Source organism: Lacerta agilis, chromosome 10 (genome assembly GCF_009819535.1).
Source record: "Lacerta agilis isolate rLacAgi1 chromosome 10, rLacAgi1.pri, whole genome shotgun sequence".
Classification (NCBI taxonomy): domain Eukaryota; kingdom Metazoa; phylum Chordata; class Lepidosauria; order Squamata; family Lacertidae; genus Lacerta; species Lacerta agilis.
This window is the reverse complement of record NC_046321.1, coordinates 7559426-7630910: the sequence shown is the minus strand read 5'-3', so window position 1 is coordinate 7630910 and position 71485 is coordinate 7559426. Positions and strand designations below refer to the sequence as shown.

Genomic DNA, 71485 nt, shown 5'->3' with positions numbered 1-71485 from the left:
TTTCATTGATATTGATTTAAAGGGGGGTTTAGACCACATTCTGGTCCATTGAGTGGGGTTAATCGCATATCCTATGTCATCCACCCATTGTTTTTTGATTGCATCTAGGGAGTTTGTGGGACGCGGGTGGCGCTGTGGGTTAAATCACAGAGCCTACAGCTTGCTGATCAGAAGGTCAGCGGTTCGAATCTCCACGACGGGGTGTGCTCCCGTTGCTCGGTCCCTGTTCCTGCCCACCTAGCAGTTCGAAAGCACGTTAAAAGTGCAAGTAGATAAATCGGTACCACTATAGGTAAACGGCGTTTCCATGTGCTGCTCCGGTTCGCCAGAAACGGCTTTGTCATGCTGGCCACATGACACGGAAGCTGTATGCTGGCTCCCTCGGCCAGTAAAGCGAGATGAGCGTCGCAACCCCAGAGTTGGACACAACTGGACCTAATGGTCAGGGGTCCCTTAGGGAGTTCGTGGGATTTTGGGGTAGTATTTTGTATGTTGCAGAAACCATCCCTCTGCCGTGTCCCTTTGTTGTTAGGATGAGGTTTTTGAAGGTTGTCAGGGGCCTAGTTGCTGCTGATTTTACTGGTGGATTGTTTAAGAAGGCATGTAATTGGTGATGTGTTTACCAGGGCATTTGGGTGTCTTCTAGTTTGTCTTGTATTTCTTGTGCTGACAAAGGTTTGTTATTTTTATAGAAGTCTGTTAGGCGATATAAGCCTTTGGTTTGCCAGGTTTTAATCTGGAGGTTTTGTGCTGCGTGGTGGAATAATGGGTGGTACGCCATGGCAAATGTTGAGCCAAGCAGATGCGTGCGGAAGAACAGGAACAGGAAACACTGCGTTCTGCTGCTCTCTTGTGCCCAAAGGCCGCTATAGCACAAACACATTGTCTTTGTAACCCCACCCGGCTCGCGGACAGACTTATCAGGCTTGAAGCTTCTCTACAGGGCTGGAAACAGGTGGTGTTGATGTCAACTCAGGGCGCTTCCAGAAAACCTGTTCTTTGAGCATTCATCCTGATTTGTTCGCGGGAAAGTTATGCTAGCGATTTGTTTAATTCTATTAATGCTTATGGTGCTGGAGGAGACTCTTGAGAGTCCCATGGACTGCAAGAAGATCAAACCTATCCATTCTAAAGGAAATCGGCCCTGAGTGCTCACTAGAAGGACAGATCCTGAAGTTGAGGCTCCAGTACTTTGGCCACCTCATGAGAAGAGAAGACTCCCTGGAAAAGACCCTGATGTTGGGAAAGATGGATGGCACAAGGAGAAGGGGACGACAGAGGATGAGGTGGTTGGACAGTGTTCTCGAAGCTACTAGCATGAGTTTGGCCAAACTGCAGGAGGCAGTGGAGGATAGGGTTGCCTGGCGTGCTCTGGTCCATGGGGTCACAAAGAGTCGGACACAACTGAACGACTGAACAACAACAATTAATGCTTAACTGTTTGGGGGTTTTTTAATATCTTGTTTTCTCTGTTTTTAGAGATTCTTGTTTTCATCTTTAAGCTGCCTTGAGTCCTATCAGAGGGAAAGGCAGGGTATAAATTAGAGAGAATAGCTTGGTTGCTCTAACAACAACAACAACAACAACAACAACAACAACATATTTATACTCCACACATCTGTCCAGGCCTCCCCAGCCACTCTGGGCAGCTCCCAACAGAATACAGTCATACCTCAGGTTACAGACACTTCAGGTTGCTCGTTTTTGGGTTGCGCAGCGTGCCAAACCCGGAAGTACCGGAACGGGTTACTTCCAGGTTTCAGCACTTGCTCATGCACAGAAGCGCTAAATCGCACTTTGTGCATGCGCAGAAGCACTGAATCACGACCCGCGCAGACGCAGCTGCGGGTTGCGAACATGCCTCCCGCACGGATCACGTTCGCGACCCGAGCGTCCACTGTATTAAAAACACAATAAAACATCAAACATTTAAAAATTCCCTAAACAGGGCTGCCTTCAGATGTCTTCTAAAAGTCAGATAGTTGTTTATTTCCTTGACATCTGATGGGAGGGCGTTCCACAGGGTGGGTGCCACCACCGAGAAGGCCCTCTGCCTGGTTCCCTGTAACTTGGCTTCTCGCAGTGAGGGAACCGCCAGAAGGCCCTCGGAGCTGGACCTCAGTGTCCGGGCAGAACGATGGGGGTGGAGACGCTCCTTCAGGTATACTGGACCGAGGCAATTTAGGGCTTTAAAGGTTAGCACCAACACTTTGAATATTGCTCAGAAACGTACTGGGAGCCAATGTAGGTCTTTCAGGACCGGAGTTATATGGTCTCGGCGGCCACTCCCAATCACCAGTCTAGCTGCCGAATTCTGGATTAGTTGTAGTTTCCGGGTCACCTCCCAAAGTCGCCCCATGTAGAACGCATTGCAGTACTCCAAGCAGGAGATAACAAAGAATCATAGAGTTGGAAGGGTCCCTGTGGATCATCTAGTCCAACCCCCTGCAATGCAGGAATACGCAGCTGTCCCATACAGGGATCGAACCTGCAACCTTGGCGTTATCAGCAGAAGAAGAAGAAGAAGAGTTTGGATTTGATATCCCGCTTTTCACTACCCGAAGGAGTCTCAAAGCGGCTAACATTCTCCTTTCCCTTCCTCCCCCACAACAAACACTCTGTGAGGTGAGTGGGGCTGAGAGACTTCAGAGAAGTGTGACTAGCCCAAGGTCACCCAGCAGCTGCATGTGGAGGAGCGGAGACGCGAACCCGGTTCCCCAGATAACGAGTCTACCGCTCTTAACCACTACACCACACTGGCTCTCAGCATGTTCTAACCATCTGAGCTGCATTCTGTGCCTTTGAGAGCTTCATGAGAATCAGGCAGAAGAATAACTGGTGCAGGGTTCCCCCCCACACACCCCCAGCATATGGAAATTGAGTACTGTAGTTAATAGTGCAGAATCGTACCCCATTGGAGAAAGGGTGAGAGCCCTGTGTAGAATGGGACACAAATTCTCAGCATTTTCCAGGATCAGTATGCAAACATTGGCTCGTAAACTTGCACGTGAGCTGACATCATTTATACCTGCTCATATTCACAAACCGAGAACTCTAAGGATTTGGACATTTGTAGAAACCAACATCAAACTTAGCAAGAAGCTTCTAAAGGCTACTGGGTCTTTGTAGATGATCAAGAAGGGAAAATGTACTTTGAACAAGCAATTCGCGGCAGGAATCATTAATAGACAGCCACTCTTTCCATTACTCTTTTGAGGGCTGGCGTGGAAAAGATTTGGATTGTTGGCTACAGAGGTGCCTAGGCTACATTTTAAAAAATGAAATGAAATATAATTTCAAAGAGGCACGGAACTGATTGATCTTTATCTGTAAACAGAATGGTTAAACAGACAGCGTAAACAAACCAACAGATAAATGTCAGTAACGAAATGGAGTTAAAACTGATTTTGTCATGTTTGGTTCTCAGTATTCCTCCAAGGAGCTCAAAATGGCTCTCCACATCTTATCCTCACCACGACCTTGTGAGAGAAAGTGAGAGGCCCACAACAACCCTGTGAGGTAGTAGGCTCGGTAGGCCCAAAGTCACCCAGCAAGCTTCATGGCTGAGTAGGGGTCTGAGCAGGGGATCCTAGTCCGAAAAAAATACTGAAACAAATACATATTTTAAAAACAAAAACCACCAGAGTAATTAAAAGGGGAAAGGACTCCCTCGCTTGCTCCTACTTCTTTTCTGTACTCTCCACACCGCGGGAAATTAATTAATTTAGAAAACTGATCGACTAAATGTAACATTTGATCAAAATGCTTGCCCAAGTGGTGTACTAGTTAAGAGTAGAGATAAGACCCAACTGATATCCAGACTCAGGTTAAAAACTAGTATGCACAAAACCATGGGTAGGCAAACTAAGGGCTGGGGGCCGGATCTGGCCCAATCGCCTTCTAAATCGCCTTCTAATCGCCTTCTAAATTTGCAGCTTTATGAGCGGAGGTACCAGAAAGTGTGTCCGAAGATGGCGGAAACCAAACTAGAAGCCTCTCCCCAATCGCCTTCTCAATCCAGCCCGCGGACAGTCTGGGAATCAACGTGTTTTTACACGAGTAGAATGTGTCCTTTTATTTAAAATGCATCTCTGGGTTATTTGTGAGGCATAGGAATCCGTTCATTATTTATTTTTTTCAAAAACCAAAGATAAATGGAAAGGACAATGATTTAGTATCTAAATTATCTAAATTATATATCTGGGTAGGTTTACTAAAAAAAAAAACAACCCAAAAAATCAGCTAAACAGGGAGAACAATTTGTATCTGTTTCAGGGCATCTGCACCGAGTGCAATGTAACTCCTTTGCATTGCGGAAAGAATAGGCAGTACCAGGGGGGGGGGCAAACGACCCTCCCCCCCCACACACACACAACAAGGAGCTTGTTGTAACGTGGGGGTCGTGATTCAGCAAGTGATTTCAGCTCTGACAGAGCAGGCAGGAGACATCTTCTTCATGTAACACTCTTTATTCAGACAAACAAGACTGGGGAACTGAGGAGAGGGATGCTACATTTATAGGGACAGAAAGACTGGCTAGAAAGGATACATTTTGGAAGGAACAATCTCAAGCAATCACAAAGCTGCCTTTTGGTGGGAACCAATAAGACTGAGGATCCAAATGCAGCAACTTGAATGAACCAATAGTAGCTGTTCCTTCTGGAACAGGAAGGCAGTTACTTTCCCCTAATGTGAACGGCACCCACTGGCTCTCCCTCCGCTAGAAATTTAGCTTTGCCCTTTGTGTGTTTTGTGTATATCCCAACCCCCAGAATTTTTTTTTTGCTGGCGCCGCCACGGAAGGAAAGCTGCTATTCTCTGACGGCGTAGCTGCCGCGAGTTTCCTTTCTTTCAAGAAACCTCGCCCTGCAACAGCCGTAACTCACACGAGCAGGTTCGTAGGAACCTTAACAAAAGCTTTTGAAGCATATCCTCTAACCACAGGCGGCCACCCACGCCTCTGGTTTGCAGCGAGGGCTGCTGGAGAGCTTTCTTGCTTTCTCGCCTCGAAAGACTCGTGCAAAACACACACATACACACACATGTCAAATCGAAGCCAGGATTTGTCTTCCGGTCTTCGTGTTCCAATTCCTCGTCTTGGATGATTTTGCCTCAAGTTTGCAGGGCACAAACTAGACATTCCCAGGGGCGAATCTGTACAATATTTAGACGCCGGAGTAAAACGGCCCAGCTAACTCAGTTCTGCTGGCACTGACCGGCAGCAGCTCTCCATAGAAAGTCCAATAAAAACAGGGAGGTCCTGTTTTTGTAAATCACCTTGAGATTCCCCCCCTCCTCTAATCAAGTGGTATATAAATTTCATGAAATCAAATAAATAAATAAATATTATTCCCGCAAAGCATACTTAGATATGTAGAATGTCAACAAGTGTTTTGAAAACTGTTTTTTTTTTAGCCTATTGTTGATTTTAATTATGTTTTGGATGTTTTCAATAGCTGTTTTATTATCCAGGTTTCTTTTACTGATAATTTTATGGTTTTATTCTTTTCGTCAACCACTTGGTTAAAAAAAAAAAAAAACCTCGATCAAACAGGGTATGAGCTTTATTAAATCGACTAAAGGGATAAAATAAAGAAATTTAACCTCCCTGGGAACTAATCAGAAGGAATGCTCAATAAAGGCTGGGGTTAATCATCTAATTTCCACTTAAGCAATGTGTTAGCACATTGGGATAAAGGGGTCAGTCTCGATAAAGAGATATTCTGAGGGAACTCAAGAGTTTTCCATTCCTAACCTGTCCCCCAACAAACATGATGGGCCTTTAGCTAGCAAGACATGCATAGAGCTGTCATACGTCTGGTAATCGGGCTGCAAAATGGTGTCCAGGCGGATTTTTGCTGAATCGGAAAAAAATGTATAGGAAAACCTGGACGGTTTTCACTTTTGGGAATATGGCAACCCTATGGTTGGTAAAGGGATGCGGGTGGCGCTGTGGGTTAAACCACAGAGCCTAGGGCTTGCCGATCAGAAGGTCGGCGGTTCGAATCCCCGCGACGGGGTGAGCTCCCGTTGCTCGGTCCCTGCTCCTGCCAACCTAGCAATTCAAAAGCACGTAAAAGTGCGAGTAGATAAATAGGTACCGCTCCAGTGGGAAGGTAAATGGTGTTTCCGTGCGCTGCACTGGTTCGCCAGAAATGGCTTAGTCATGCTGGCTACATGACCCGGAAGCTGTATGTCGGCTCCCTCAGCCAGTAAAGGGAGATGAGTGCCACAACCCCAGAGTCGTCCACGACTGGACCTAATGGTCAGGGGTCCCTTTACCTTTACCTTTACCTTTACCTTTACCTTTATGGTTGGTAAATATACTTATCAACTGAGATTGGACTCATGAACCAAAATAGCAATGCTGCTTACCCCAGATTTATTTTTAACAGTGACAAAGTTTTAGGAATACACATGACCTCTTACTGGGAACTGTTGGAAAGAAGATATATTTAACTAACTCATTTTTTAAAAAATCATCTATCTGTTTCTTATAATTGTATTTCACTCACTTCAGGAACGAAAAAGGCTTCCAGCAGGAGGCCCTTGTCGGGACACAAGTGCTTCTTGTGCAGTTTGGAGGATAAAAGGTCCTTCCTTCCTCTGATGTTAATTTCTCAAACAATCTTGTTAATTTGCAAAGCACCAGGAACAAATAATGATAGCGCATTTGAACTTTAAAGGCCAGCCGGGTACTCAGACTGCTGGGGGGAGGTCTCATTGAAGTGGTTGGGGGCCTGGCGTTCTTAGCAAGGGGAGAATACCAAAATGGATTTTTTTTTTATTAAAAAAAAGGTGCATATTGCAGTTTAAATTGTGGCTGAGGACCAAGTACCCTGAGAGGTTCTCTCATGTAAATCTCATTGGAAAGGAGTGGGAATAACAACAACAACAACAACAACAACAACAACTTATTTATTTATTTATTTATTTATTTATTTATTTATTTATACCACACCAATCTGGCTGGGTTCCCCCAGTCACTCTGGGCAGCTCCCAACAGAATAAAAAAGCAATAAAATATCAAACATTTAAAAATTCCTTAAACAGGGCTGCCTTCAGATGTCTTCTAAAAGTCAAAACAAAATAAAAAATTCTTTCCAGTAGCACTTTAGAGACCAACTAAGTTTGTTCTTGGTATGAGTTTTCGTGTGCACATTAGGAAGAACTTCCTGACAGTGAGAGCTGTTGGACAGTGGAATTTGCTGCCAAGGAGTGTGGTGGAGTCTCCTTCTTTGGAGGTCTTTAAGCGGAGGCTTGACAGCCATCTGTCAGGAAGGCTTTGATGGTGTTTCCTGCTTGGCAGGGGGTTGGACTGGATGGCCCTTGGGGTCTCTTCCAACTCTAGGATTCTATGATTCTACTGGGGAGGGGAGCTGAAGAAGCAACAGGGTTTAGTGAGCAGGAGGAAGCTGTGGCAAAGAGCAGTCCAGAATCAGAGGCAATAGCTGACGCAGGCAAGTGGAAGGATAGAAGTCAAGAGGCAGAGAGGATTCCAGCTGGTGAAGCATCCCGGGTGTCTCCCCCTCCTACTGCAACAAGCTCCTCCACCCCGGTCTCCCAGAACCAGCAGAGGCATGAAGAGGGTGGAGGAGAAGTTAGCTTCATGCAGGCTCAGTCTCAGATTGCTTGGGGAAAACTTTGGAGAGGAGGGGAATTGGGCAGCTGTGGGGAGACAGGGACCTTCAGTCTCAGCAACTGCTTCATGGGGGCAAGACCTGCCAGAGATGAGTCACTGTGCTCATCAGGCCTGGCACTCCTGTGCAGATCTTGTTTTTGCTAATAAAGGGTTAACTCCAATGTGCTCAGTGTGATTTATTGCTCGCTTGTTCCAGCCAGAATCATAGTCCAAAACATCTGAGAGGCACTAAGTTGGCAAAAAGTCCACTCCGCTTTTGTTTTTGTTTTGTTTTAACCCCACATAGATATTGGCAATCTTTGAATCCTCTTTGAAAGGCAGCAGTTGAATAATTGCCAAAATCAAATTAGCAATCTCTGAAACACAGTGATTAACGGCCCTGTCTTAAATCCACAGCGACGGCGTTGTGTTTGAACAGCCTGTCAAGGGAAGCGGAGGTCAGGCTGAGCAGAAGCAGGACTGGCGTGTGGTGCGGAGATGTCTGCTGATCGCTCTGGGTGCTGTTATCAATTATTTCCCCATTAAAGAACAAAGCTCCTTTAACACCCCACACCCCCGCTATGCTCAGGCAGCGAAGGATATCTCTGAGGATCTTGCCATCATTTAATGAATCGAGGCTAATTAAGCATTAGTCACATTAAAACACTAATTGGCAAGGTGCTCTGGCGCATGCAAATCAGCAAGAGCAAGTGGTGCAGCACTCCTTGGACTGTACCACGAAAGCAATGGGTTTAAATGCTCCACCACTCCTGCTTCTTAGAAAGCTAGCAGGCCAGGAATGTAGGAAGTCAGTCGTTGGCCTATTTCGCCTAGAATTGTCTTAAACTGACTGGCAGCAGCTCTCCGGAGTTTCAGACTGGGCTCTCTCCCAGTCCTACCTAGAGATCTGTGGGTTGAACCTTGGGCCTTCTGCATGCAAGGCAAATGGATTGCCACTGAGCTACGGACCTTCCCAAGCAGCCTGAACTATTTTAAAAGAATTTATTGAAATAAACCCACTACTGATCAGAGCAGAAATGAGATGCAACCGACTTACATTGTATGGCATGTGAATCATGTGGACAGGAAATAGCCTGAGTCATCCTATTTTTAAAAGACATCTGAAGGCAGCCCTGTTTAGGGAAGTTTTTAATATTTTTAATATTAAATAGTAAAATATTTAATATTTTAATATTTAATGCTGGATTGTTTTTAACACTCGATTGGGAGCCGCCCAGAGTGGCTGGGGAAACTCAGCCAGATGGGTGGGGTACAAATAAATTATTATTATTATTATTATTATTATTATTATTATTATTATTATTATTATCCATCTTTTTTCTGGACTTTAAGCAATGCTGAGCCCCTTCTTGCCTCGGTTCCCTACCCATCTGCCATTTTCCTTACTCTTCATTCTCCACACACCCTTCTTTCTGGTTCCTCTTTCTCACTCCATTTTCTGCCCTGTGCCCTTCCGTTACACCTGAGGGCCCCCGCATCACTTAGATTCCTAAGCCTCGGGGGGGGGGTCCCCTCTGTGAGGCTCTAATGCCAGGCAAACTGACAACTTTCCCTTCCCTCATAGTAACTGGACTGCAATGGTTCCCTGCAAACTGAGCATTCCTGATCCAATCAGCCAATCAGTGTCTCATACACAAAACTTCACAGAGATGAGGAGGGCGATGCAATATGTATTGCCTTGTGTCATTTACTTTTGTTGTTGTTGTTGTTCAGTCGTTCAGTCGTGTCCGACTCTTCGTGACCCCATGGACCAGAGCACGCCAGGCACGCCTATCCTTCACTGCCTCTCGCAGTTTGGCCAAACTCATGCCAGTCGCTTCGAGAACACTGACCAACTATCTCATCCTCTGTCGTCCCCTTCTCCTTGTGCCCTCCATCTTTCCCAACATCAGGGTCTTTTCTAGGGAGTCTTCTCTTCTCATGAGGTGGCCAAAGTACTGGAGCCTCAACTTCAGGATCTGTCCTTCTAGTGAGCACTCAGGGCTGATTTCTTTAAGGATGGATAGGTTTGATCTTCTTGCAGTCCATGGGACTCTCAAGAGTCTCCTCCAGCACCATAATTCAAAAGCAGTGTCATTTACTAGGTCTGTGCAACCGAAACCCAGATATCAAACCAAAATCGCCCAACACAGAATCTCCTTCTTCCCCCACCTCCTCCCAAGCACATGTTTAATTGGGGTTTAAACCCCAATTAAACATAAGGGCTGAGCTCCAAATAGATAACATCGGGGTGTGCACAGTCCTATCATTCATTCATTCTCCTGTCATTCTGTTTTCATAATCTTTCCTGTCTGGGTCTGCACTAAATAAGGACATTTTGTGGTTGAATCTCCCATTTCCCTTTTTCCCCAGATTGTGGTTCATCGTGGTGTAGCTTTGCCAGAGCTTCTCTGTTTTGCTGCATCTTCTGCCTCCTGCCCAATACAGGCATATAGAGGCTTCTTACACATCAGAAAGAGATCTTTCTTCAGGCAAGGAGCAGGACAGGCTTGGCAACAGACACAGAGCCCAGGAGGAGTCATGATTCAGGAGTTCAGGAATCGGGCAAGACGTTCAAGACTAGATGGAAGCAACAAAGATGTCCCAACAGCTTCCACGCCATGCCTGCCAAGTCTTTAAAGATGAGACACAGTGTGCTCACTTATTAATTTTTTATTAATGTATGGCATTAATATCCCACCTTTTCCTCCAATGTTCTCTTCCTCCTCAGAGAGGAAGTGTGGTGTAGTGGTTAAGAGCGGTAGACTCGTTATCTGGGGATAATAATAATAATAATATTTATTATTTGTACCCCGCCCATCTGGCTGGATTTCCCCAGCCACTCTGGGCGGCTTCCAACAGAAACCAAATACAACAATATCAAACATTAAAAACTTCCCTAAAAAGGGCTGCCTTCAGGTTTTTTCTGAATGTCAGGTAGTTGTTTATTTCCCTGACCTGTGATGGGAGGGCGTTCCACAGGGCGGGCGCCACTACCGAGAAGGCCCTCTGCCTGGTTCCCTGTAGTTTTGCTTCTCGCAGTGAGGGAACAGACAGAAGGCCCTCGGCGCTGGATCTCAGTGTCCGGGCTGAATGATGGGGGTGGAGACGCTCCTTCAGGGAACCGGGTTGGCGTCTCCTCTCCTCCACATGCAGCTGCTGGGTGACCTTGGGCTAGTCACACTTCTCTGAAGTCTCTCAGCCCCACTCACCTCACAGAGTGTTTGTTGTGGGGGAGGAAGGGAAAGGAGAATGTTAGCCGCTTTGAGACTCCTTCGGGTAGTGAAAAGCGGGATATCAAATCCAAACTCTTCTTCTTCTTCTCCTCATTTAATCCGCACCACAACCCTGTGAGGTAGGTCAGGCTGAGAGGCAGTGACTGGCCAAAGGACGCCCAGTGAACTTCGTGTCTGAGTGGGGATTTGAACCCTGGTCAAATCCTAGGCTCCCGGACTGATGGTCTCACCCAGACCCGTCTCTACCCTGTGGCGCAAGTGGCGCATTGCACCAGGGCGCCAAGCTCCGGAGGGCGCCTGGTCGGGAGTCTGGGCTGAGTTCGAGTAGACCGGGACTCCAGGGAAGAGCCGAGCTGAACAGAGCTCGGAAAGAGCCCTGCAGTGCCCGAAGCTGCCACTGGGGGCGCAGGGAGTCCTCCGCTGGCGAGCGGGGCTCTTGCTCAGCCCCAGCATAAAATCCTGTCAGGCGGCTTTTATTCCCACAGCAGCAGGGGTTCACAAACAACATCCTGCTGAGGTTCAGGATTCCACCCGGAATCGGACCCTGTTAACGGGTAATATTCCCATAAATTCTTATAACACTTTACTTTTATGTTTATTTATTTATTTTTTAAGCCGAGAGCTGGGGTCATTCATCGGTTTGGAGGAGGAGGAAGTGGGGGGGGGGAGCCTGCTTGGCCGCCCTGTGGCTCGCTCCCCTAGCAAAGAAAGGTTCTGGAAACAGACTTTGATGAAAAGAGAGAAATCGGGGACTGCATGAGCCATTCCTCCAATATCAAAAGTCAATATTGCAAGCCGTTTCTTCCAGGGTTCTTTTTCTTTGAAGGATGGATTTGTGGGGTTTTTTAAATGTTGCATTGGGGCTTGACCCCTGGGAAGCAAGCCATTGGCAGTTTTTTTTAAATGGCTAAGTGTACATTTTCCAAGCTACCTCTCAGGATCTCTCAAAATAAGAACAGTTATTGCCACCATCACTTGTTTTTGAAGCTCTGCTTGTTCCTTTGTGGCCCTTTGGAGAAGGCTCAGCCATGTTGAGAATCCCCAAAGTTCCTGCCCCTGGGCAGGCCCCCTCTGCTCTTGGACACCCCCCCCCAGCGGCAAAAGAGAGTCATGCCTGTGATCACTTCTGCAGAACTGTGGTCCTCAACCTCGGCAACCCCCAGATGCGAGCTCTCCCAGTCCCAGCTACCTATTTCACTCAGGTGTACCCTCAGACTGCTGACCTCCCCCCCCCCATGGACCCGAGATCGAAACCATGTGATCCGCTTCCACTGGAAAACTGCCAGTAATACCGCCTTCCTTTTTCTCTTACTTTTTCTGCCGGTTTCTTTACCAGTGCATTGGCTTCTGACACCACTGTTGTACCTTTATATGGACGCAACAATGTGGGTAGGATGGGGGGGCAGGCAGTTGGCACTAGGTTGCACCTGGCTGTGCAGACCCAAGGAACACGGTGTACTTTTGCCAATAGCTCCAAAGCCAAGGCTACCTTAAGAAAACCTCAATTGCTGGGTGGGCTTTGATGGGTTATGCTGTATGGGGTGTGCAGATGGAGGTGCCCTTTGGGCTAATGCCCAAAGATACATGAATCTCAATATATTGTGGCTCATGCCATTTCTTAACTTCCCTGTACTTTGCCCTCGTCTGCCTCCGTCATGCCGTGCTGCCACGCCTGGGGGTGGGGGGCGCCGGAGGGATCCTTGCACCACGGCGCCAGATAAGCTTAAGACGGCCCTGGTCTCACCACTACACCAAACTGGCACTCACTTCCCTGCTACGTCATAGGGAAATTTGTGTGGAGTTCCCGAAGTTGAAACCTGGAGATGTGTGCTGTGCTTGGATGTTTTTGTCTGGCCTGACATTCAACAGACCAGGAGGTGAAAGCTGTGCATCCTTTTCCAATTGGAAGATGCAGGGCGGACAAAAGAAAGTGCTTTTTCACACCGTGCCTAGTTAAAAGTATGGCATTTGCTCCTGCGAAAGGCAGTAATGTTTGGTGAGGTGGGGAGACGATTTGGAGAAAGCAGTGAGGAGCAATCATGCTATTATTATATTAAACCTTAATCGTTGTCATCATTAAAACAATTAGCAAATTTGAAATGTTTTCCGGAAATGCTGTCCCCACAGAATGCTGAAAAAGGTATGTAAGATAATAAGGGGTTATGATAATCATTAGGAATTAATGACCTGCGTTGCTGAATTCTGCAGGTGAATAATTAAAGTCTTGGAAACTATGTGACCTAGATATCCATGATGCAAGGAAGAGTTTGTCTGCTGCTTATTGCAGCCTGCTCATGTCTTTTTCTGGACGAATGCCCATGGCTTCAATTAAGTAGTGGCATAGCAGGGGGGGAATCCAACAGGTGAAGTTTCACCACTGCTGCATCTCTATGCCAGCTATGGGCATGTGGGGACCTTCAGTCTCAGCAGCTGCTTCATGGGGGGCAAGACTTGCCAAAAACGAGTTTCTGTTGGATTTCTAGCCAGACACATGCTCATACCTTCCTCTTGCCACACTGCTGGATTCAGTCGTAGAATCACAGAACTGTAGAGTTTGAAGGGTCTCCCCCAGGGTCATCTAGTCCAACCCCCTGCAATGCAGCAATCTCAACATGTGGCCCCCCATCCAAATTGAAACCAGACCAGACCCTGCTTCGCTTTGCAAATCCGCTAGCGGTTTTATTGTTGCGCCACCAGGGATCACATTTAGTAGCAACGCTAAGGAAATATGATGGGCGTTCCTCTGTGAATTTCCGTTTGAGGATTCAATAAGGTGAATCATTAGTGGTATGAAAAATAAATCAAAAGTGAAACTGTGTGTAAGTGTAACTTACATGTTGTAGCTTGGCAGTCAGAGGTGCGTTTTGGGTCCGAACAGGCGGAAGGCCATTGCTGTGGGCTGCAATGAGCCACATGGCCAGATCTTCTGACTTTGAAAAAAGCAACATCCCATGCAAACATTGAGATGCCAGACCAAGATATTCCTGTTTGCCCAGGCTTTCGGTTGCTATTTAGGATCATACCGCAGTATGATTCTCAACCTGTTTCTGGTGGGCAGTGTAGGATTCATGCCTTTTACAATACCGTCGGGTGAGCACTTTTTAGATCAAATTGGTTTTTCGTTGTGTGTGTGTTTTTTTTAAGGCGTTTGTTTTTGAATATTCGTACGCTTTTTGTACTTTATGAGCCTGTAAGTTGCATTGCAGGGGGTTGGACTAGATGACACCAAGAGCCCCTTCCAACTTCTATGGTTCTATGATACTTCTTTGTGGAAAGCAACAAACGCAACACATTTTTTAGTGATGAACCTTCCCCCCCCCCCCCGTATCTGAATTAGATTTGAAACCTTTTTTAAAAAAACAGAGGGTATTGTTTTGAATTGTTTTCATACGCAGAATTGACTTGAACTGCTGTTATTGTGGCTTGCTTTAACTGAGAAATCGCTTTGAGGGTTTTTTTCTTTAAATTGGAAGAGCTTCATAAATTGACTCAAATAAATAAATAGATAACGCGCTTTGAGCAATAATGTCTAATTCGAGCACCTTCAGCCATTTTTTAAAGCTCTTCCTATTTCCAGCCTGTGTGTACAAACTCGAGTGTTTCCAAGCATGGCACTATGGTAACTTGTGGGGGGGGCAGGGGGCGAGTCGCAGAAGAGGAACCCGACTCATTTCTCCTATTTCGAAAAGGCTGCAAAGGCTGGAAGGGGGAGCCCAAGGGAGAGGGAGAGATTCGAGCCAGGTTGCATTTAAAAGGCAAAAATACCTGGTTTGCACTTTTCAAAACAGCAGACGTGCCGAAACGCAGCCATCCTTCAAAATTCACCCGTCGCCGAATCTTCGGTGCAGTTTTTCAGTCCCAAAATGTACATCTGCCGGGGTGCATTCGAAGGCACACATTGGTGAAGATAACCCAAGAAGATGCATTGCATTAGGGGGGGGGGAATTCCTTTGCGAAAATGCGTGTGCATTTGGCAATATTGCATGCAGGGGTGTGTCGATATTAAGAGAAATTTGCACCCGTATGATGGTGAGTTTTCAGGATGAGGTCTCCCACACATACACAGACGGATGTGGAAATGTGGAGAATTTCCTAGGGGAGCCCCCAGCTTGCTGGCACTGTGCCCTCCCACAGCAGGCTCCCTGCAGCATCTTGAGTTCCATCTCTGTCCCCCGGGCAGCGAAGGCAGCAGTCAGGTGGCGGTGGCTGTGTGGGTGGCCGTGTGGGTAACTGAAAGCAGCAGCTGTAGCAGCGGCAGGAGGAGGAGGAGACAGAAGCAGCCACAACTCGAGCTGAACTTCATGAGAGTGCACTGGCTGAATCAGGCAGGACGATAAAAAGGAAGGAGGGCGCAGCTTGGAGGGCAGGTAAGGGGGGGAAATGGGGAGCCATGGAGAGGCAGCGTATTCTCCCCCTGGGACTTTTGTAATGGCACACAGGCTCTCTAAGCTTGCAGTGGATATGTGTGTGTGTCAGAGGAGGGAGAAAGGGTGTATACAGTCCTCGTCCTGCTCATAGAATCATACAATTGTAAAGTTGGAAGGGACCCAGAGGGTCATCTTAGTCCAACCTCCTGCAATGCAGGAATCTTTTGCCCAACGAGGGGATCGAACCCACAACCCTGAGATTAAGAGTCTCATGCTCTACCGACCAAGCTATCAATCTCAGAGTAGACCAATGGATGTTATTAGGCATGACTAACTTAGATTGGGGTGCCTGGCGTGCTCTGGTCCATGGGGTCACGAAGAGTCGGACATGACTGAACAACAACAACAAACTTAGATTCATTAATCTTACTGGGACTACTCGGAGTATAACTTAGTTGGCTGTAACCCACACTTCCCCCCGCCATCCCCTTGACAGCATTTTGTAACTTTTGAACGTCCATTTCTGCCTCTTTTTGCAGCAACGAAAAGCAAGGGGGTGTTTCAGCTCCACACCAGGAAAAGCGGTTCCCCCACCTTTCAGGTTAAAAACCTTAGTGAAAGGCTGGGCTGAGTGGCTGGTGGCCCCCCTTTATCAGCTGGCAAGCTTATTCTGTGCCTGCCCTCGTCTGCCAGGTCTCGCAAGGCCAAGATCTCAAATGGCAAAGGCTTTCCTCTTTCTATATGTGCTCCTCTTGCCCAGGGTCGTGTCGCTGGCAGAAGCGGCAACTTGCCAATGCTGCACTGTTATTCGAGGCTCGGGAGTGAGCTGGGGTTGCCAACTTTGCTCCTGTGCCCTTTCAACAGCAGTTTGACGGGCAGGTGGCTAGGGTCGGCTCCGTGCCATGGGAAGAAAGCGCCAACAGCGGAACTCTGCCAAAAGGGACAGGAGCAGATCACATGGCGAGAAGTTGGAAACGCTACTCGGGAGCTAAGCTTGAGGATGTGCAATCTCAGGGCCTTAAGCTGACACCAGGCATGGGGAAATCGGTCAATTTCAAATCTGTTTCTCATTTTTCCAGTCTCAAATTCAGCTTTCCACATCTCCGCACCAGTTTGCCAGTTGTTGTTGTTTTTCACCCCCTTGAGAATTCATCAGCATTTAAGTGTGAATTTCTCCTAACATACCCGTTTTGCCTGTGCGATTTTTGCCTAATTTATGGATTTTGGGCAAAGCGGCTTCTTTAGCATAATGCACTTTTCACAGATATATGTATTCCACATCCCCCCCCCCCAAAAAAAAATATTTGCACCTTTGTACGTATCACTTGACTGAAGTGCTGCATTGCAAAATCCGGCTGTGTTTAGGTTTACACATTGTTTCCAACAGTGCAAATTAAACCGGCTGACCTTTAACTACAAACTGAATCCTATTTCTCCACTATCTCTAGTTGCTTGTTGTAGTTTAGTCGTTTAGTCGTGTCCGACTCTTTGTGACCCCATGAACCAGAGCACGCCAGGCACTCCTGTCTTCCACTGCCTCCCACAGTTTGGTCAGACTCATGTTGGTAGCTTCGAGAACACTGTCCAACCATTTCATCCTCTGTCGTCCCCTTCTCCTTGTGCCCTCAATTTTTCCCAAGATCAGGGTCTTTTCCAGGGAGTCTTCTCTTCTCATGAGGTGGCCAAAGTATTGGAGCCTCAGCTTCGGGATCTTTCCTTCCAGTGAGCACTCAGGGCTGATTTCCTCAAGAATGGATAGGTTTGATCTTCTTGCAGTCCATGGGACTCTCAAGAGTCTCCTCCAGCACCAGAATTCAAAAGCATCAATTCTTCGGCGATCAGCCTTCTTTATGGTCCAGCTCTCACTTCCATACATCACTACTGGGAAAACCATAGCTTTAACTATACGGACCTTTGTCAGCAAGGTGATGTCTCTGCTTTTTAAGATGCTGTCTAGGTTTGTCATTGCTTTTCTCCCAAGAAGCAGGCGTCTTTTAATTTCATGGCTGCTGTCACCATCTGCAGTGATCATGGAACCCAAGAAAGTAAAATCTCTCACTGCCTCCATTTCTTCCCCTTCTAGTTACAACTCTGTAAATGGTCCTTCTGTATTCAGTGTGTAAGCTGGGAAATCTTGACGTGGAAGTCAGGATGGTGTCATTTGTTGTGTCTGTGTTCGAACGCTGCTTGTGTAACTTGTGGGAAGCTGCCGTTGTGTAAATGCCAGAGGGAAGCACAGCAATGGCAGTCAATTAGGAAGTCAACTGCTGTTGTGGGGCAGCTGAGCCATGGGCCTGCTCAGCCTACTCTCCAGTGTGTGGTTGGGGGGGGGGGCTACTTCAAGGTTTATTTCTCTTTAAACCAGACCTTGAACGAACTATCTTTTGACAGCCCTTCAAGCTCAAAAACTGTTCTTTGCAAAGTAGGAGGCTGGGTCCCCATCACAAAAGGATGTCTAGAGAAACAACTGGTGGCAAAAAAAATATACTTGTTGACTTTTTGCTCTTATGTATGGGGTGGACACGGGTGGCGCTGTGGGTTAAAGCACAGAGCCTAGGGCTTGCCGATCAGAAGGTCGGCGGTTCGAATCCCCGTGACGGGGTGAGCTCCCGTTGCTCGGTCCCAGCTCCTGCCCACCTAGCAGTTCAAAAGCACGTCAAAGTGCAAGTAGATAAATAGGTACCGCTCTGGCAGGAAGGTAAACAGCGTTTCCGTGCACTGCTCTGGTTTCGCCAGAAGCGGCTTAGTCATTGTGGCCACATGACCCGGAAGCTGTATGCCGGCTCCCTCAGCCAGTAACACAAGATGAGTGCCGCAACCCCAGAGTCAGACACGACTGGACCTAATGGTCAGGGGTCCCTTTACCTTTACCTTATGGAGAGCCCTCCCTCGAAAAGATCCGTTTCGCACCTTGCTCAATGCTGCCTGCTAAGCAATTTTTTGTTTGGAAAAGCATCTGCAAGTACAGGCTGATTTAGGACTTCTGAAGATGTGTTCCTGGTAGGGATGGGGAATAAATTTGTTTTGGTTCGCATGTTACAGGTGAACCTACCTAATTCAAAATACCATTCGAAGCAAAACACAACCTCCTTTGAAATCCACACTTTTCTGAATTTTGTAATTCGGTTCTTCAGCGAAATATTGTGTGGACAAGAGCATGTACAGGGTGATTCATAATGAAGTATATAGTTTCCATTTATAGTGTGTTGAAAGTGTATACTTCATCATGAATCATCCTGTATTAGGATAAAGTGTGCATATAGGTCCATGTATTAATGAAAAAATAGCACACAGAAAAGCATTATAAATGGGGAAATTGATTTGCAGGAATGTGTATGTTTGACGAAATTGCATGCAAACCATATGCGTTACGGGAAATCCGCGTGAAAATGCTGGTGAATTTTCATGTTGACTTCTTTTCACTGCAAACTGATCTGGAAATGTGGCCTTACTGGTGTTTTTTTGGGGGGGAAATGAGAAGCAGAGAGAAAGCAAAAGTGACAGATTTGTCTGTCCATGTTTCTGGGACTGCTGCTTTTATTGCTTCACTGTGTTGATTTATGCTTGTTGTTGTCGTTGATATATCAATGTTAATATTGATCTATGACCCCCTTGAACATTTGGTTTTGAGTGGAAAGACAGCTCCGTAAACATTTCCAGTAAACAAACTGAAAAAAATGTCTAGGTGAGCTTTTGTAGGTATGAGTTGTTGGGGAGGAGCGTGGCGTCTTAGAAAATAGGATCCTGCCTTATACCGAGTCAGGCAGTTGGGGTCCTTGTAGCTCAGCACTGTCTGCACTGACCAGCAGTGGCTTTCCAGAGTTTTGGACAGAAACCGTTCCTAGCCCTAACTGGAGATGCCGGGGATTGAACCTGTGACATTACGCATGTGAAGCCGGTGCTCTGTGGCTCTTCCCTAATTCCCCAACGTTCTGATTCAGGTGGCCTAATACTGAGTGGCACCAGTGTTGGCACAGGAGCCCTGCTTCCTTTAAGACCCACTAGATGTGCCGGCTCCCAGCACCTCGAATCGTTAAGTGTGACAATTAGGTGGCAGAAAGTTGAGAGAGTGTCAGTGTGTGGTCGGAGCAGGAAACTTACAGGCGGAGAGTCAGCCGTTCCAGGAAACGGAGATGTTTGAATGAGAAACCTACAGAACAAAACAAAAAAAACACACACAACCCTGAATGTTTAATACCTTTGTGTCCCGCCCCCACACAGTGCTTTTGGGGGGGGTACTCAAGGGTATGCAGTACCGGGCAGGCACACCAAGTGGTGCAGGCTGGGGGGTCTTCAGCCCCCCAAAAAAATTCAAGGAGGGGGCTGGGCTCCTCCAAAATCCTGTGGCTTGCTCCACCGCCTTCTGCCCACCATGTCACTCAGGGAGGAGGAAGCCAAGTGTGGACCCCAGTTCCGCGCTCCCCATTTCCCATCCGGCATGCGAGCACTGGCATCGCGCACTAGGTGGGGGGCGGGACACATCACATGATGAGCAACATGGCGCATCACGTGATGAGCCCACCACGCAATGTAGGGGGCAAGCCAGCGCCCTTGGTACCAACACCGTTTTTTCTAAAAGAATAGACACTGCCGCCCCCAAGGTATAGGAATAAATAGGATCTGGGTGGTGGTGGAGGAATGATTCTGCTTCTCCATCACTGTGCAGAACCCAACCCTGAGCAGCTTGGCTTCGCTTTAACGTCCTCCAATTAAAAAACATGTGTGTGTGTGTTTTGAGACTGGGAGTGCTGTGGAAGCAGAACTTCCAGGCCTTGAGTTCAAATCTCCGAACATTTCAGAAGTCGAACAGACTTCCGGAACGGATTCCGTTTGACTTCCGAGGTACGACTGTACCCAGTGTCGGTGAAGTTAGCTCTTTATTAAAAGAAACCAAAACAGCACAGCACAGATCACAGCAACTCTTCCCATTAGGTCTTCTCCAATGAGGCAATTGTGGGGGCTGGAAGTCCCCACCGCTCCCTAAGATCCCTCCTCTTCCTGGGTCCGTCCCAAACAATTAGAATTGAAATAAAATCTGCTGCACTCTGCCGCCATCAAATGTTGAGCTTTTTTTTTTAGGATTTTACCCCAAAGTCGAGCTTTTTTAAGATTGAAGTTGTTGAGCTTTTTTTAAGATTTTACCCCAGTAAATAAACTGACACAGGGGCTGGATTAAACTGACTGGCGGGCCAGATATTCCCAAACAATCTCAGGCTCCTTCATCTATTTTCTCATTGCTCTTCCCTCTTCATTCTTCTGCGTTTTCTGGGGAGACTAGCAGCGAGGCAAGTTGGTCACAGCAGGAGGGAGAGACTCCCTGGCTCAGGGGTCGGCAAGGGGTCGGTTCCCTCCGTGGGCTAGACCGTGCGCACGCATGAGCATGTGCGGCTGTGACTTCCAGCATCTGCATCTGCGCAGACGTGATTTCCAGCATCTGAGTGTGCTCAGACGCGATTTCCGGCACCGCAGAAGTGAGTCCCCATGCTGCGCTGCACCAGTTTAGCGTAGTGTACGGGGACTCACTGAGTGGGTGGCTCAGTTCGGGGGAAGCTCAGGGGCCAGTTAAACGTCCTCCATGGGCCACTTATGGCCCATGGGGCTTAGGTTGCCTACCCCTGCCCTGGCTTCTTCAGCAACCTGTCTCATCTCTGTCTCCTGGCCCCCTTCCTCTCCTGCCACTGATTCTGGACTGCTCTCTGCCCCAACCTCTCCCTGCTCACTAAATCCCATTGCCTCTTCAGCTTCCGACATCTCCTCCTCCCCATCTGCCCCCTCTTCTCCCTCTAACTGCCATCCCACCACCAATCCTCTGGCTCTGAGCCTTTTTCCCCTGGGGGTTCCCTTGGGGTTCCCCAACTGGTACCTCTCACCGTTCCTCTGCATCCAGCCAGTCCATGACATCTGATCGTTTAGTCACTGGCTCCCTGGTAGACTCTAAGCAAGGAGTGCAGAATACAAAAGAGGTAATGTTAGATGCCAAGTGTGCAATTAGATACATTTGGTCCTCTCTGTGTGGCTGGCGTGGGTGCTTAATTAAAGGATGGACAGCTCGTTTTCCAGACCAGTTTCACCCAGAGGTGGAAAGCACTGGCAGAAGTTGCACAATTTGAAGGCCGAGAAATGACGCGGCTTGAGTCTATCTGCAAATGTGCAGCATCTTAACTTGTCTTTTCCACAACTCCCCTAATATGAGGAATTTCTGCACTTAGTAGAGCCACTGGAGAAATTCATTTGATTCACCTTTCCGATGCAAACCTTCAAAATTCACTCTTCTCAACGCGGCTCGAAACACAGCTCTCCTTCTGAAGCCGCACTTTCTCTGAATTTTGCAATGCAGTTATCCAGCCAAAGAATGGATGCAAAAATAAAGTTCTTATTTGTGAAAAGTATGTTCAAAAAAAGCAGTTGATATTGGTGAAAATAATGGTGCGGAGAAACGCATTGGGTTCCCGGGAAATTGCTTGCAAAAAAATAAAGCAAATGCTAGGCGAAATTGCATAGGAAAATGTGCACATTGGAAGGAACACATTCTCAAATGCACAGGAGTTTTCATGCAGACTTTTTATGAATAAATTTGTAGTCTCATGCAGCACTGGGGTGAACTGGCCTACTAAGGAGTAAGTCCTATTAGATTCAATGGGACTTACTCCCAGTAGCCCAATGGGTCAGTGTATCAGGATCCCTGCAATGCTGGAAGTTGGGGCCAGATGACCCTCAGGGTCCAATCCAGTTCTACAATTCTGTGATTCTAAGTGGGGTTAGGATTGCAGCCTTGTTTCCTCCAGCTTGCTTGTATGATAGGCAGGTCAACAGGCAGGCAATTTCCCAGACTGCCCCCGTCACTGTGTCATTCTGGAACATTCTGGAAGAAAATGGCGCGTGCGTGCACGCACACAGTTGGTCACCTTTTGCTCTTGTCCCCAAAGCATGCAGTACCCTAGGCATTATAGGAAAATAAAATAAGATCAGTACGCCCATTCATTCCTCATGGCGTTTTTTTCATGCTGAATTAAACCTGAATGGGCCCCCATTTGGTTCAGTTGTTCATTCACTGCAAAATTAATGCAACATCCCTGCGGTACAGAGCAGCTGTACTACTTTAACTTGGTGGAAAGACTTGCGCAGTACAATCCTATGCTGGTCTACTTCAGCCATGAGCCCCATTAAGTTCAATGGGACTTGCTCCCAGCTAAGGATTGCAGCCTAAGGAAGATGTATGTATGTAAGAGTTTGTTTTGGAGTGGTGTTCAGTACAAAGAAAGGAGGTCTTTATGGTTGTCACTGCTGCAGTTTTGTTCCACTGGAAAATAAAAACCCTGATAACATCTCAAGCTAAAAATCTTCTACTCTTTAGTATGTAGATGGTGTGCGTTTAAAGGTTGGGGGTGGGGAGGTTTTCCTCTTTAGCTCTGTCAATTCTGCCAAAACTCTATGCAGAAAACTGACAAGGTTAAACTTGCAACAACCTGATCATTCTTTATTGTAATTTATTTGCATTGGTGCAAACGAAGTTAGCTGAACTTGAGTCCCACTGAAAGTGGCTTAGTCATGCTGGCCACGTGACCTGGAAGCTGTACGCCGGCTCCCTTGGCCTATAGAGCGAGATGAGTGCCACAACCCCAGAGTTGTCCGCGACTGGACCTAACAGTCAGGGGTACCTTTACCTTTATTCAATTATTATTACTTTTATATATATATATCCCACCCATCTGACTGGTTTGCCCTAGCCACTCTGGGCGGCTTCCTATAAAAACATATTAATACATAAAATATTTTTTTTAAAAAAACTTCCCTATACAGGGCTGCCATCAGAGGCCTTCCATAGGTTCTATAGTTACTTATCTCCTTGGCTCAAGGACTGCATAACTCCATACCCTCCAACATTTCTCCAATGAAAATAAGGACATCTTAAGGAAAAGTGGGACATTCTGGGATCAAATCAGAAACCGTGATGGCTTCTGTAAATCCGGGACTGTCCCTGGAAAAATAGGGGCACTTGGAGGGTCTGTGTTTGTTTTGCCAGTGTGGTGTAGTGGTTAAGAGCAGTAGACTCGTAATCTGGGGAACCGGGTTCGTGTCTCCGCTCCTCCACATGCAGCTGCTGGGTGACCTTGGGCTAGTCACACTTCTCTGAAGTCTCTCAGCCCCACTCACCTCACAGAGTGTTTGTTGTGGGGGAGGAAGGGAAAGGAGAATGTTAGCCGCTTTGAGACTCCTTTGGGTAGTGATAAAGCGGGATATCAAATCCAAACTCTTCTTCTTCTTCTTCTTCTTCTTCTTCTTCTTCTTCTTCTTCTTCTTCTTCTTCTTCTTCTTCTTTTCCCTTCCAGTGAAGCTCACCCATCCAAGGTCCCACTTGCTGGCTGGATTCATTTCCATCCAGTATACAATGGCACCTTGGTTCTCAAACTTAATCTGTTCCGGAAGTCCGTTCCAAAACCAAACTGTTCCAAAACCAAGGCGTGCTTTCCCACAGAAAGCAATGCAAAATGGATGAATCCGTTCCAGACTTTTAAAAACAACCCTTAAAACAGCAATTCAACCTGAATTTTACTGTCTAACGAGGCCACTGATCCATAAAATGAAAGCAAGAAGCAATGTAACGCAGTCACACAATCAATCAATCAGTAACTGAACTGGGTTCCACACAGTCACAAAAAAAAAAAACAATAAAAGAGCCGCGGAAACAAAAATGCAAAATAAATAGCAAAAACAGACAGACCTCGGCGTAACACTCAAAATGGAGCATGTTCGGCTTCCGGAAAAAGTTTGCAAACCGGAACACTTACTTCTGGGTTTGCAGTGTTTGGGTTTCAAGTTGTTTGAGTACCGAGGTACTTGAGAACCAAGGTAAAGGTAAAGGGTAACCTGACCACTAGATCCAGTCGTGGACGACTCTGGGGTTGTGGTGCTCATTTCACTTTACTAGCTGAGGGAGCCGGCGTACAGCTTCTGGGTCATGTGGCCTGCATGACTAAGCCGCTTCTGGCGAACCAGAGCAGCGCACAGAAACACTGTTTACCTTCCCGCAAGAGCGGTACCTATTTATCTACTTGCACTTTGATGTGCTTTCGAACTGCTAGGTTGGCAGGAGCAGGGGCCGAGCAACGGGAGCTCACCCCATCGCGGGGATTCAAACCGCCGACCTTCTGATCGGCAAGCCCTAGGCTCTGTGGTTTAGACCACGGCGCCACCCGTGTCCCTGAGAACCAAGGCACCACTGTATAAATATCACATTTAACACTTGACAGCATCTTATTTAACCATGCCGGCTTCCAGCCATCCCCTTGCAGTGCCATTTTGCAAACTGCTTTGCTCCTGGTTCCCTTTTGGGGGCAGCTTGCGCCCGGCACTAACTTGTGCAGGGTTCACTGAGCAAACGCTTCCCGCTCGCCCCCCCTCCTCCTCCAGCATCCAATATCCAATTTCAAGCCCTCCTGCAGCTGGCTGCTGCTTTTCACCCAGCAAAGTCAATCAGATGTCATTCCCGACCATTGCCTCGGTGACCACAGCAGCCTCCAGCGATGCAGCGGAGCCGACAGCATAGCTGCTCCATGTGCCAGGGAAACTTCTGCTAACTCAGCGGGTTGCGGGACGGAGAGGGGAAATGCTGCCCGGAATGGATAAGCGACTTCTCTGTTAAATTCACCAGGCTTGCCACAGACGATAAAACTATAAAAGCCAAGGCAATTGTGAGAGCCTCTCCAGTAACGTCTGCTTTCTTCTCCTCGCAGAGACCGACATGTCTCCTTTTCTCCGTATTGGATTGTCCAACTACGACAGCGGTCCCTACCTGCCTTCCCAGGGAGATGTGATCGATCCCTATTGTGCAGTGATAGTCAAGGAAGCAGTGGAGTCAGGTAAATGCTTTATTCCCACGTTTGAGCATGCATGCGCTTAATAACAACAATAACGATTTTATTATTTTTATATGCCGCCCATCTGACTGGGTTGCCCCTGCCACTCAGGGAGGCTTCCAGCAAAATATTAAAAACACAGTGAAATGTCAAACGTTAAAAAAACATTCCCTGTACAGGGCTGCCTTCAGATGTCTTCTGAGAGCCATATAGCTGTTTATCGGCTTGGCATCTGACAGGAGGGTGTTCCACAGGGCGGGCGCCACTACCGAGAAGGCCCTCTGCCTGGTTCCCTGTAACTTCACTTCTCACAGTGAGGGAACCGCCAGAAGACCTTCAGATTTGGACTTTGGGGTCCAGGCTGGCCAATGGCCAATGGTCAGGGCCAGCCAACCTGTGAGGCAAGAGGAGGTGACAGCCTCAGGCTGCAGGATCCACAGGGACAATGTAGATATTTGTGGGCCACCCCCACCCCACCCCTTGTTCTTGATCTTCACTCACCCTTCTTCCCTGGTGGGGAAGGGGGTGCCATTTTGTGGTTCGCCTCAGGTGCCAAAATGTCTTGGGCCAGCCCTACTGGGGGAGATGCAGCCTGAGTCTATCCAGAGTGAGTTTCAAATCACACATTAACATTGATTGATTGATTGATTGATTGATTGATAATTGATTGATTATTGATGGATTGATAACATTTGTATACCCTGCTCTACAGCCTAAAAGCATTCCAGAGTGGCTTACATATAGTCAAAACAAGACAGCCCCTACTTGCAGGGTTACAATCTAGAGAAGCACGACACACAAGGGGAAAGGAACAAGGAGGGCAGAGGAAAATCAAAACTCAGGCACCAATTTCTAAACAGTTGTTGTTCCTACAATGGCCGACTAGCACAGTTCAGGGGCAAGAGGGAGCTGATGGAGTAAGTACTGCTTCCCAGCTCTTCCACTACTGGAATGGCTGTCCCAGAGGAGTGAGGGAGGCCTGATGCAGTCAGTATTTTATATGCTCTTGTCTGTCATGGTTTTATTTTCAAACCAAGATTAATATAGAATCATAGAATTCTAAGTTGGATGGGACCATGAGGGTCCTCTAGTCCAACTCCCTGCATTGCAGAGTTGTTGTTGTTTTAAAAAATGCCCAATGTGTGACTCGAACCCACATCTCATGCTCTACTGACTGAGCTAGCCTAGCTGTTGTTACATTCCCATTAATTGTTATGTTGCCCATTCATTCATTCATTCATTCATTCAATTTATATCCTCCTCTTCCTCCCAAAGGAGTCCAGGAACGGCAAACGCAAGCAATGATTATTTTCAAATATTCTAACAACAGTTTTACAAAATTGTCTCAGAGTTGCCAGAATCTGAGAGATGCCAGGAGCAGTATCTTTCATCCATCAAACAGGAATGATTTTAGATTCCTCCTCAAAGTCAATAACAAGGAAGACAGGTGTACCTCGCCAGGGAGGGTGTTCCACAAATGGGGAGCCACCATAGAAAAGGCCCTGTCGCAGGTTGGTGACAACTGGGCAGCCTGCAGTTGGGTCAGAGAAAGAGCAGATAGAGACTACTTCATCCTTTCCCTCCTGTTCATTTCCCAGCTCACAAATTGCCCTCCGCCAGCTGCTTTTTTTTTACCCACAGGGAGAAAGATTCAATTTCCACATCTTTCCCCCAAAGTTTTCTCCATATCTGGGTACTATTTCTTCTCTTCTTCTTTTTGTCTTATCTTACTCTGTACACTTGTAATTGTGTATTTTTTATCTTTCAATAAAATAAGAAAAGGTAAAGCCGCTTGCTCAGGCTAGATTTTTTTTTTCATTTTTTCATTTTTGAGGTGGGAGAAAACTACAGTAAAAGGAAGGGGTTAAGCATGGGAACATAGGAACTTGTCTTTATCCTATCGAGCTCAGTATTGTCCGCACTGACTGGCAGCAGCTCTCCTGGATTTCAGGCAGTGAGTCATTGCCAGCCCTACCTAGGGCTTGAACCTGCAGCCTTCTGCATGCCAAGCAGATGTTCTGCCACTTAGCTACGACACTGGCCCTAATTTTCTCTAGCCAGCCTTTCTCTATCCCACCCAACTTGCAGTCTTCCCCAGTGAATTTTGACTTTCTTTACAAAAAGAAAAGAAAAGAAGAAGAAATAATTTGTATTTTAAAGTTCCTAGTTTGGGCTAGTTTATTCTCCCTGTTTTTAGCATGCAGCGGCATTTGAGTGTCACGCGATTTTAAGGAACGATTTAGGACTTGGCCTTTCCAGAACTCCTCAATATGAATGGAAAACATCAGGATTCAGCCTTATTCTGTTCGGCACTCCAGTTTCAGAACTGTGTAAAATAGGCCTTTATTCAAAATATTGGTGCTAGGCAAAGAAAAGGACCTTTTAAAAGAAAAGGGAAAAGGTGCTATTGTAGTCATTTTATTAAAAAAAACACACCCAATCTTGAGATCCAAGAGTGCCGGCAAGCTAAAAATAATCCCTCTTAATGCAGCAAAGAATTTAGTCTTGCACAGAAAGGTCAGGGAACTTAATACACAGAGAGACACACACACACATCCCATGATGTCTTGTTGGGGAAAGAGCCAGAAAACTAAGAAGCTTTATAGAATCACGTTGGTTTGATGGAGAGGCTAAAACGAACACCCTCAAAAGAAGTTGCTCCTTCTCCGCCAATATTAACGCCCGTTAATTACCGGTAAATGCACTGCACTCCACATAAGTCTCAAGGCATTTAATGTGTTGAGGGGAGTCACTGGCTATACGCCATTAGGTTGTCAGTGCTCTCCCCTGCGTTGTGGCAAAATGGGGGGCAGGCTCTCTGCGTAAACGTATGTTTTCCAGAGCCAGCCCAATCCCCACGCAGTTTGGATAACCCTGATGTTCCCCAGATCCCCGCTTGGGGACTGGGAGGGATAAATGCCTAATGCCTAAGCCAAGGTCATCCTACATCTGAAAGTTTAATAAAGTTGTGGCCAATTTTAATCCCATAACATGTTGTCATGAGTCATTATTCCTCCCGGGGGTCGCCCGGGGTTGAGGGGTCTCCGTCTGGCCACATAATAATAATAATAATAATAATAATAATAATAATAATAAAGCAACAACATTAAAAACTTCCCTAGACAGGGCTGCCTTCAGATGTCTTCTAAAAGTCAAATAGTTGTTTAACAAAGCAAGCCTTCCATCTTCCTCAATGTTGCATGCATCTATGAGCTGCGTTGGAGCATGTGTCTATATTACAAATTCAGGGAGCGGGGCTGAACTTAAAGTGCCTTGCAAATGATTCTGTTATTTTATTCGAACCTGCTGCCCGCAAAGCAGCTCACCCTGAAACAGGAGCCTGCAGGTGAGTAGGGCTGCTGTTGCCACTTCAGAAGAAAGGCTTTTGAGTGCTTGATGAATCCTGCAGAGGATAAACTCAGCTGCCCTTTCAAAGCTCCTTGTGACCAAATAGGCCACCTGGATACCTGCGGCCTTCGGCCACCTGCCTGCCTTAGTGACATTTGCTTTTTGGAAGGCTCTGGTGTGTCTTTGAACTCTGCAGATTGAAGAGCTCTAGTTGGAGGAGGCGGGGGACCCTGCTCTTCAAAGCCAAGCCTCAGCCATCCCTCCATTGGTCACTTCCAGGATGGATTGCTGCAATGCGCTCTACATGGGGCTGCCTTTGAAGACTGTATGGAAGCTCCAATTAGTTTGGAAAGCAGCTGCTAAACTGCTAATAGGAGACCCAGGAGGTGGGATCATTTCACAACTGTTTGGAAAGAATGCGTTGGTTTCTTGTACTTTCCCAGGCTCAAAGTGCTGGTGCTTCCCTTTGAAACCCGGTTTGGCATATGACCCAAATATGATTGATTGATTGATTGATTGATTGATTGATTGCATCGCCATTTAAATGTGAGCATTCATAATTTAAATGCACAATACTGTAGAACATTCCCACTAAAACATGCACAGGGAATGCTTTCCAGCCCACTGGTCACATTCCCTTCTGGGGTGGTGAGTCTTCTTCTTTGGCGATACCTCGTAGCCGAGTGTCTTCCAAAAACACAGTTTTAACAGTGAGTCTGTAAATGACTGTGGAGGCCAATTCTGGATCCACACGTCCTTCCACATTGGGGACATAGGTTTCCAGGAGGGAGTAGATCATGGTGAGGGTTTGCCAAACGTGCCTTCCTCTTAGCTCGTTTCTCCCTTTTGTCCTGAGTTCAAGCATCTTCAAAGCCCATGACACCTTTGGTAAAGGCTATTCTCCAATTGGGACGCGGGTGGCGCTGTGGTCTAAACCACAGAGCCTAGGGCTTGCGTTGCTCGGTCCCAGCTCCTGCCAACCTAGCAGTTCGAAAGCACATCGAAGTGCAAGTAGATAAATAGGTACCACTCCGGCGGGAAGGTAAACGGTGTTTCTGTGAGCTGCTCTGGTTCACCAGAAGCGGCTTAGTCATGCTGGCCACATGACCCGGAAAAACTGTCTGTGGACAAACGCCGGCTCCCTCGGCCAGTACAGCAAGATGAGCGCCGCAACCCCAGAGTCATCTGTGACTGGACGTAACGGTCAGGGGTCCCTTTACCTTTACCTATTCTCCAATTAGAACGCTCGCAGGCCAGTGTTTCCCAGTTGTCAGTGTTTATACTACTTTTTTTTTTTAAAGATCTGCCTTGAGAGAGTCTTTGAACCTCGTTTGTTGACCACCAGCATTACTCTTCCCATTTTTAAGTAGGGGCAGAGGGGAAAATATTTGCTCTGGATGAGATGCAACTATTCAAATAAATCCTTTTGACCCTAGAGAACGGCCAATCCTACATCCAGAAGAAGCCCACCATGTACCCACCTTGGAACAGCACTTTTGATGCTCACATCCACAGGGGCCGCGTAATGCACATCGTGGTGAAGGACAAGAGCGCGGAGATGGTCGCAGAAACGACGGTGGAACTCAATTTGGTTGCAGACAAGTGCAAAAGGAAGAACGGGAAATCAGAAATTTGGGTAAGCAACAGAGCCGTTGGTCACTTGATAATTCCCCACCTGTCCAAGGTGCTGGCTTTGATCTTTGAAGGCCTTCACAGCTTAAGGCTAGGGGTGGAGGACGAATCTGCAGAATTCTGATTCCAAAATAGATTCGCCTGATTCAATCTGGGCAGATTATGACCTGAGTTTGCACCATGTGTAGGCAACTAAGGAGGCACTGTTTTCCATTCCTCGCTGTCCTTTTTTGCACTCAGCGCTGTTTCCGGTCCACTGCTGTTCGCCTTCTGCCAAAACCTTTTGTTTATCACCTCACTGTCTGCTGTGGCGGAATTATGCAATTATGCAATTAATTACATAAATTATGTTGCCCATTGTGTTATCCCGCTCCATGCACTTGGGTGCAAAGTAAACACACTGCAAATGAGGGGGAGGAGCAATCAATTGCACGTTGTTTGCGGACTGAAGGCAACAACAACGGTATACAAATCTGCTTGGACAAATAAACGTGGGTGAATGAATAGCATGTATAAATACTGTATAACAAATGCACATGAGATTGTGAAGTTGGCAAAGCAGAAAATGCTGGATTTTGGAGGAAGGAATCAGGGACATAGGAAAGTGCTTTGTACTGAGTCAGAGCAGCAGTCCATCAAGCTCTCTATTGTCTACACTGACTGGCAGCAGTTCTCTGGGTTTTCAAGCAGAATACATTCCAGTTCCTATGTTGGGCAAAAGATTCCTGCATTGCAGGGGGTTGGACTAGATGACCCTCTGGGTCCCTTCCAACTCTACAATCCCACTATTCCGTGATTCCATACCTGGATTCCATACCTCTACCACTGAGCTACAGCCCTTCAGCTAATTAATGGAGACTTTTTCTTCCTTAAAAGCCATCTGCAGTCAATGGGCAGTGCCTGTTTCTGCAGAATTGAAACACTTGGTTTCAATAAACCTGCTGTGAATTTGCTCAGTCTGAAGGACACTGTTGTAATAGACTTTGCCTAGATGGAAAAAAAAATCCCCTTTGGGCAGGAAGAATAATTGGCAGTAATAAAACTGACTTGAGCTTGAATTCGTTCATGCCTCTCCGGGGAATTTTCTCCAAAAATGTGATCGAAAGCTTAATGAAGAAATGTAGCGAACCGTATAGATCATGATGCAACTGTCCTGGAAGCTTTTGAAATGCACTTGTGTAAAACGTTATTGCTGGGGATGTAGTACGACGTTTCTGAGGAACAGTGACGTATTGAGCTTCTTACCTTTGTGATCACCAGACTGAATGATAAATGCAGGAGAGGGTGCTGAATGCCTAGGTCTGAATCGCACAGTGCAATCCTGTTGCAGAGTTGGGGCAGGTTCAGAAAAGGGGCGACCCAAATGGCCACCTCTTTAGATGGCTTTAGAAGAGGTTTAGCTGAATTTGTGGGCTATCGATGGCTATTAGCCATGATGGCAATGTTCTGCCTCCACTGTAATGCTTCTGAATACCAATTGCTGAAAACTGCAGGACGGGAGCAGTGGCGTAGCGTGGGTTGCCAGTGCCCAGGGCTGCATGGAGGGAAGGAAACAGATGGAGTATACATGCACATTCAACTGCCTAACGCCATCATCCAGGATACTGCAGCCACAGAGATGAGATGAGAAGTGTCGTTCCATTGTCTGGAAAGGTCACTTCATGGTCTGCATGGAGAAGCCGTTTTCAACGGAGCCTAGCGATGGAGGCAGCGCCGGGTGTTTGAAATTTTGTGCCCCCTAACAATTTTGGGTTTGGGGCAACCACCCCTTTGCCCACACCCACACTACACCACTGCATAAGAGTGTGTTCTTGTGATTCGGTCCTCCTTGAAGGTTCCCCATAGTCACTGACTGGCCACTGTGAGAACAGGATGCTGGACTAGATGGGCCATTGGCCTGATCCAGCAAAGTTCTTGCATTTTCATCCAGGAGGACAAGCAAAGGATTATTTATGTTAACCAACATCAACCTCCCTTCACAATAAATAAATAAATACTTTAATACATTTTTTTAAAAAAAACTGTGGATCACAAGATTATTGCGAGTTCTTTCCATTATGACTTTTCATGCGATGGTCACTCCGTGGCTGTTTTGTCACTCACTCTTCCTTTTTTTTTAAAAAAAAAAGCTATTTTTAATTTGCCTTTCTTTATTTTATTTTTTAGCTAGAACTGAAGCCACAAGGCAGAATGTTAATGAATGCAAGATACTTCCTGGAAACTACTGGCAAGTGATGGTCATATTATTGCTACTACATTTTCAATTGTTTTCACTGCGGATTTCCCCGCCCCAAAAGCTCAGGTTGGGACATGGTGATTTCAAAATGTGTAAAATCCCGACGCAGAGCAATAAATACTTTTACATAAAGAAACACAGCAGAGCCTCAAAAAACTGAAATTCTTAAACTGCTCAGGGACCAGTTTAATGGCGGGTGCAATTTTAATTGGCTTTTATAGCGACATATTGGGATTTGTGACACCCAAAGGACTGATTCACACATGCGTGAGCGTCATTTACTGTCTTTCATCACTCAGGACGAACCCTGGGCCACTTCTGGACTCATTGTTTTCGGGCGGAATTCAGTCACGTCCTGGTGAATTTCAGTTTGTGCGATTGAAGTTGGTTTGGTGCTTTTACAAACCAGCTTCCTGATAAGGAAAGTGACTGGAAAATGGATTGGAAAGCATATTGCTTGCTGGATGCCAGGTGGTCTAACCACCCTGCAAGCAAATCAGAACAAATGCACAATAAATAGCCAACCTAGTCCAAACACCCTACAAACTTTGTACGAGCAAATCGGGGTGAATTCTTGAGAAACAGTTAATGGGCAATTGTGTGTTCGCAGTTTTGTTTTGTTTGTTTTTTAACCACAGTGGTACCTCTGGTTACGAATTTAATTCGTCCCAGAGGTCCGTTCTTAACCTGAAACTGTTCTTAACTAGAGGCGCGCTTTCGCTAATGGGGTCGCCGGCACACAATTTCCGTTCTCATCCTGGGGCAAAGTTCTCAACTCAAGGTAACTCTTCCAGGTTAGCGGAGTTTGTAACCTGAAGCGTTTGTAACCTGAGGCATTTGTAACTTGAGGTACCACTGTAAATTGCAAGCTCAGCTGGTCCACTGTAAATTGCAAGCTCAGCCTTGTCTTTTTGTTACAGTCCCAAATTGGAGTCACACACCCCACGCCCCTGCAATTTACATTTGGGCAGAAAGGTCCTTTTTTCCTCCCAATTCAAAGAGTGGGTGTAAAGAGCTTTAGCTAAGTAGCAGGTGTAATCGGAAAATCCCACGTGTGGAACTGCCCGGGCACCTGGCCCTTGGGGATAAGCCCACTGGTTTCTGCGGAGTTAAATAAAAGAAGTCCAGCCACTGGAGCAAGGACAAGACAGGGTTTATTGCGCAATAGGTTACAGTCAAACTGCACACCCAGAGCCGGGTTACAAGAACTTTTAAAAACTCCTATCATATCCCAGAATACAGTTTGGAAACATCATTACTACATCACTAAAACATCATCACTACATCACGAAAGGGAAGGGTTATACGTGATTAACATATAGGAAAAACAAGATTAACATATGGGGGAAACAGAGCAATATCAGGGAGATAGCCCTGAGCCAATGTGAATTGGTGTTAAGTATTGGCAAGGATACCTTGAGCACTTATCTGGGAGAGAACAATGGGATTCCAGCTGAGGGATATTAGCCCAGTGGCTTCCTGAAGCACCCAGAGATTACCTGCTGAGGCATTTCCCTGTGTACGTGGTCTCTCGCCTACTGGATCATGGCAGAGAGATGGGTCCCCTTAAGGGCATCACTCCATACCCCAATGAGTTTGCTCGGGAAGAGACTTTGCTTGGGTGACCCCCCCCCCATAATTTCCATAACACAGGACACCATTTTTTTCTGGCTCAGTCCCCAATTTTGTCATCATTTCCTGCTTGTAGCATCTGGCTGGCTACTGTAAGAACAGGGTGCTGGAGCAAATAAGCAATTTCCCTGATCTGCTCTGAGTCAGAAGAAGGTTCTTTCATTTGGGGTAGGGGTCTTTACAGGAGATGCCCGGCATTTGATGAGAGCCAAAATTACAACCATGTTACTTCTGCCGGAGGGTACCACTTCAGGCTGGGAGAGGGGGGGTTGCGACCTTGTGTCGATCCTCCCTGCACATCAAAACCTAGCAGATCAAGGACAAATGTAGGTGAGACCCCTGTTCCCTGACCTGCTAGTTTTCCAAAGACATGGAATCCCCGCCATGGGGCAAGCATTCAGGCATATGACACCCCCCAGGCAGTCCACAAATATATGCACCAACCACTCACTTCTCTTGGTTGTATGACTCAGCTCTCTGAGCTGTTTTAGGAAGTGTGCCCTGCTGTTTATTTATTTTTAAAGCTGGCGGCTTTTCAAGCTGATTTAAATATATGTTGTTTTAGCTTACAGGCAGACCGCAGGGATTCGTCATCAGAATAACCAGACTTCTCTCTCTTTCTCTCACCCAGATGATCCGGAGTTTATTGACTGTGAAAAAGAAGGGTTTTTCTCTCTGCACCAACGCAGAGGAGCCATCAAGCAAGCCAAGATCCACAATGTCAAGTGTCACGAGTTCACGGCTACTTTCTTCCCCCAGCCCACATTCTGTTCCGTTTGCCACGAGTTCGTCTGGTATGACACATGGCTTCCCCTCCCTCCCTTGATCCATTGCCATGGCAGTCCTCCCCCAACCTGATGCCCACCAGAAGTTTTTGGGACTACAACTCCCATCAGGCCCCAATCTGAATGGCCCTAGACTAGCCTTTGCCAGTTGTGCTTGCTGTGGCTGATGGGAGTTGTAGTCCAAAACATCTGTAGAGCACCAGCGTGAGGAAGACTATCTAGTGGGGAAGGGACAACCTGCTGCTTCTCTGATGCGGGGGGTTGAAACAGAGATCTCTTACTCTCTCGCAGCAAAATTATACACAATGGCAATCGCTCCAAGCACATTAAAACTTGGTTAAATTTGCATCTACCTTAACCAAACATTCCCCATGAAAATACTAAATCACATAGCTTGCAAATAAGTGGATGTTTTACTCAGTGTATCCAAACATTACAGCAAAATAAAGGTAAAGGGACCCCTGACCATTAGGTCCAGTTGTGTCCAACTCTGGGGTTGCGGCGCTCATCTCGCTTTATTGACCGAGGGAGCTGGCGTACAGCTTCCGGGTCATGTGGCCAGCATGACTAAGCCGCTTCTGGCGAACCAGAGCAGCGCACGGAAACGCCGTTTACCTTCCCGCCAGGGCGGTACCTATTTATCTACTTGCACTTTGACATGCTTTCAAACTGCTAGGTGGGCAGGAGCAGGGATCGAGCAACGGGAGCTCACCCCCTCGCGGGGATTCAAACCGCCGACCTTCTGATCAGCAAGCCCTAGGCTCTGTGGTTTAACCCACAGCGCCACCCGCGTCTCCATCAAGTAGTCTCCATCAAATGACTTAGAAAGAAAAGTACTAGGTTTCTTTTTTTAAAAAAAAAAGATCATGCAGTCTTTGAGTTGGCAAAGATGCAGGCTTTAAAATCTCCATTTTGGAGAGATTCAGTTCACTTGCAGGAACAACTGAGTTGGTAGCCGAAGCCACATGGCTCCTTCTTTGCTTGCTCCAAGAAGCACAAAGAGAAAAAGACTGAGAAGTGGGGTGGGAGGGGGGGAGAGCAGAGGCTGCTAAGTGCCTGCTTAGCCACACCCACTCTGGTAATGAACCCATGGCTCAGGTTAACCCTTTCATGCATGCAATCATGAGTCAGTTACAGGTAGGTAGCCGTGCTGGTCTGCCATAGTCGAAACAAAATAAAAATAGAAGAATTCCTTCAAGGAGCACCTTTGTGTTGTTCAGTCGTGTCCGACTCTTCGTGACCCCATGGACCAGAGCACGCCAGGCACCCCTATCCTCCACTGCCTCCCGCAGTTTGGCCAAACTCATGCCAGTTGCTTCGAAAACACTGTCCAACCATCTCGTCCTCTGTCGTCCCCTTCTCCTTGTGCCCTCCATCTTTCCCAACATCAGGGTCTTTTCCAGGGAGTCTTCTCTTCTCATGAGGTGGCCAAAGTATTGGAGCCTCAGCTTCAGGATATCTCCTTCCAGTGAGCACTCAGGGCTGATTTCTTTAAGGATGGATAAGTTTTATTTTTTTGCAGTCCATGGGACTCTCAAGAGTCTCCTCCAGCACCATAATTCAAAAGCATCAATTCTTTGGCGACCAGTCTTCTTTATGGTCCAGCTCTCACTTCCATACATTACTACTGGGAAAACCATAGCTTTAACTATACGGACCTTTGTCGGCAAAGTAGCATCTTAGAGACCAACTAAGTTTGTTCTTGGTATGAGCTTTCGTCTGCATGCACACTTCTTCAGATTGTGAGTCCGTAACTGTATATTACAACAGAACCCTCCTACCTGAAGGGCCACTGCGAACCATTCCTCAGTGTGAATTCAAAATCCTACCTAGACCCCTATATGCAAATGATGCAACCTCAAATATAGCATGTGCCTCAAATAACTATCAAAGGCAAATAGCACCTATGAATTTAACATTTGAATAGCATCTGCTGCAGGGGGATTAACTCCCCTTTCTTCTACATTGGTCCCAAAGGAGGATTGATGAGAGAGAGAGAGAGAGAGAGAGAGAGAGAGAGAGAGAGAGAGAGAGATCACCTTAAGAGGAGGGATTTTCTTCAAGACCGTAGCAGAAAAGAAAAGGGTTAAATTTCTACTCCACACTTGCTTTGATTCTCTCCCCAAACAGATGCATTAAAAAAAGAAAACTTGCATTTTCTAAATAGAAAGACATATTTAATGTCCTGCCTCTACCTTGAACGTATTGCTATCATACTAATTGTGGCTTCAGTTTTCTCCAGTCCACTTAATTAAGGTAGCCCAAGCTACCTACACTTTGGGCAAACAGAATGGCCCCCGTACTTCCCAATGACTTGACAGATTTGACCACCCCCCAAATTCAGAAAGACATTTACACAAGCTAAATTCCATGTCTTGCCATCTTGCACTTTTGGAAGGCAGATACAGAAAGATTCATTGGGGGGGGGGTCTGCCCATGTAAGAGCGGTCAAATGGAAACTGTGGGCCACGTTCTATTCCATTGTAGATTTTATACAGATCTCAGAGCCTCTCTCGTAACATGGAGAAATGTTTTTTTAATGACCTCTTGTCCAACCAGAATCCATATGTCACTAGAAATGTAGACAGATTTTGTGCAATAGCCATAAGTCAACGAAAGCAAGAGATTACATAGCTGCAAAAGCATTTATAAATCATTGCAGCTTGTAGTTAAATCTTCTTATTCTTCTGTTTCTTAAATGGAGTTCTTAAGTCTGTTTAATTAGTATATTGATTGTTAAATTCCACTCTGATCGTTTTTATCGTTGTTTTTTTGTAAAGAACAATGCAGAAAATCCGGTTTTAATATGCTGGCTGCTTGGCCATAATAATAAACATTCATTCATTCATTCATTCATTCATTTGAGTGAGGAGCCTAACCTTTCTGGGCCCAGATCCCAACATACAGCATTTATTTTGTTTTAAAGTCATTCTTCTCAAACGTATATGACGAACTTTATACTTACTGTATTATTGTATTTTAATATTTTGCTGGAAGCCGCCCAGAGTGGCTGGGGTATAAATTATTATTATTATTATTATTATTAAACAACTCCAAACTAACACCATCCCTCCTCTCTCTTTCAGGGGTCTTAACAAGCAAGGTTACCAGTGCAGACGTAAGGAACTTTTAGCATATTGTGTTATTTACAACTGCCAAAATAGAGACTGCAGTGTTTCTTGCACACTGCCCTAAAGAAAAGAGAGAATGAAAAAAAAAATAGCAAGCCAGCCGTGCAAAACAAAGCTCGTGAGTGCATGTGACCTACAAGAGCCATGTCACCTCTCACAGACTACAGTAGGAATTAATGACAGCATTCTCTATTGGTCTACTCTGAAGTAAAGCAAATTGAGATCAGCGGGACTTACGTCCAGGTCGGATGGAATAGGGTTACAGCTGAAAAGTGCCTGGTTGTGGGTCAACACATTCCCATTTCAACTCTTTGAGAAGCGGTGCAGCCCGTGACATTAGCCGCAGTCCAAACCTATGCTGCATCTCTCCTGTAATTTCTTACGAAATTCTGCATTTCGATGCGTTTTCCCACGAACCAGCTTCAATCGGAATTGAGATAAAGAACAGCCTGGGCATGCTTTAAGACACACAGCCCGTGATTTGTTAAATGCAATCCTATAAGACAGCGGGGAGCAGGTAGAAGCTGCTTGCTGGTATATTCGTTCCCTGCAAAAGATTCTGGTTGAGTCTCCAAGTCTTGGGGCATGGCCTGATATTTTAGGGATTTCGTGTTTTCCTTAGGGTCTACAGGAAAAGTGCAAAATCGCTAAGTGATCAGCCAAAATCGAGGGGATACGCTGATTTCTCGTTGGCTCTGGAACTTTTGCAATTTGCGCCACCCAGTCGGGAGGCAGTCCTCTGCTGGCTTATTCCCACACAGGAAAGGTCCATGTCCTCTCTTTAAGAATGTGCATTGGCTCCCAGTACGTTTCCGAGCGCAATTCAAAGTGTTGGTGCTGGCCTTTAAAGCCTAAACGGCTCTGGCCCAGTATACCTGAAGGAGCGTCTCCAGCCCCATCGCCCAGCCCAGACACTGAGGTCCAGCTCTGAGGGCCTTCTGGTGGTTCCCTCGCTGCAAGAATCAAAGTTACAGGGAACCAGGCAGAGGGCCTTCTCGGTAGTGGCACGCTCCCTGTGCAAACGCCTTCCCTTCAGATGTCAAGGGGAAAAACAACTGACTTTTAGAAGACACCTGAAGGCAGCCCTGTATTGGGAAGTTTTTAATGTTTGATGTTTTATGGTATTTTAAATATTCTGTTGGGAGCCGCCCAGAGTGGCTGGGGAAACCCAGCCAGATGGGCGGGGTAGAAATAATAAATTATTATTATTATTATTATTATTATTATTATTATTATTATTATTATTAATTCCTAATGTCCAATATTTGCAATATTTCTCTTACTGCTTGTGGCTGGCTTTGAAAGGGAATTAAACAAACCCGTGAAGGATTAGGCTATAACCATGATCCACTTCTGCTGTGTCAGGAAGAAGTATGCCTCTGAATACAAGTTTCTGGGAATCACAAGTGAGAAGAGTGGCTCTTGCACTCAGTTCCTGATTTCAGGTTCCCCGTGGACACCTGGTTGACCCGGCGTGAGCAGGATGCTAGACTAGGTGGGCCATTGGCCTGTCTCAGCAGCGCTCTTCCTAGACCTGCAATGCATAGTATTTTCTAATGTCGAGGGTTCATTGCGGGAATTCTCTTACTTCTTGTAGCCCTTCAGCAATGCTTTATAATCTGGTTTGTTTTCCCTTCCCAGAATGCAATGCTGCCATTCACAAGAAGTGCATTGACAAAGTAATAGCAAAGTGTACGGGATCAGCCATCAACAGCAGAGAAACTATGGTATGTATCTAAATGGAGTCCCTTTTTTGTGAATCAGCTGAAGGTTGCATGTATCTGAATGAAACTTCTTGTGAATCAGTTGAAGGCGGTGTGTATCTGAATGAAGGTTTTTTTGTGAATCAGTTGAACACACTGGTTGCCAAGAGTTTCAAAACATCTTCCCTGATTTTTAAAAAAGGATTGAAGTGAACCTCTAGCTCACAAGGGTTCTTAGGTAGAGATGTGCAGATAGATTTCCTGTCCTCTGCCAATCTCTCTTCTTCACAACAACCCTGTGAGGTAGGCTAGACTGACACAAATGAGACTACACAGTCACACGAGGTGTAAAAATGGCATCCGCGGGGAATTTAAGCGAATCCTGTATGCATGGTGCAGGTTTCCCAAAAAAAAGCTCAACAACTTTGCGGGTGTCAGCAATTTTACTTTTTGAACTCTACACAAGGGAAAGGAATGGCTCCGGAATTTTTGCTGCCTGGGGGCAGATTAGAAAATGGGGTCCCCTGTTGCAGTCCATCGTCGCTAAGGCCAGCAAACTTACTTTGGCAGCAGAGACAGAAAATCCCACCAGCACCTCTCGCCCTCCCGGCAGCACTAAGAAATGCAATGCTAATAACTGCAACAATTTGCTATACTTTTATGACATCCAAAATCGACCGCCTGATGCTGTTGACTCACACTGTCCAACGATAGCGCCGGCACTGATGCCACAGCTGAATGGGTTTTGAACTCACCTATCCTGACCTAAGTCCTGTTGCCTCTCATGACGCCATTGTCTCCGTGAGTTGCCTTGGGCAAGATGTCATCCTTCCTCTTCTACTCCAAAATGACCTATTTCGTGGGCAAGCCGGATAAAATATTGGTATACAGCAGAGAGAGGGAACCTCCAGATGTTGTTGGACAGCAATTCTCATTTCCCCAGTGTTTTGCCATGTTGACTGGGGCTGATGACAGTTGAAGTCCCACCACATCTGCAGGTCCACAGCTTTCTCATCCCTAGTCTATTGTGAAAGTGAGGAACAACATTTGATTACGGTCGCTGCAGAATCCATTCATCCATCCATCCATTTGCATTGGGACTATTTGGATTTGCGAAAGGGGGACTCCTTGAAGGCTTGAACCCCTTCAGTTTTGTATGTTTTTGCAACACCAGAAGTGAGCCATGTGTGTCTTCTGACCCCATCCTCTCTCTCTCTCTCTCTCTCTCTCTCTCTCTCTCTCTCTCTCTCAGTTCCACAAAGAGAGGTTTAAGATTGACATGCCCCACCGATTTAAGGTCTACAATTACAAAAGCCCAACGTTTTGCGATCACTGTGGCACTCTGCTCTGGGGTCTGGCGCGGCAGGGTTTGAAATGTGATGGTAAGTCCAGGGACTCAGCTATGGAGCTGCAAATACCGTATAACGTTTTAGGTGCACTTTAGGTGCATTATTCAAACGTGACACTAGATGGCGGTGGTGTGCTGATGGCAAATACAATGTGTTTTTTTCTAAACTTTTTTTTTTTTTAAAGCATTTTCACGGCATTTTTAATATGTGTCTAGATTCCACCCTGGATGTACTGACTGATGCTCCTAGGGCCAAATTAGACGTGGCGGCAAATGCGCCTTCGCATCCAACAGGAAATTAAGAAGTGACATGATAGAAGTTTATAAAAATGATGCATGGCATTGAGGGAATAGGGGAGAGAACAGTTTTTCTCACTAGACCTCGTGGGCAGGGGCGTTCCAAGCCCCTTGGCTGCCTGGGGCGGGAAGCCAAGAGGCACCCCTGGGGGCGGGGCATCGCGACGTGTGCATGCATCATGACATCACGACGCATGTTCACAACGCAACGCCATGCCCCCAGGGGAAAAAAAGAGAGGGATAGTTGAGCACGCCCGCTTTGGTCCCCCCCCCTTCCCTTTCTGCCGCTTCTTTCAGCGCTGGCTGGGCTGTGACTCTATCCATGAGTTGAAGGAATGTCCTCTTCCATTTGCCATGTCCCCCAGAGCCCCTTCCTTCGTTCAGCTAGTGTGGTGTAGTGGTTAAGAGCAGTGGACTCGTAATCTGGTGAACTGGATTCGATTCCCTGCTCCTCCACATGCAGCTGCTGGGTGACCTTGAGCTAGCACACTTCTTTGAAGTCTCTCAGCCTCACTCACCTCACAGAGTGTTTGTTGTGGGGGAGGAAGGGAAAGGAGAATGTGAGCCGCTTTGAGACTCCTTCGGGTAGTGATAAAGCGGGATATCAAATCCAAACTCCTCCTCCTCCTCCTGAAAGGGGAGAAAAAAGAGGAGTATAGCGGGCGCTTGTTGCTGGCATGACACCCCCTCCTCGCTGTCCCACCTCTCGCGCCAAAAAAAGCCGCTGGGAGGGGGGGAAAGGGAAGCAGAGCAAGCATGTTCAAGCACCTGCTTTCCCTCCCCTTTTCCCCCTTCCAGCCGTTTTTTCTGCGCGAGGGGTGGGCCAGCGAGGATGGGGTGTCATGCCAGCGACAAGCGTGATGCCCCCTCCTCGCTGGCCCGCCCCTCGCGCTGAAAAAAAACCGCTGGAAGGGGGGAAAGGCGGCATGCCTCCATTTGGGGCACGCCCAGCGGAGCAGCGGGGTGAGGGGAGGCAGCCAAAGTGTCACCCCCCCCTCCCGTGGAACCCGGGGCGGGCTGCCCCCCACCCACCTCCTTGCTACGCCCCTGCTCATGGGCATCCAATGAAGCTGAGAGTTGAAAGATTCGGGGGAGATAAAAGAAAGCACTTCTTCACGCAGCGACAGCGTGTAATTAAACCGTGGAACTCCCTGCCACAGGAGACAGTGATGGTTCCCATAAATTGAGGGAAGAGGGGGCTATTGGTGGTTACTGGCCACAATGGTTATGTTCTGTCTTCACAGTTGGAGGCAGTGATGCTTCTGAATCCCAGTTGCTAGAAACAGCAGGATGAGAAAGGTTTCAGATCTCTGGACATCATATTATGTTCTTTTTTTAAATCAAAAAACTTTATTGATTAAAACACAATACATCCAATACATTCTCACAATAACATACAATATCATTTTTATCATACATTTCCCATTTTTCCATCCTCACACCCACCACCCACCACCCCTCTGACTTCCCTCTGACTTCCCTCCATCACTCTTTCGACTTCCATTATAAGCTATTTGTTCACTATTTGTACAATCATAATTACTATATATTTCTATAGTCATCTTTAATTCTTTATTATTCTACAATTCCTTCATACCTCTTACTCCAAGCATATTAGCACTTCTTTCTTTGAGCAATGTTTTTATGATGGAGAATCATATTATGTTCTTATTTAAAAACAAGCAAACAAACTACATATGGCGTCAGGGTTTTTTTTTCTTCAGGGGGTGGGCAGACAATTCTTGGCATCACAGCAACTGCAGGGGGAGAAATTTGCCCTTTCGTTGACCTTCTGCAGCCTTGGGGGGGGACCTCAAGTATTTGCATTGGGGGGAAATCCCCCGCTGGCAGCAATAAGGGATTCTCCCTCCTTCCCAAACAAATAAACCGGCTTCAGAAAAGGGATTTTCCTCAAATCTGCCACACTGAAGAAAAGCGTTCCATTCGGTGTGGTGAATTATCAGACTTCCCAGCTGATGCAAGCTTCGTTTTGAAAAACCGGCACATTGGATGCAAATATGTTCTGAATGTCACATCGGGTTTGGGGCTTGGTATCAGCGCATGATGCGCATTTACCCTCCCATCCCCGTTGCCAAAAAAGGGGAAATATTTTGCTAGGAGGGGAAGGGGAGATACCGTCTAGGCAGGATTGAACTCCCCACATGGACAAGCAGGCCAGACCCTACGCCAAAGGATAAATGGACATAAATCTGATATCAGGAATCACAAGACAGAGAAACCAGTAGGAGAACACTTCAGTCTCCCAGGACATTCTATACAAGATCTTAAAGTAGCTGTCTTAATACAAAGGAATTTCAGAAATAGACTGGAAAGAGAAGTTGCTGAATTGCAACTCATTACCAAACTTAAAACCATGGAGAGACCTGGTCTGAACAAATACATTAGATTCTTATCTCATTATACATGACAAAGCTATCTTTAGCCATCTCACCCCTTGCCTTTTCCTGTAAGACCACTTGCAGTCGTTAACAGTCGTCAACAGGTTTTCCACACCCATCAGCCAACCACCCATTCCCACCACCCTTCTGAGTAATACCCCTCTCCACTCTCTCACTATATATAATGGTCAGGTGACTTCAGTTTCAGTGTATCTGAAGAAGTGTGCATGCACATGAAAGCTCATACCAAGAACAAACTTAGTTGGTCTCTAAGGTGCTACTGGAAGGAATTTTATATTTTATTTTGTTTTGACTATGGCAGACCAACACGGCTACCTACCTGTAACTAGTTCAGCTTTCTGACAGCCATGTCTACACCAGGGGTAGGCAACCTAAGGCCCATGGGCTGGATGTGGCCCAATCGCTTTCTCAATCCAGCCCCGGATGGTCCGGGAATCAGCGTGTTTTTACATGAGTAGAATGTGTCCTTTTATTTAAAAAGCATTTCTGGGTTATTTGTGGGGCCTGCCTGGTGTTTTTACATGAGTAGAATGTGTCCTTTTATTTAAAATGCATCTCTGGGTTATTTGTGGGGCATAGGGATTCGTTCATTATTATTATTTTCAAAATACAGTCCGGCCCACCACATGCTCTGAGGGATGGCGGACCGGCCCGCGGCTGAAAAAGGTTGCTGACCCCTGGTCTACACCTTCCCCACACTTTACTGCACATATGATGTCAGGTGTGGGGCAGGAAGGTGTGGTTTGGAGGAAATGGCCCCATGGGGCAAATGTGGAGGCCCTGGTGGGTCAAGTTTTAAATGTATGATGTGCACCACAGCCTAGAGTTCCTGAGAATTGTGTAACAAGCTGGACCGGAGCTTATCCAGACTCTGGTCAGAAGCAGAAATGTGTTCAGAGGAGGGCAACCCATATGATCAAGGGTCAGGAAACTAAGCCTTATGAGGAACGGTTGAAGGAGCTGAGTATGTTTAGCCTGGAAAAAAAGAAGACTGAGAAGAGATATGACAGCCATCTTCAGATATCTCAAATGCTGTCACATGGAAGAGGGAGCAAGCCTGCTTTCTCCTGCTCTGGGGAGTAGGATTCAAACCAATGGCTTCAAGTTACAAGAAAGGAGATACTGACTAAAGAACAGGAAGAATGTTCTGAAGGTAAGGACTTTTTTGACAGTGGAAGAGACTCCCTTGGGAAGTTGCAGACCAAGGGTCCTCAATCTTTTTCAGCCATGGGCTGGTCCACCGTCCCTCAGACCATGTGGTGGGTTGAACTATATTTGGGGGGGGGGGGGATGAATGAATTTCTATGCCCCACAAATAACCCAGAGATGCATTTTAAATAAAAGCACACATTCTACTCATGGAAAAACACCAGACAGGCCCCACAAATAAACCAGAGATGCATTTTATATAAAAGGACACATTCTACTCTTGTAAAAACACGTTGATTCCTGGACCATCCGCAGGCCGGATTGAGAAGGTGATTGGGCCGGATCCGGCCCCCAGACCTTAGGTTGCCTATCCCTGTTGTAGACTCTCCTTCCTTGGAGGTTTTTAAGCAGAGGTTGGATGGCCATCTGTCATGGATGCTTTTGCTGAGATTCCTGCATTGCAGCTTGTTGGACCAGATGACCCTCATAGTCCTTTCCAACTCTACAATCCTAAGATTCCGTGACAGATTTTCCATCCCTGTTTGTAACAGAAGGGAAAACAGCAGGGGGAGATAGGAGGAGATAGGAATCATTCTTCTCAGTGGGGAGGGCCAGAGTTGAGCCTGCTTTCCTGGTTGCCACTTCTCAGATGAGAGACCTACAGAGAATGTTAGGTAAAGGCTGGCTGCAGGACCAGGTCATTGATAACCATAGTTATCATAAACCATAGTTTAACTGTGTGCTGGATGAAAAAGAAAGAGCTGTTTGACAGTGGAACGGTCTCCCTCGGGAGGTGGCGGACTCTCCTTCCTTGCAGGTTTTTAAGCAGAGGTTGGATGGCCATCTGTCATGGATGCTTGAGTTGAGATTGCTGCTTTGCAGGGGGTTGGACTAGATGACCCTCGGGGTCCCTTCCAACTCTATGATTTCATGATTCTGCATACCAGTTGGTGGAAACCGCAGGAGGGGATGGTGCTCTTGTGCTTGGGTCCTGCTCGAAGGTTTCCCACTGGGTGGCCACCGCAAGAACAGGGGGCTGGACTCATTGCACCATTGGCCTGATCCAGCAGACTCTTCTAATGTTCTTAACCTGTGGACTGGATTCCCTTAGCGATGCCAGAACCTCACCTGCTGATTCCATGCCTTCCTTGCAGCCTGTGCCATGAACGTCCACCACAAGTGCCAAGCCAAAGTGGCAAACCTTTGCGGCATCAACCAGAAGCTCATGGCAGAAGCACTGCAACTGATTGAGAGCCGGCAACAGGTGGGCAAGCAGCATCATTCTTTGGCTCCTCTGGGGCAGAAAGCACAGGAGGCTCGTGTATATTTCTTTGTACTTGCCACCTCTACAAAAGAGGATGTCCCATTCTCCCTGTGAATTTATTTAGTTGGCTTGAAGTATAAGATGAAATGGGGGCTGGATTCCTCCCTTGCCCCTGCGGTCCAACTTTAGCAGGTGGGTGGGGCTGCCCCACCTGTCCATCACCTGACGCCAACCTCCTTATGACGTCGGGTGACAACTTCAAAGTGGGCCCCTTTGCTGTGGGTGCCAATCAGCTCATTGGTGCCAGGAGAAACCCCTGCCTTCAAAGGGCTTTGCTTCCGGTGACAATCAGCTGACGGTTGGTGACAACAAGCCATTTGAAGTCCATTTGCAAGCGATTCAAAGAGATGATTTGGAGATTGCTGGCAGCGCCGATCAGGTGACAAAGACGTCCGTTGACTAGGGTGCTCTCAATGCTCCTGCTTGCAGGTTTCCCCAAAGTTTCTGGTTGCCACGATGGAGACTCTGCCCTACCTTCACCGCCAGAGGCAGCAATGTTTCTGTCTACCAGCTGTTAGAAACCACAAGAGTGGCTGTTTTGCTCAGATTCTGTGAGAACAGGATGCTGGACTAGATGGGCCATTGACCTGATCCTGCAGACTCTTATTATTATTAATAATAAGCTGGTCTCCGACCGTAATAAATAAATCATTCATTCATTCATTCATTATTTTACAGCTGGCCCCTTTAAAAGCTCACCTTTCCCTCGTTGGGCAAAAACTCATCTTCTCCCCACGGCCAGCCCAACTATTTGACAAGTTGCTGAGAAGTGTGTGTGTGTGTGTGTGTGAGAGAGACCTGCATTCTGGTAGGAGGGTGTTTTCCATGGTTGTAGGGTGTCATCTGTGGATAAGCTCCATCGACCGTTTTTCCAGTTTCCAATCTTGTGCCCCGTACTAGATCCCACACTTGCGCAGTGTCCAGCAAGCATGCTACGTGATTCATTCCTTTACTCGTTTTTTACCATGAGGCAGGCTAGAAGCTTGCGGGAGTCAGAGAAGATCTTGAGAGAAGGACCTGTGGAAATAGTCTTCCCTGACGAAGACCCGACGCCCGCTCCTCCTCCCGTGCCAGCACCTCCAGCAGGGAAAAAAGGTGCTGTGTTTTATCATTTGAGTAGCCACCTTGTTTAGCGGCCTCCTTGGTCTACCGTATATAAATGCTTCTGGCTTTAAACATTTACCTGCCAAATATTGAGAAAGGAGATAAAACAGGTACCTATACAAGACAGGGACACGGGTGGCGCTGTGGTCTAAACCACAGAGCCTAGGGCTTGCTGATCAGAAGGTCGGCGGTTCGAATCCCTGCAACGGGGTGAGCTCCTGTTGCTCAGTCCCAGCTCCTGCCCACCTAGCAGTTCAAAGGCACATCAAGTGCAAGTAGATAAATAGGTACCACTCCGGCGGGAAGGTAAACGGCGTTTCTGTGTGCTGCTCTGGTTCGCCAGAAGCAGCTTAGTCATGCTGGCCACATGACCCGGAAGCTGTACACCGGCTCCCTCGGCCAATAAAGCGAGATGAGAGCCGCAACCCCTGAGTTGTCCGCGACTGGACCTAATGGTCAGGGGTACCTTTACCTTTACCTTTATACAAGAAAGGCCTGCAGTCAATGGAAAGGATGACCTCTGAAGGGGATGGATTCTCCCTCACTGGAGACTTTAAGTAAAGGTTGGATGGCCATCAACCAAGGATTCTTTAACTGATATTCCCTGTATTTCAGGGGGTAGGACTCGAAGCTACCAACATGAGTCTGACCAAACTGCACGAGGCAGCGGAAGACAGGAGTGCCTGGCGTGCTCTGGTCCATGGGGTCACAAAGAGTCAGACACGACTAAACAACTAAACAACAACAAGGACTAGATGACCCTGGGGGACCCTGCACAGAGTTACTTGGGAATAAGTTCCACTGAAAACAATGAATCGCCCTTAGATTAATATTGTTATTTATGTTCCGCCTTTCCTCCAAGCTGTTCAAGATGGTGGTCACAGTTTTCCCCTCTCCCTTTTATCTTCACAACAACCCTGTGAAGTGGGTTAGCCTAAGGGACTGTCACCATACCACAGCCACCCAAGACCATGTCCCAGAACAGAGCCAAGAGTTTCAGGTGGTTTAAGCCAGCCAGCCAAGCTGCATCTCTCCCAGGTTACACTTCAACACAAATTGGGTCGTTGGGTGGGGAGAGAGGTGCAGTGGGGTTGCGTTTCCCCAAGCAGTTAAGTCTTGCTGTCGGTGCAATGGGGAGAGCTCTTTCAGTTAACACAACTGCACTGGGATCCATTGCAGAGCCTCAGGGAGTTTCCTGGGAAACCCCCGCAGAAGACGTCATGTGTCCTGATTCTCCGGTGGAACTGGAACCAAGGAAAGACCTCCCTGCTGAGCTGCCGAAGTTTACCATAGATGATTTTGTTTTGCACAAGATGTTGGGGAAAGGAAGCTTTGGCAAGGTAAGGAGTAAAAGAGAGAGCAGGAAATGCTGTTGGGGTTGGTGTTTTCTCTTTACAAAAACAAAGCCATGCTTGAATTAAATACAAAACAGCACATGCAATTTATGGATTACTGTACAGTAAGTAGAACAGAAAACCAGGGTTGTATGAACCATTAAACGAGAACAGGGAACCTCGATCCACACCTTACTCTTGAGAGTCTTCCTAGGTCATACTGCCTCCCTTTCTTCCCAGGCCTCAAGACTATAATCTGCACTCTCCTTAAGTGTTTTTACCTGGTTGGAATGCGTCCCTGAACTGGGATAATGTCTCTTGCTTGCCTGGGAGGAAGTGTGTGTGTGTGTGTACATGTGTGCACAGAAATCTCTGGCTTTTGCATAGCTTGCATCTAACTTACTGTACCACAATAAAACTCACACCTGTTGCCCCACCCACTTTTTCCTTTGGCCCCGCCCACACGGCCCCTGAAAGCTCGCCCGCGAAAGAGAGTGGCCCTTGAGCTGGGAAATGCTCCCCATCCTTGCATGACACCTTGGCCGCTCGCTTTAAAATCAGTCTTTGCGAACAATATGGACTAGAAACTTGATTAACATTCCATCTGAGATTTTTTTGTAAACGGGAGGTGAATTCCGCACTCAATTCTGAATCCTGTGGCTTTACTAACCTTGCCACAAATCACAGCATTTTGCACTACCCTGGATTTTTATTTTTATTTTGATTTCATTTTTTGCTTGTTTGTTGCCCAGGTCTTCCTTGCTGAGCTGAAGGACACGAACCAGTTTTTTGCCATGAAAGCTTTGAAGAAGGAGGTAGTGCTGATGGATGATGACGTTGAATGTACCATGGTGGAAAGGCGGGTCCTCTCTCTGGCTTGGGGACACCCATTCCTCACTCATGTCTTCTGTACATTCCAGACAAAGGTAACAAATTTCTTTCCTGTTCACTCAGAATAGAGATTCTCATACTCTCTGCCTTCAGGACCCACTTGAGAAGGTCCACCAGTCACAAAACAGCAGTCAGTGGAGCATGGTTTCAGGATGAGTTTCAATAAGTGGGAGAGAATATATTAATTGCCATTAATCCCTCCAGGCACCCACATGTGTGGGTTGAACAGACAAAGAAATTCAGCTTAGCAGAGTTCCAAGTCACATCCTTAGCAGAAAATATTGGAAGCATAGGAATTAGGTAAACAAGTCCAGCTGGAAAGCAAGCTGGCTCCCCCTTTTCTTAACAAAGAATCCTACAACAGACTGAGAAGTAAGTTTAAATTACACTTTACTTACTCATAATCATTCCTTGGTTCTCAGATGCAGCAGCATTAAAAACTATGCAGGTAACATACTTATATTTACAGTAGAAGCAGCCTTAGGCATGTGCCTGAGGTGAAGCAATTGGATATATGTCTGCTCCCAGAAAGAGGGAGAGAGAAAGGAATGAGAAATGCTGGGTGCTCTTTCCCCCTCAGGAGAGGAAGGGAAATGATATCACACAGAGCCCTCTCTATCAATTACATGTCTATTGTCTGGGTCCGCCTATCAGCATTACAGCTCTGTGGTATTAACCCCTTCACATGCTAACTAGCAAGAATATGCATTGTTAGATTCGGTTGATAATTTCCCACAATAATAATAATAATTTATTATTTATACCCTGCCCATCTGGCTGAGTTTCCCCAGCCACTCTGGGCGGCTCCCAATCGAGTGTTCAAAACAATACAGCATTAAATATTAAAAACTTCCCTAAACTAGGGCTGCCTTCAGATGTCTTTTAAAAATAGGATAGCTGCTTATTTCCTTGACATCTGATGGGAGGGCGTTTCACAGGGCAGGCGCCACTACCGAGAAGGCCCTCTGTCTGGTTCCCTGTAACCTCACTTCTCTCAGTGAGGGAACCGCCAGAAGGCCCTCAGCGCTAGACTTCCATCTTCAGCTAGCAGCTTTTGGAGAATGGGGTTTAAGAGCTTATCCACACTTCCCTTTTCCCGTGATTTATTCCATTTGTCCCGTAATTTCTAGGCACAGGCGTTTCTTTTGTTTCCCCACTTTCTCCGGGGAAACCGCCTGTAAAATGGGTATCATAAATCCTCTGCTTTCTCTTCCGATCGTATAAATCTTTTGCCTTTTATCATGAATCCATACATTTGAGTTTCCCCAAGAAAAAGCTGTCACTTAGGCAAAGTTCCATTTCTTTTATTGTGTTGTCTGTTGCCCCAAAGACCATTACATGATGGTGATGATTTTAAGCCTTCTTTTGTCATTTACTAGGAAAACCTCTTTTTTGTAATGGAATATCTCAACGGGGGTGACCTGATGTTTCACATCCAGATCTGCCACAAGTTTGACATTGGCAGAGCGAGGTAAGTTACGGTCTGTTTTTGCTGCACATTCCTGGAGAGACAGAGAAATTGCTCGAACGTACCATCAGTGATATGGTACAGTCCTTGCAAGAGTAGGCCGCCTCGAAATGCATGATGTGTAGAGTCGGGATCGTTGCAGTTTACTTTCTCCTTAAGGCAACATTGGTGCCAAATGTTTAAAGCAGAGGTCGGCAACCTCTGGATCGGCATGGGGGTTCTGCGCATTCCCCCCCCCCCCGGAAAAAATCGGCACCATTTTATTTTTCAGCGCCATTTCCCAACCCCCTCATTGCAGCAGAACCTATTCCATCCCTCCTCCTGGTGCAGCCATAGGCCAATCACCTGCAAAGGAAAAATGTTTGTGGTTGCCCCCAAGGCCCGCTATAATTGGCGCCTATGGCAGCACCAGTTGAACTGTTTTATTGTGGGGGAAAACTGCATCCGTGGAACCTCTTTTGTTCAGCTGCTCCAGAGCACCGAGTCCCCAAAATAAAAGAAAACACTAGCCTGAATTATTATTATTATTATTATTATTATTATTATTATTATTATTTATTTGTACCCCGCCCATCTGGCTGGGTTTCCCCAGCCACTCTGGGCGGCTTCCAACAAAGATTAAAAATACATTAAAAATCACATGAATCACATGAATGGAAAAAAAACCCTAGAAGGTAAACACCAACCGAAGATTTAAAAACAGATTGAGGCATGATTAAAACAAATAGAACAAAGCAAATAAAATAAGCCCCAGTACCCCTGGGGATAATTTTTTTTAAAAAAAAAAATCAATATTGAAACCGCTTTAGGGCTTTGTTTGGCTTGAAGAGCGACTTGAAGTAAATTATTCATCAGAGCCGGGTGAGCAAAGGTGACTTTGGGCATAGAAATCCGCCCGGCCTTCCCCTGCGATTCCAGAGTTGGATTTCTAAAAACGTGGCCTGGCAAGAATTCCACCATTCTGCTTTTCCCTGTCGTGAGGCAGGGGGGCAAAGAGAAGCCCTGGCTGAGTTTGCCCCCCCCCCGTGTGCAAGCCCCCAATGGCGAGGTTTCCTTGAGGCGAAGCCCTTGCATAGCCTCATGGCTGACCGGCTCCTTCGGATATTCAGCCTCAGGCGCCAAAATGCCTTGGGTCACCCCTGGAGCTGCGCACTTCTGAACCGAAGAAGAGACCTCTTAATCCCGGAAGCAGGGAGTGGAGAAAGTGCTTGCCCCCTGGTGAAGGAACTGTGCACGTTCTCAGGAGCATTCTCCCTATGCATCCCGGCTGTTATTTGGCTCAGCTCTTGCCGTTCCCAACAGGAAGGAGGGACGTCACTAAGAAGGAAGATGGCGCCACCATTTCCGCAGCGGCCACTCCTGGACTGGTTGCAAGGCTGCATTCCCATGGCAGTTTAATTCCATTTCCCCCAAACACTTCCCCACCCCCCATCCCGGTTGTTGTGCATTAATGTAGTTGTTTGCAGAAAAGTTATTCGTCCTACACAACACTTTCCATCTGACAAAAGCGGTGGGCTGTAGATTCAAGTATCTTGTACGTAGCCAAAGGTTTGATGTTGTGTTGCCAGTATTAGCACCATGGCTGTGTTTTCTAAGAAGTTTGGCTGTAGATTCATTCAGGGCAGGAAAAAGAAAGTGTTCCGTAACACAGCACCTAATTTAAGCAGTGGAACTCAATGCAGCATGATTTGAGGGTGGCCACTGGGTTCCATGATCACTGCAGATGGTGACAGCAGCCACGAAATTAGAAGACGCCTGCTTCTTGGGAGAAAAGCAATGACAAACCTAGACAGCATCTTGAAAAGCAGAGACATCACCTTGCCGACAAAGGTCCGTATAGTTAAAGCTATGGTTTTCCCAGTAGTGATGTATGGAAGCGAGAGCTGGACCATAAAGAAGGCTGATCGCCGAAGAATTGATGCTTTTGAATTATGGTGCTGGAGGAGACTCTTGAGAGTCCCATGGACTGCAAGAAGATCAAACCTATCCATTCTCAAAGAAATCAGCCCTGAGTGCTCACTAGAAGGACAGATCCTGAAGTTGAGGCTCCAGTACTTTGGCCACCTCATGAGAAGAGAAGACTCCCTGGAAAAGACCCTGATGTTGGGAAAGATGGAGGGCACAAGGAGAAGGGGACGACAGAGGACGAGATGGTGGGACAGTGTTCTCGAAGCAACTAGCATGAGTTTGGCCAAACTGTGAGAGGCAGTGAAGCATAGGCGTGCCTGGCATGCTCTGGTCCATGGGGTCACGAAGAGTCGGACACGACTGAACGACTGAACAACAACAACAACTGGCTTAGGGTGGAGGATAGGTCTGTCCGTGGCTGTTATGAAATGAGGCCATTATTATTATTATTATTATTATTATTATTATTATTATTACCATGCCTTTTTCCTTGATGGGACTCAAGGTGGCTTACAGATAAAAACAATAACCACTGGGCCAGTGGTTATTGTGGGGGGAAAGATATTGGATATTGGGCTAAATATGAACCAATAAAATTAAGCCCGACCTGTCTCTGATTTTCTCAGGTTTTATGCTGCTGAAATCATTTGCGGTTTGCAGTTCCTTCATTCTCAAGGAATCATATACAGGTAGGAATTTTATCCTTGGTGGAGGGAGAAAGAATAATCCAATCGTAGAATTGCAGAGCTCGAAGGGACCCTGAGGGGCATCTATTCCAACCCCCAGAAATGCAGGAATTTCAGCATGCGGTTGTTGACATATGCCTGTCTCAGGAGAGAATGGCAGAGTGCACTTTTAGGAGAGAAGTCAAACAGCTGAAGAGTTACAGCACCTGCTGTGGATGTAGAGACCGATACAGGAGAGACATGTTTTGTTGCAGCCGGGGCAGACGAAGGCGTCCGGTTGTGCTGCTGCAGAAGCACCAGGGTGTTTCTTCTCTCTGTGTGCTCCTCTCAGCGGTCATTCCTCCCCAGCTCTTCCCCACAATACCGGGACTTGTACCCGATACGACTTAACAATTGTTCTGTGTATATGCAGCGCATACTGATTAGATAACACATCTAGTCTTTCAAGAAAAGAGCCTTTTCAGAGATGTCGCCTGATCTTACCTTGCAGAGACCTGAAGCTTGACAACGTTCTCCTAGACAAGGAAGGGCACATCAAGATTGCCGATTTTGGGATGTGCAAAGAGCACATGGGAGGGGACGCCAAGACAAGCACATTCTGTGGAACCCCCGATTATATTGCACCGGAGGTAAGTGGGGCTATTAGCCGTGGCAACCAATGGAATTTCCCAGACCAGAGGCAGAATATCTCTGAATAACAGGGGTTGGGTTGGGTGCCAATGGAAGAGAAGGGTTGAGCCTTTTGTGCCCACCAATAAGCTCCCTGGACGTATCTGGGTGCTTGGTGTAGGGAATGCAATGCTCAAGGTCATGGGGTGTCTTGTGGGCCTCCAGCTGTGGTTGGACTTCAACCTCCATCACCCCAGCCAGCATGGTCAACTGGTAAGGGTACAGCAGGGCTGAAGCTCAGTAGTGGAATCATAGAATTGTAGGGTTGGAAGGGACCCCAAGGGTCATCTAGTCCAACCCCCTGCAGTGCAGGAATCTCAACTAAAGTATCCATGGCAGATGGACATCCAGCCTCCAAGAAAGGAGAGTCCATCACCTTCCAAGTTCTTCCTGATGTTTAGTCGGAATCCCCTTTCTTGTAACTTGAATCCATTGTTTCAGGTCGTACCCTCTGGAAAAGGAGAAAACAAGCTTGTTCTCTCTTCTATGTGACGGCTCTTGAGATATTTGAAGATGGCTATCATATAATTGGTCTCTTCTTATCCAAGCTAAACATACCCAACTCCCTCAACCGTTCCTCATAAGGCTTGGTTTCCAGACCCTGGATCATCTTGGTAGAGCATCTGAGAAGGTCCCGGGTTCAAATATCTGGAGGACTGTCACATGGAAGATGGAGCAATCTCGTTTTCTCCTGCTCTGAAGGGTAGGACTCAAACCCATGGCTTCAAGTTACAAGAAAGGAGTTTCCAGCTAAACATCAGGACAACCATCACTTTCTGATGGTAAGAGCTGTTTGGCAGCAGAACAGTCTCCCTCGGGAGGTTGTGGACTCTCCTTCCTTGGAGGTTTTTAAGCAGAGGTTGGATGGCCATCTGTCATGGATGCTTGAGCTGAGATTCCTATATCGGAAGTGTGACATTATTATTATTATTATTATTATTATTATTATTATTATTATTATTTTATTTATACCCGCCCATCTAGCTGGGTTTTCCCAGCCGCTCTGGGTGCCTTCCAATGAAAGATTAAAAATACATTAAAACATCAGTCATTAAAAACTTCCCTAAACGGGGCTGCCTTCAGATGTCTTCTAAGTAGTTGCTTATTTCTTTGACATCTGATGGAGGGCGTTCCACAGGGCGAATGTTCCTTCATATCTCCATCCCTTTTCCATTATAGATTCTGCTGGGGCAGAAATACAACACATCCGTTGACTGGTGGTCCTTTGGGGTCCTTCTCTACGAGATGCTGATTGGTCAGTCTCCCTTCCATGGTCAGGACGAAGAGGAACTCTTCCACTCTATCCGCATGGACAGCCCGTTCTACCCTCGTTGGCTTGACAAGGACGCAAGAGACCTTCTTGTGAAGGTCAGGTCAAGGAGAGAGGGAGGCAGGGATGAAGGAAGGATTGAACTGCGCAAGAGCCAGTGTGGTGTAGTGGTTAAGAGCGGTATACTCGTAATCTGGGGAACTGGGTTCGTGTCTCCGCTCCTCCACATGCAGCTGCTGGGTGACCTTGGGCTAGTCACACTTCTCTGACGTCTCTCAGCCCCACTTATCTCACAGAGTGTTTGTTGTGGGGGAGGAAGGGAAAGGAGAATGTTAGCCGCTTTGAGACTCCTTCGGGTAGTGATAAAGCAGGATATCAACTCCAAACTCCTCTTCTTCTTCGTCGTCGTCTTCTTCTTCTCCTCCTCCTCCTCCTCCTCCTCCTCCTCCTCTTCTTCTTCTTCCTCCTCCTCCTCCTCATCTTCTTCCTCCTCCTCCACCTCCTCCTCCTCTTCTTCCTCCTCCTCCCCCTCCTCCTCCTCTTCTTCTTCTTCTTCCTCCTCCTCCTCCTCCTCCTCTTCCTCCTCCTCCTCCTTCTGGAATAATTCTCCCCAGCGTTTCCTCATCTTTCCCTCATATGTAGAGTCATTTCCTTTGCACTAAATACGGTTGTTTTTCCTGATGGAATTTACTTTTAAAGATAAAATAAGAATTTATCTTTAAGGGTGCCTCCTGAGTGCCTTTGTTTGGGGGTTATTCTGGAAATGTCAATGATGAATATCCTTGAGGACTTCTTATCTTTTTATTTATTTATTTATTTTTTAAAAAGTTTTTTTTAATTGTTATTATTTATTACATGTGTATATCGCCCTTCCCCCGTAGACCTCAGGGCGTTCCACAACGTAAAAATGCAAAATAAAAAGCGCAAAATGCATAATAAAAGCGAGAAGCAAATAAACCAATAATGCCCTCCCTCCACCTAACAGTAAGTGCTGGGTTTTTGTTTGTTTTTAATTTAGCGTTCTTTCAATTTCCAGCTTTTTGTACGAGAACCGGAAAGGAGATTGGGAGCCAAAGGGAACATCCGCCAACATCCCTTTTTCCAAGAAATCAACTGGGAAGCCATTGAAGCAAGAGCAGTCGAACCCCCTTTCAAGCCTAGAGTGGTGAGAGAGAGAGAGAGAGAGAGAGAGAGAGAGAAACCTTAAACTTTCCTAGTTTCTTTGCTTCTCTTCACAACTAAAAATGAACGATACCTCTTGGCCTTTCAGATGGATCCTGCAGAGCTGATAGATTCCACAAGCAAAGCAGCAGTTTCCCCAGCTAGTAACTGTATATTTTTTCATTTAGGTTCATATATATATATATACACACACACAAACACACACACATATATTTTCCTATTGAAGAGACTAGTCCCCTGCTTAACAAGCCAAGACCCACTGTAGGGAGCGGAGAATGGGCAGGAGTTATTGTGTATTTTTTGGACTTTGGTATTGGGCCCAGGAATGCTTCCTGTGACTCCTGTGGTGCCATGACGACTATGTAATAAAACTTAAAATCAAGGCTAATAATAATAATAATAATAATAATAATAATAATAATAGGGGAGATGGTTGACTTCCCTGGTTTGTGGACTCCAGATAATCTTACCATGTTTAGACTTTTTTTTTTAAGATTCAAGTAGGTAGCCGTGTTGGTCCGACACAGTCGAAATAAAATAAATAAAAATAAATTGTCCAGTAGCACCTTATAGACCAACTAAGTTTGTTCTGGTATAAGCTTGCGTGTGCATGCACACTTCTTCAGATGCACACGAAAGCTTATACCAGAACAAACTTAGTTGGTCTATACCAGGGGTCAGCAAACTTTTTCAGCAGGGGGCCGGTCCACTGTCCCTCAGACCTTGTGGGGGGCCGGACAATATTTTGAAAAAAAAATTATGAACGAATTCCTATGCCCCACAAATAACCCAGAGATGCATTTTAAATAAAAGGACACATTCTACTCATGTAAAAACACACTGATTCCCAGACCATCTGCAGGCCGTATTGAGAAGGCGATTCTGGCCCCCGGGCCTTAGTTTGGGGACCCCTGGTCTATAAGGTGCTACTGGACAATTTTTTATTTTTGAATTTTTATTTAGACTTTTTTATTTTGCTTGTTTTTAAAAATTATTTCTATGCAACCTTTCATTTTTTAAAAAAATATATATATATGCCAGGGCAGTTTCTAAGATGATAAAACAGCGTTGAACAAAAACCATATCAAACAACAGTTACAGTTGCAGCAGCTAGAGAAGCCAGGGGGAGGCTGATCCGTTAGGGCAAATGGGGCACAACCCCACCAACTTCGCCCAGACCTCACCTGTCTGTCTTCTTATATACAACCTGTCCAGAAGATGTTGCTGCTTTCCAGCTGTCTCTCAAGCTTGCCTCTTGTAGAACTCACTAGCGAAGAGGATGGGGACAAAAGTAGAGTTCATAAGTGCAGGTCTCCTTTCCTTCTGCCCTATGGGTCCCAATGGCCACCGACCACCACTGCAGTCAGAAAGAGCTTGGGAGAATCACTAAAGGCTTGGTTTCTCGTTGGAGGACTACAAATTCCATCACCCTTCATCCTGGCTGGGGCGGATGGGAGTTAGAGAGCCAGGGGCGTCGCAGGAGGGGGTGGGGGCCCTGGGCAGCGCCCCTGCTGGGGGTGACACATCGGGTGGCGCCCCCGCCCATTGGGCTTTTTTTACTTTTTAAAAATTCTTTTTAGGCTATTTTCGGCACTGCCGGGGTGGAGCAGCAGGGGCTGCCAGCGAGTCAGGGTGTCACCCCTGGGGGCGGGGGTGACACCCCGTCTTGCTGCCCGCCCCTGCGGCTCTGCCATGGCAGCGCCAAAAATAGCCCCCGCCCTCCAGCGGCTTTTGGCGCCGCTGGCTGGCTTGCGGAGCCGGGGCAAGGAGAGGGGCGGGCCAGCGAAGAGGGGTGACACCCCTCTTCGCTGACCCGCCCCTCTCCCTGCCCCACTTGTGCTCCCCCGAGGGGGCCCGGGCGGCAGCTTCGGGAGTTTCTGCAGCCCGCAGAGGCTCCCAAAGCCCCCGTCCAGCATCCCCCGGGGGTGGGGCGTTGCCGCATGTGTGTGTGTCATGACGCACACGCCGCAATGCCCCACCCCCGGGGATGCCGGGCCGCCGCTTTGGGAGCCTCTGCGAGCTGCATATAGTCCTGAAGCCCCCGCCCGGCATCCCCCAGGGGTGGGGCGTCGCAGCGTGTTCGTGCGTCATGACGCACGCACGCGCCATGATGCCCCCGCCCCCAGGGGTGCCTCTTGGCTTCCCGCCCCGGGCAGCCAAGGGGCTAGGAACGCCCCTGTAGAGAGCCACAGGATTCCTGTCCCTGTTTTTAAAGGTTCAAGAGCATCTTCTTAATGCCTAGCCAGAGACGAATGGGAGTTGTAGTCCAACAACAACATCTGGAAAGCACCACATTAGCTTAAGCAATGTTTCTTAAACTTGGGTCTTCAGCTGTCGATGGACTACAGCTCCCATCAACCCTGACCACTGGTCCTGCTAGCTAGGGATGATGGAAGTTGTAGTCTGGCGGAGAACCGAGTTTGAGAAACACTGTGCAACCTTCCCGCTACCGTTTCCGTCGCTGCTGCTTCTAACTCCGTTTTCTCTCTCCCCTCTGCAAGAAATCCCCTGGCGACTGCAGCAACTTCGACAAAGAATTTCTGAACGAGAAACCGCGGCTGTCGTGCGGAGACCGGAGCCTCATCAACAGCATGGACCAAAATATGTTCCGAAGTTTTTCCTTTACCAGTCCCATCATGGGAAAGTTGCTGTCCTGAGAGACAAATGCCCTGGGATCAAGATGGCTTCAAGAACAGGAACAACAACAACAACCATAGCCTCCAGACTCTCAACTGGCCAACGTCATGCTTCTCATCGGACGACGGAGGTGGTGGCCTGCATCCAAAGGTGCCCTTCTCCCAGTGGAAAGTCTCTTCTGCTAACAGAAGGGCTGCTTCCGACCTGGCAGAAGAGGGTTGCACGAGAGAGGTGACCCCAAATTCCAGGGAAGTTCTTTCGTTTGAAGAAGCTCTCGCACAGGGCTGGAGGGCAGCTTCATTGGGCAGCACCTGAAAGCATTCAACCATCTTAGCCAGTGTAGGGGAGCCTGCATGGCCCACATCACTGTATCCTCCAGCCTCTGCTGTCAGTTACTGCCTGCCACCTGAGGCAGCCGCCTCACTCTGTCCGATAGGAGCGCCAGCCCTGCTGGGAGACGGTGATTTCCTACCAAGCAAATGGGCAGTGGCAACAGTTGCAAGGAGGGTGGGGATAGCCTGCGAGGAGAGGAAGGCCCACTGAGAACATCTTCCCCAAAGTCTCCTGGAACTGGCACCACACAAGCTCTTTTCAAGACCACTAGAGTTCTTACCATGCCACAGCTGGCTATCTTCCCCGTTCACCGTGTTTCATGCCCGGCAATTCAGCCCCTGACACACTGCACTGTGGTTTGACAGAACGGCACTAATACATTCTCGCCTCCTGCTCGCGGTTGTTTGGATCTGAGAAACTGTGGTTTGCTGAATGGTGTGGATGTCCCAGGAGGAACACTTAAGAAGGGGATATCTGTGATAACTTAAGGGCCTTTTACTCAGTTCCATCGTTCTGCCCTGCGGTAGAGAACCTCTGGTCTTCAGACCTTATAAGGCCCAACAGAGATTCTAACTGGCCTGTGAGGATGTTTTCTTCATACTACATCCACTTGCCTCCCCCCCCCCCACACACACACAAACACTGTACATGGCATCAGGGCAGATGTAGACGTGTCTGCAAAGGAAGAATGAGGAGCTTAAAGTGGGCTCCCCATTATTCCCTCTCAGGACCAATCAGCTGATCTTCACTGACAGGGAGCCCCACTGGGATTGGCTGAGCCAGGCAGTAAGCTGTCAGGCATGCCCTCATTCAGCCAATGGGGTGGCCAGCTTTGATCAGCTGATGAGTGCCGAGAGACATTGTTTTGCAGCAGTTTGCGTTCAAAATGCAGACAACTGGACTTTAAGAGTGATGGCTGTCAGTGCCGATCAGCTGAGAGCCCTCATTCTGAAGTCCCTTTGCAAGCAGTTTGCATACGAACTGGACTTTCAACATGAGCCGCATCGTAGCAAATCCTCCACATTTCCGTTAGTGTCCCAATCTACCTCCTTCGTCCTTTCGAGATCCTGCTGTGAAGCTTCTGCAAGATCTCGGTCTCGTGAGTTCCACCTCACAGGATTGTCGAGTCCCTGTGTGGTTTTCCTCACCTGTGAGAGCTCCTCCAGGTTGTTGGGCTCTCTCTCTCTCCCTGTGGGACTCATGAGATAACTCAGCCCCGTTTGGCTTCAAGAGATACTGTCTGTTTCTCGTTTGATGCAGGTACTTCCCAAGGGTCATAGGTCAGCGGTAGAGAGCATGTGCTTTGTGTGGAGAAGGTCCCAAATTCAATCCTGGCATCTCCAGTTAAAAGGGTGGAGGTAACAGGAAAGATAAAAACATAAGCAGAACCTGCTGGACCAGGACAGTGGGCCAAACAGTCCAGGATCCTGTTCTCACAGTGGCCAACCAGATACCAACCAGTTATAACATGTGTTATATATACTCCAGCCTTAGACCCATCCAGCTCTGACAATGGCTCTCCAGGATTTCAGACCAGAGTCTCCCCCAGAGCTACCAGGATATCATAGAATCATAGAATTGTCGAGTTGGAAGGGATTCTGAGGGTCATCTAGTCCAACCCCCTGCAATGCAGGAATCTCAGCTAAAGCATTCATGGCAGGTGGCCATCCAACCTCTGCTTAAAAACCACCAAGGAAGGAGAGTCCAGCACTTTCCAAGGGAGTCTATTCCACTGTTGAACAGCTCTTACTGTTAGAAAGTTCTTCCTGGTGTTTAGTTAGACTCTTTCTTGTAACTTGAATCCGTTGGTTCGGGTCCTGCCCTCCTGAGCAGGAGAAAACAAGCTGGCTCCATCCTCCATGTGACAGCCCTTGAAATATTTGAAGATGACCTATATCTCCTCCCAGTCTACTCTTTTCTAGCCTAAACATACCCAGCTCCTTCAACCGTTCCTCATAAGGCTTGGTTTCCAGACCCTTGATCAACTTGGTTGCCCTCCTCTACACACCTTCCAGCTTGTCAACATCCTTCTTAAATTGTGATGTCCAGAATTGGACACAGTATTCCAAGTGTGGTCTGACCAAGGCAGAATAGTGTAGTACTATGACTTCCCTTGATCTGGACACTATACCTCCGTTGATACAACCTAGAATAGCATTAGCTTTTTTTGCTGCTGCATCACACTGTTGACTCATGTTAAGCTTGTGGTCAACTAAAATCCCTAGATCCTTTCCAGTGCCATCTTAAAGGGATCGGGCGCCCTGGCGCGACGATCCCTCGGCGCCCCTGGTGGGCCGCCTCTCCGCCCACGTCCCTCCCGTGCTGGACGCCCCTCGGGAGGGGGGGTGGCAGAGCGGGGGATGAGTGGTGCCCTGGTGCACCGCGCCACCCAGCCCCTATTACGCGACGGCCCTGATCCTTTCCACATGTACTACTGGCAATCCAGGTGCAGCTGGTAGAACCTTAAATTTGTCCCTGCGTAGAACCTTAAATTTGTCCCTGTTGGAATACATTTAGCCCAGTTCTCCAATCTGGTAAGATCATCTTGAATCCTGATTCTGTCTTCAGGGGTTGAACCTTGGAACGTTCTGCATGCAAAGCAGATGCCCTGCCACTGAGATATGGACCACTTTCATCAAAAGGTGACGTTCTCCATCCTTCTTCATGTAAGTGTGTCTGGTGCCGTGGCATAACCAAGACCACGAGCTCCATGCCTGCTGTATATCTTGCCTTAGGCATAACCTAACTTATTACTCTGGCCAACATCGGGTGGCCCAGCCTCCACTGAGCAGGACCCCGCAAATAGCGCACAGATCCACGTGGCCCAGCCTTCCCACTCCAATCTTTGCATCACGCAGCTCTACTGTTTGCCCTGCCTATCATAATGATGGGTGTTTTGCTCATATGTACACAGGACTTCTAGTGGTGCTCATTCAATGGGTCTCCATAATACGTTGTTGGTTTTCACCTCCGGTCAATGGAAGAGCTCTCTATGTGTGCATATTCCTTACGGCCGGGTTGCGGTGTTTAATTAGATTTGTTAATAATAATGGATTTTTGAAAACTTGTTTGTGATGTTTGTACAGGTAAATAAAATGTTGTCCACGGTAATGGGAGCAAATGTTTTTTTTAGGGAGACCGAACAGGTAATGCTCATAATGGCTGCAATGCGCTGTTCAGTAGTACATTGCATCAGAGCTGGCCTTAAGAGATGTTCATTTCTGAAAGCGAAAAGCATGATATGAAGTTTTATGGTGATCATGAAATTTCTCACTTGTCCTCTTGCTCAAGAGGTGATGAGGAAGGTTACCTCTTTCTCCCTTGAAAAATACATCTGGAGGAGGAAACTGGAAGGGTGCCACTCCTTCCTGCTTCCTCTTCCAGCTCTATGGTCTTTTCAATGTTCAGGTTAACTCTACTGCATCCATCTTTTACCTAGATCACTTTGAAAGGTTTAGCGTGTGAAATTTCTATTTCTCTTAAGGGGAGGGGGATGATCCCGAGGTGGGGAGAGAGAATTGACCAAAGGGAGCAACACCTACAGCACTCAAATATCAAAACAAATGCCACTGGCTAGCCGTTTTTTACACGAGGGCCACATAGCAGCCTCCCAGGGGCCACATATCAGCAGAGAGCGTGGGCAAAAGTAGGTGTGGCCACCCTTCGCGGTCACAGGCAGGTAGCCACGCTGCCACCCAGAACCTCCTTCAGCGAATCCATCCAGACCAGCTGAGGAGCTGGAGGTTGTATCGGCCCATTTCCATTCATCAAATGATCAATCTGATTACCAGGGAAGGGGACAGGTGCATCGGCGCTGCCCATCCCATCGCTGCTGTGTCTGCCTTCTTCTGCTTTTTTGCCTCTACTGCTAAAATTGGTGGAATCTTAAGCGGGGGGCGGGACGACAAAAAAATGCTTTAGGGGGATGGATTAAACCCTCTCTACTGGGCATTGCTGGGATGCGGGTGGCGCTGTGGGTTAAACCACAGAGCCTAGGGCTTGCTGATCAGAAGGTCGGCGGTTCAAATCCCCGCGACAGGGTGAGCTCCCGTTGCTTGGTCCCTGCTCCTGCCAACCTAGCAGTTCGAAAGCACACCAGCGCAAGTAGATAAATAGGTACCGCTCTGGCAGGAAGGTAAACGGCGTTTCCACGCGCTGCTCTGGTTCGCCAGAAGTGGCTTTGTCATGCACGCCACACAACCCAGAAGCTGTACGCCAGCTCCCTCGGCCAGTAATGCGAGATGAGCGCAGCAACCCCAGAGTCGGACACGACTGGACCTAATGGCCGGGGGTCCCTTTACCTTGTACTGGGCGTTATACATTCCTGGTGTAGACAAGGCTTAGCTACTTGGACCACTGGTCTGACTCAGTAGACTTGTTCACACATTGTCAGGCATGGAGAGTCCTCCCCTCCCTTCAGTAACTTCACCGATAAGAATTAACGAGCAGCTGATAGATTTGTGGTCCTTTTGTTACAATGCCATGTTGCAAGCACAAAAACACAGCTCTCTGCAAGGCCGGCAGTTGCCTAGTCTAATCCGACTTCCGCAGCAGCATTTTGGGCACCAATGGGAAGTTCCTCCCTCCCTCTGACTCCTTTGCTCTCTGAGACATTCGGACCTCTGAGTCTGAGGTGAGGGGGGGGTCCTCCACGCTCTCAAGTAACGTCTCAGCTAGCTGCTCCCTCCCTTCTGGTTCTGTCGCCATTATCTCATAACTGGGTAACTCCTCCCTAAGCTGTTCAGCTTCTGCCTCGCTGCTTCTGAACACGCTGTGGGGAAAAGGGGTGATTCTGCCCCCTCCAGCTCTCCATCGAAGAGAAGCTGGTCTGCCATATAATGCATTCCAAATACATTCCCCAGTCCTCATCCTCAGACCATTCCCTGACACACACTGTACTGAACGCAAGTACAAACTGTCCCTACGCATTTGCAAGTGTTTGTGAAAGGTCGTACACTGCTTGATTTTCGCATCTCGTCTGCTGCGTACACGGGACTCCGTGCACCTTGAAGATTACATGTGCATAACCGTGCACACCAGCTATTTATGGGCACAGGCACACAGTGCACACTTGTTGAATGCAACACGTGAACACCACTGCCGTGTGCACAGGTTGCGCACTCAAATGTAACGTGTGGGCACGATGCAAGACACCCTCCCTGCTTTCTCTTCAATTGCTTTTGCGTGATGCTGGGTTTGTCCCCAAGAACAAGCAAACCCGGCCGTGGGTCGCGTGCAGAGCAAGCATGGCTTTTGGTGCTTCTCACGTTTTGAGATACCATCACCACTTCTGGAAGAGAGCCAGGCAGCTCGGCTGAGGATGACTCACTTTCCAAGAAACCTCTGTCGACACTTGGTCACAATCGCCTCTCTTTTTAAAGGAAATCTCATGTGCAATACCCAGTTCTGTTGCAAAGAGTGGAAATTGAGCAGGTCACGCTGTTCCAAGTTGTTCGACTAAGAGGAGCCAAGCTCCCTTTTTACTTTGGGTGGATAACAATCAATCACACCCTGCGTGGGAGCGAAGAACAAAGAACCTCGGGGAACATGTTTGGCGTTATTTGTTTATTTTAAGCATTTGCTAACCTGGCATTATGGCAAGCACCCCTCCCACTGGCTAGAGGACCAAAAATGAAATGAAACAGAAGAAAATGAAAGAGGCAGGGCTGTTAAATGCACACCTGAGATATTGTCTTGTTCCACACATGCGCTCTTGACAGCCTCAATCTGCGGAACTGGTACTATTACTGTTGACACATAATGCACGTTCTATATTTGTAAGTACAGGTAGGTAGCCGTGTTGGTCTGCCATAGTCAAAGCTGGGGGGCGGGGGGTTTCATAGTTTGTGCTGTGTGAAGAAGTACCGTATTGGCCGAAACAGGGGCATCTGCCGGTTTCCCCCATCTCACTCAAAGCCTTTGACGTAGAAGATGCATTTCTTAGGTGGGGTCAGTGGGTGGCAGTGTTGTCTCTCCATCAGCAGAATCGGAGATTTAGCAAATAGGCTAGCCTACAGTCCCACATCGTGAGATGCACGCAGTGTTATGCTACGTCAGCAGGCATATGTATAGGGTGCAGAGGGGGGGAACGCAAGTAACGAAGCTCAAAGGAAATTACATGGGGGTGGGGATACAGACAGTGACAATTGCATTAAAGCTTAAAAGAGCACATGAGTTTGTTCAGGGCATCCTGATCAAGTTTGCAGATGACACCAAATTGGGAGGGGTGGCTAATACCCCTGAGGACAGGATCACACTTCAAAATGACCTTAACAGATTAGACAACTGGGCCAAAGCAAACAAGATGAATTTTAACAAGGAGAAATGTAAAGTACTACATTTGGGCAAAAAAAAATGAAAGGCACAAACACAGGATGGGTGACACCTGGCTTGAGAGCAGTACATGTGAAAAGGATCTAGGAGTCTTGGTAGACCACAAACTTGACATGAGTCAACAGTGTGATGCAGCAGCTAAAAAAGCCAATGCAATTCTGGGATGCATCAATTATGAGTATAGCATCTAGATCAAGGGAAGTAATAGTACCACTGTATTCCGCTCTGGTCAGACCTCACCTGGAATACTGTGTCCAGTTCTGGCCACCACAGTTCAAGAAAGATACTGACAAGCTGGAACGTGTCCAGAAGAGGGCAACCAAAATGGTCAAAGGCCTGGAAACAATGCCTTATGAGGAACGGCTTAGGGAGCTGGGCATGTTTAGCCTGGAGAAGAGAAGTTTAAGGGGTGATATGATAGTCATGTTCAAATATATAAAAGGATGTCATATAGAGGAGGGTGAAAGGTTGTTTTCTGCTGCTCCAGAGAAGCGGACACGGGGCAATGGATTCAAACTACAAAAAGAAGATTCCACCTAAACATTAGGAAGAACTTCCTGACAGTGAGAGCTGTTCGACAGTGGAATTTGCTATCAAGGAGTGTGGTGGAGTCTCCTTCTTTGGAGGTCTTTAAACAGAGGCTTGACAGCCATCTGTCAGGAATGCTTTGATGGTGTTTCCTGCTTGGCAGGGGGTTGGACTGGATGGCCCTTGTGGTCTCTTCCAACTCTATGATTCTATGAGTAGTACATCCCACTTAGTTCAATGGGGCTTTGTTGCTAGTAAATGAATGCAGCCTGAATGCGTACAGAGCCACAGGTGGGGCAACACAGGTGAAACCAGCCACCCCCTGATGGCAAACAGAGTCTCTCTCATCCCTCGTGGTTCTTCCTCTGGAAACAGCTCCCTTATGAAGTCTCCTGGGTGGGGCAAGGCACGCTGGAAAAGCCATTGCTTGCTGGCCAACGCAGAGTCTCTCACCTCTCGCCATCAGGGGTGTCAGGGATTGAACCTGGGACCTTCTGCATGCAAAGCAGATGCTCTGCTAATGAGCTACGGCCCTTCTCCCCCCCCCCCCAATCTCTGTCTCTGTCTCTGCAACTTGTCACACCTCTTTATTCCTAGGCCTTTTGCTTTGCCCAACTGCCCTCTCCCTGCTCCAGAACCTGGTTGCCCCCAGCTGCAAGCTTTCTCCAAACTTGCCTGATTTCTTACAACAACTTCATACTCTCCTCCCGCATCCGGTACCCTGTTGTTGGACCAGGGGTGTAGCAAGGGGGAGGGGCCGCCCCAGGTTCCATAATGGAGGGAGTGACAAATTATCAAGGAACAAAAAAAATTTTGAAAAATTTTTGAATTTCTTTTTTTGAATTTCTTTTTTTAAATGCTTGCTCCGAAGGTCTTATCTTACTATACTAGGGATTATATAGCTATATATGAAATTTCATGCATATCGGTTAATATCTTGACCCTCCTCCACCAAAATAGCTGTTCACTTGGCTGTTTTCCTATGTCGTGAAGGCTGAAATTTCAGTTCGGTGGAGCACTTACTGTTCCCAACCCTAACCCTGTGGAAAGCCATCTAATTAGACTTTAATTTGATTTTGAGATGTTTTTCGGAGGTAATTTAATTACTGTTTGATTGTATACCAATGTTATGTATCTGATGTTAGCCACCCTGAGCCCGACTTCGGCCGGGGAGGGCGGGATACAAATAAAAGTTTATTATTATTATTACTTGTTATTATTCCTTTGTAAGAAAATATGAAATAACGTAAAACCATTTTGGGGGGGGGAATCAATGGGGGGGTGACAAGAAATTTTCCACACCGGGTACCACCTGACCTTCCCATGCCTCTGGGGGGGTGTGACAAAAAAATGTTTTGCCCCCGGGTACCAATTTACCTTGCTACGCCCCTGTGTTGGACTACAACTCCTGGCAGGTCTGACGAGCCGGGCCAACATGCGAGGGTGATGGGAGTTGTAGTCTAGCCGATTCCAGCCTTGATAAGTCTGCTTTATCATGCACCTTTTTCTATACTTGGCAGGCCAAATCATGTCAGCTTTCCTCCATGCTAAAGTTGGACCAGCCGCCCAGTGGACACTGGTCTCTGCCTGTCGTTGGCTCTGGCGCCCCCTGCTGCTGGTCTCCCAGCCTTCCGCCCAGCCAGTCCCAGTGGGAACCAGTTTATTCCGTTTTACAGACATTTCACTAGCTGCTAATTCCCGCTTCCTGTCTGACCTTTCGCGTGGCTGTAAAGCCGCTTCCAGAAATATCGCACAGCGCTCTTTTCCATAGAATCCTAGAGTTGGAAGAGACCACAAGGGCCACCCAGTCCAACCCCCTGCCAAGCAGGAAACACCATCAAAGCATTCCTGACAGATGGCTGTCAAGCCTCCGCTTAAAGACCTCCAAAGAAGGAGACTCCACCACACTCCTTGGCAGCAAATTCCACTGTCGGACAGCTCTTACTGTCAGGAAGTTCTTCCTCATGTTTAGGTGGAATCTTCTTTCTTGTAGTTTGAATCCATTGCCCCGTGTCCGCTTCTCTGGAGCAGCAGAAAACAACCTTTCACCCTCCTCCATATGACATCCTTTTATATATTTGAACATGGCTATCATATCACCCCTTAACCTTCTCTTCTCCAGGCTAAACATACCCAGCTCCCTAAGCCGTTCCTCATAAGGCATCGTTTCCAGGCCTTGGACCATTTTGGTTGCCCTCCTCTGGACACGTTCCAGCTTGTCAGTATCCTTCTTGAACTGTGGTGCCCAGAACTGGACACACTATTCCAGGTGAGGTCTGACCAGAGCGGAATACAGTGGTACTATTACTTCCCTTGATCTAGATGCTATACTCCTATTGATGCAGCCCAGAATTGCATTGGCTTTTTTAGCTGCTGTTTTTTAGCTGCTCCATGTTGTTTGCTATCAGAAAAAAACAACAACATTTGCAAGTAAGGCAGAGTAAATGACTTTTCGGGCGTGTGAAAGCTCAGACATAAAGCACAATTTAACAGTTAAGGGGAAATCAGAAAAAAACAGCATAAACTGCCTTATTTGCCTTTATTTTCTGAGGACTACCGTTCTTGCTAGCCTGGCTCATGCCAACACAACGAAAGGCAGCCTGTTTGGTGACAGGGGAAACTTGGCAATGGCTGCATTTATATGATTCAGGCCCTTTGCTGATGCTCAAATCACAAGGTTCCTGGAACACCAAATGCAACCAAAGGGGAATAAAACAGCAGCTAAGCTCCTGGGCTTTGAACAGGATGGCGGCTATTGTGTTTGCCCGCCGCTTACTTCAGCAAAGCCCCACAAAAGGCCGGCCGAGGTATATAAATAGCTCCCCTTTACAAAGGAAACCTCGTCAAACCAGCGGCTGCTAAAGCTGGCCTTGGGCTGCTCACACGACGGTCACTGAAGTGGGGTTACCTCGTGGGTGGCAACACTGCCCTGTGTAAAATCAATGGGGCTTAAATGTGCTCAGCGAGACCCCACCCCAGGGGCGTAGCAAGGGGGTGGGGGTGGACCGCCCCGGGTTCCATAATGGAGGGGGTGACAAATTATCAAGGAACAAATTTTTTTGAAAGAAAAAAAAACTTTTTTTTGAATTATTATTTTTTAATGCCTGCTCCGAAGGTCTTATCTTACTATACTAGGGATTATATAGTGGCGGGGGGGGCAATTTCCCTTTTTTGCCTCGGGCACTGAAATGGGCCGGCTCACCAGGGACACTCAGGACACATGCCCCCAAAACCCATCAGTTTTGTGTTGTTGTTGTTTTGCCAGTGTATTCTACAGCATGTCATTGACAAAACAATGGTCCACAAGTGGTGCTTTTCTCCTGGACTGGCCACACATCATTTCTTAGCATTTCCTACTAAAGGGGACTGACCAGGAGCTCACCAAATTGGTAGCTCAATACCTACATTTGCTCTTTTCTCGTCGTAATATTCTGCAGTCGTCTGAGTTATCAGGAGTCCCAGAGATGCGATCATGGACAGCGGAGTCTTGTCTCTTTTCTCTTCTAATATAGTTTGCCCCACTGCGAAAGTATTATTTCGCTACTGTTTTGTATGTATGTATGTATGTTTGTTTGATACCAATAAAAGGTTGATGATGATCATTTCTTAGGTGTCTTGAATTATGCCATGCTATTGCCACCTGGAGGTGTGATCTTGCACTAGTGTCTCATAGAACCCAAGAGTTGGAAGGGACCCCCCACCCAAAGGGTCATCTGGTCAAACCCCAAAGAATCCTTGACAGGTACCATTCAACCTCTGTCCTTAAAACTCCAGTGAAGGAGAATCCATCACCTTCTGAGGCAGTCTGTTTCTGCCAATTCACACCCCATGAAATTAAGTTTTCTTTTGCACCAAAATGTACCACTTTGCACTTAGAATGCTACCTAGGTTGACATACCCTTCAACATTTCTCCAGTGAAAATAGGGATATCCAAACCACAGAGCCTAAGGCTTGCCGATCAAAAGGTCAGCTGTTTGAATCCCCGCGAAGGGGTGAGCTCCTGTTGCTTAGTCCCTGCTCCTGCCAACCTAGCAGTTCGAAAGCACAAAAGTGCAAGTAGATAAATAGGTACCGCTCCAGCGGGAAGGTAAACGGCGTTTCTGTGCACTGCTCTGGTTCGTCAGAAGCGGCTTAGTCATGCTGGCCACATGACCCGGAAGCTGTACGCCGGCTCCCTCGGCCAATAAAGCGAGATGAGCGCTGCAACCCCAGAGTCGTCCGTGACTGGACCTAACGGTCAGGGGTCCCTTTACCTTTACCTAAGGAAAAGCGGGACATTCCGGGACCAAATCAGAACCCGGGACAGCTTCTGTAAATCCGGGGCTGTGCCTGGAAAATAGGGGCACTTGGAGAATCTGGGTCCTTTCTGGTTGCAGCAAAGAACGGAACCGTCTTAACAAAACCTCTCTTGCTCGTTCCTGTTTCCTCATCTTCCCCCCAAAGACACTAGAGGGTGCTAGAGCTATATTTTAAGAACTCTTTCGGCTCAGACTGTTGTGGGATTAAAGTTGCCTGGCCACAGACATTATTACGAAAGCTCCGCCTCCCAGCCACGCATCCTTGAACTACCAGCATCCCTTTCTTCCTTAGCAGTTCTCTAGTTCTAGGCACCACAGTTCAAGAAGGATACTGACAAGCTGGAACGTGTCCAGAAGAGGGCAACCAAAATGGTCAAAGGCTTGGAAACAATGCCTTATGAGGAACGGCTTAGGGAGCTGGGTATGTTTAGCCTGGAGAAGAGAAGGTTAAGGGGTGACATGATAGCCATGTTCAAATATATAAAGGGATGTCATATGGAGGAGGGAGAAAGGTTGTTTTCTGCTGCTCCAGAGAAGCGGACACGGGGCAATGGATTCAAACTACAAGGAAGAAGATTCCACCTAAACATTAGGAAAAACTTCCTGACAGTGAGAGCTGTTCAGAAGAGGAATTTGCTGCCAAGGAGTGGGGTGGAGTCTCCTTCTTTGGAGGTCTTTAAGCGGAGGCTTGACAGCCATCTGTCAGGAATGCTTTGATGGTGTTTCCTGCTTGGCAGGGGGTTGGACTGGATGGCCC

General features: G+C 47.2%; 1 protein-coding gene across 1 annotated transcript; it reads left to right on the top strand.

Annotated features, from left to right (window-relative positions):
- Positions 1 to 24719: 24719 nt before the first annotated feature.
- Positions 24720 to 60169, top strand: PRKCQ (protein kinase C theta). Its single transcript, XM_033162808.1, has 17 exons — positions 24720 to 25084; positions 29866 to 30065; positions 32228 to 32288; positions 34561 to 34723; positions 37801 to 37832; positions 39487 to 39572; positions 40801 to 40930; positions 45917 to 46026; positions 47061 to 47181; positions 48370 to 48530; positions 49277 to 49450; positions 50795 to 50886; positions 53418 to 53480; positions 53968 to 54106; positions 55326 to 55514; positions 56453 to 56581; positions 59100 to 60169. Exons 1-17 carry the CDS (start codon positions 24967 to 24969, stop codon positions 59253 to 59255), a joined length of 2124 nt encoding a protein of 707 aa, XP_033018699.1. The 5' UTR covers positions 24720 to 24966; the 3' UTR covers positions 59256 to 60169.
- The last annotated feature ends 11316 nt before the right edge of the window (positions 60170 to 71485 follow it).

Coding starts and splice junctions, on each gene's coding strand:
- PRKCQ (XM_033162808.1), top strand. CDS start 24,967: ATGTCTCCTTTTCTCCGTATTGGATTGTCCAACTACGACAGCGGTCCC. Junction 30,066..32,227: donor ACGGGAAATCAGAAATTTGG/GTAAGCAACAGA, acceptor TTTATTTTTTAG/CTAGAACTGAAGCCACAAGG. Junction 54,107..55,325: donor CCGATTATATTGCACCGGAG/GTAAGTGGGGCT, acceptor TTTCCATTATAG/ATTCTGCTGGGGCAGAAATA.